Here is a 70,781-nt window from a genome sequence, read left to right as displayed (position 1 = left end):
AGTTCGCAGCGTCACACCCGCCGGAATTAAAGCAAGTATACGAGAATGAGAGCAAGAAACACAATAAAAAGATGCTAGTCCTTCGTACTGTGAAGTACTAAAGTACAATGAAGTATGGGGGCACCTTAATTCGGCCTTGTTAAGTTAATCTGCTTTTTTGCAGAGCGTTTCACAGGAACTCTCATGACATCACTTTTTGAAGAGCAAATCAATTACCTAAGGATTTTATGTTCAACTTCTTAAAACGCTGCCATGAGGACAGTGGCTCGACTTCGAGTTGCAAGGCGGTCGTTCCCTAAATGAAAGTATGACAAATCCTCAATGAAATGTGACGATATTTATCTGGGGTGGCTGCCATCACGGATGAAACTTCTTTTCCAGTAAAGTAGAATGCGAACAATTTTGCACCCGGAACGAATAAACTGTTTTCTCGTGAGCAGACTATCCTTCACTTTCAAAAAGAAAATAAGATAGACTCTACGAGAAGTAAATAGAACTGTTGTTGCGTATGCCATGTTTAAGTAGCTAAAACGTGGAACTGCTATTAATTAATTAATGCGAGTCTTGCTGCGTATTTTCAAAGGTGGGCTGGATGAAAATTTCTTTTCCCTACTTAGGGACATCTTTTTTGATAACACAATTGTTATGAGAGCGATATGCTACGCTAACGATAATGATATGTTACGCGCGCCAACGCGGACTGGTAAACCTAACTTTTTTTGTATTCGCGGGCTTTCATCAAAGCCCCCAAAAGCAAAAACTGTGGAATAGTTGGCCTCATGGATACTAAAACCTTGATTGCTGGTGATGGCACTGTACATTTCTTTCGATTCACATCTTTCTCACCAATTCACACCGAAAACGTCTAATTAAGAATTTGGTAAATTAGTAATTCAGCTAAGCTCTGTAAAAATTTATACTTCGTGGTTCGATGCTACTGTAAAGAAACGCGTTTTCTAGCTTGAATAAATTATTCTTGCTAAGTGAGACCACAAGAGCATCGTGGTGTCCAATGTGCATCAGTTTCGGCTTGTGCCATAGTTCACGATTCATTGAACAAAACTTATTGGTATCAAAGAAGATCAAGGAGACCTATTCATGTTAAAATACTGAAGACTACTCATATTCAGTTTAAAACGAATAGCGAAGTAGCACTGAAATTTTCACGTTGTAGTGACGGTGACGAACCAAGAACTGTGAGTAAGGACAACCATTTATTGGGAAACTTGTGGCCCGGAAAGAAATATTCGCCGACTAATTACTATACTCCCTAATGCGAAATTTGAGTCCAGCTCTATACGTGTTTTCATTGCGTGATATATTGGCTGGCGTCGGCAATCTGTCTCGTGCGGCACGTAGGACACGGTGGGAAGTGTGGCGCGACTGCCTCGCTGATCGGAAGATCGCGAGAGGAAGCGCGTCGGTGATGCGTGGCCGCGAATCACTGCAGCCGCCGCAGATAACCTCAGCTCATGCCGCGCTTTGTTTCAATACAGACGACGCGCACTACCCTGGCGCCATCTCGTAGCCATCGTCACCGCGAAGCCCCTCGTGCGTGGCACTAACCGAACATTCGGGCAGATCATGATATCCTTCATAAAAGAATAATCAACATTCTGTTTCTCATGGATTTGCGCGACTACCTCTTTTCTCTTTCAATATACAATGTTACAATCCTTTGCAACACTACATCGTAAACCTATAACAATATATATGTTATAGTAAGAATGAACCATTAAATGGAATTGATATGATCACCGTTAAAAGCAATATAGGCCCCAACGAAAAATACCACAAAACTGCAAAGAAACGCCGTGGGAGATACCTTGAAGGAAACTTTCGGGAAAAACTCTTGTCGGTATATTTATTGGCGCCATTTTGATAGCTAAATAGCAGGCCCACTACACTACGCAAAAGTACACGGAGATGCCGCGTGACATAACTATTATAGTTTACACAAAATGCCCTGCATGCGTCTGCTACTTCTAACATTTGTCCACGAGACGGAAATAGCAGAGGTAGCCCATTGGTGGCTACCTACGGTAACCAGCAATGGTTACCGGTAATCAGTACGGAGTACATGATTCGATAATTTGCTGTTCATGAAGATGTGAAGAAATTTTGTACTTTTGCACGAAGAACACTTTGTCAGTTTTTACTACGATAGCAATTATATGGACACTCCTGACGCATTTCTGCCGTCGGTATCGCCGTCGCCCTGAGGTTCCGTATAATGTCCAACGGCGATAAAATCGTCGCCGCGCGCCGTACGCTGTGTGTGCGAGTGAAAGCGTACGAGGGTGAGGTGACAATCGCGGCTCAATGTAGCGCACGCGACGGAGGAAGGCAGGCCGGAAGCGCGCGTTCTTTCTCGCGCGATGCACGGTGGCGAGGCGACGGAGAAGGAGGGGGGCGTGTGCGTTCTGCTCCGTCGGTTGCTGCTCACAGCGCGGTCGTGCGGGCGCCGTATCTGGAAAGCGATCTGCAACGTGAGCGAAGTGCGCGCCCGCGCGGGCCTCATATTCAAAAGCGATCTGCGATGGGGGCAAAGTGCATGCGTCGAGTGCCGGTAGCTTCGTATGCGCTGTGCTTTCGATGTTTAGTTTGCGTTGAAGCGAGACGAGAGAGAGCGCGAAGGTCAATTTGCTAGCTGCTGCTGGCGCGCTTTCTCATTCCGGCGTTTTCACAGCGAGTTTTCGCGGTCATCGAGCGAGAGGTGTTCATGTTTACCTGTGCGCACCTGACACCGTGCTTGTCTTTAGTTAGTAAGCGAATGTTTACAACTTTATAAGGCCCATTAAACTACTATCCTTGCTTCGTATAGCTCGCTAGTAATTTGCTATCGCAATCGATGCTTCGCCTTTCGGCCGAAACTGCGACATTTTTTATTTGCGTTAGGAAGCAATACTATTTATCAACCTATTTCATGCCGACTGTTGGAGGAAGCTTGCTCCCAGCAATCTCTATTACCGTATTGTCAGCTGGCTGTATTCTATGTCTGCAAATTTTTTATTGAAACCGTCGAGTTTTCTTCCGCCTTATACTGCGCCTACCTACCCTTGTCACTGATTGTGTTTCTCTGGTAGATTGCCGGTTATCTTCACTGACGTGACTTTCCCAATCATGTTTCTTCGCGATTTCTGCCAAGATCAGCCAGAATTCGCTGTATTACATGCACGCGTCCTAATGAAGGAATTGTTGCAACTTTCTGAAGTCGGTGCTTTCTCACAAGGAGATAGCATGCACGGTAAGTTGTCAGCTATGGCGAAAAAAATAAAGAAGCTGTTGCGAGTTCATACATGTGCACATTTTCTACCAGGCATTGGGGAAACATGTTAACAGGGTGGAAACAGAAGAGCACAAGAGGTGTTAGAACACTCACCAGCGGAAACACCGGTTTTTTAAAACTATTATAGAAGCCAGTGAATCTCGTGAAACCCAGCAGTGCAGATGTGGACTTCAGGACATAACTAAGAGCGCGGCCACGGTTATAGTGTGTTTTTATCAAACACATGCACACCAGTTCATCCAAGACAGTCAATTTCTTGGAAATGTGTAACATCGTCCCAGGGCTATCAGATATTTTCAGTAGAAGGAAGGCAACAACTTTGTCAGGACCAGAATATATGTGTTTTAAAATTACGCAGCAGGATCAATTATCAATGGAAGCAGCAGCAGTATTCTCAATCCACTACAACTTTGCGTTATCAACTTTGGCCGATAGAGACGAGGTTTCTCAAAATCTTCATGGCGAGGTCTTTGTACACGCCCTTGTGATATAGAACGATGTGGCCGCCGTTTTTATGTGCATCAGGCTCGGGGAAGTAGCCGGATTCAGTGTGGACCTCCGGCTCCGGCTCCGGAATTGAAGGAAATTCATGTTGAAGGCCTCCGCTTGGAGTGCTTGTGAGACCACTGCTGGCGGAAAAAGCTGACACGTGGGGCATCCTTGTAGTGAAGTCTTGAAACAATAGACCACTGTCGGGTTTCCGTGTCCCTAAATCACTGTCGAGACCATTGCGATGGCGAACTGAAATGCAGGGCAAAATACGATGACTTCAATTACGTTTCAGTGGTTCTTACGTTACACTGAGATTTAAGCCTGCGCTTTATATAAGAAAGATAAGAACAGAGGTTTCATTTTAATCTCATGAGTATTCGTATTGCAACGCAGTGGTTACTAGTCGCATGTTGCAATGTTTACTACTCAACACCATGGGAACTATGGCGTCAAATGCGTCACATGTGACCGAGGCAGAACCGCCCTCTATTCTAGGTATCATCTCTCAGTGGGGACGTAGAATTTGCGTTGTCTCTTAAGAAAGCAAAGGATGTCCCTAAGAGAAAGAGAGAGCAAGCTCTTCAATGAGATGCAGATGAATCTGCCAGTGTAATGTAGCCGCGTACATACTACTCTACATTAAGAAGAGGATCGGGTACTGACAGGTTCTTGGAAAAAGAGGTGGGAAGGGAAATTTTCAATAATTTATATGACGATGACATGTGCAGGTGAGACGATGGTGTTGGTTTGAATAGTCCAGAGTTTGTGTACTATGCCAATGCTTGAATAAATGAAAAAAATAAGGCATACAAGAATATTTGGCCTGCTCATGAATGCATTGGATCCTTTTGTTTAGCACTGCAATGGATAGTGCGAGGAAGAGGTGCTAGTGATAAGGAGAAAGGACAAGGAACATGGTCATGCTAAGTCACACATTCAATACATGACTAAAAGAAGAAGAAAATATAGATGCGTTTCTCTTATCGCTCATGAATAAACAAGTCCATTCCAGGAAGTTTTTTAGTACCTGCCACGCAGAGAAACTGCCTTTCCTAATAGACTGACGCCTTCAAGTTCCCCTCGCCCTCCTCCCCCAATAGGAGCTGTGCTACAGGCTCCGTTTCCCTGCGACACACTGTTCTGACCCAATTTGTAGTTTCCATGAGCTGTTTTAGTCTGCTTGTAGCGAGCACGGAACACTTTGGTAACAATTAGTTCTTTCCAGTCTTCCATTTCACCAATGTTTGTTGAACTCGTCAAGCGTAATTTTTAAAGTTTTACTCCATTGCTGGAGAACTTTATTTTAATTCGTAATTTTGTTGTTTTCCTGACATTATGTATAACATCCGAAGGGTTGTCATTTAGAATGAAAACAAAAAGAATATGATATACTTTCTCGTAACTTTCAAAAGTTTTGGATTTTCTTTATACTTTCATGATTTTTACTGGTTTTCAGTGCATTATATGTGTAGGCACTTTCTCGCGCACCCTTCTCGCGGACAAGAAAAATGTTTGCGATAGAAATAAATGCATATTATGTAACATTCCCAATAGGCTTGTAAGGCAATGTTCAGTAGGTGATAGCATGGTTGGTGTAAAAACAAGAAGGAAATATGCGGTTAGCAGGTTATTGAAAGTTACTGATTGTAAATTGGTAGAAAATGGGCTTCATCCTCACTTAGCAGCCACTCATTTCATCAAATTGTACAAGCCCGGTGGTACTCACTACTACATAACAATGTCTGCTTCCCGAGTTGTTTGTGACGCTCGTATTTACATTGAATTATTATTTCGGACCAATAATATTGGAATCGAATTTGTAACTCAAGATTCTCCGCCATTGTTCGTAATGCAAGTGCCTTGAAGTTTTTATTTGCTTTTTCTGTTACGCTGCAGATTGTCATTTTTAACTTTTGATGAAAATCAAGTTTGTACTGAGCCTGCAGTATCGTTATTATCACAATGGGCCTCTTCGATTATCCGTCTCTGACAGTCCCGGACTGTCCGAGAAGCTGCACACGCACCGCTCATTGGCTGAAAGCACTGCTTCGGGCAGTCTGGGACTGTCAGGGACGGATAATCGAAGAGGCCCAATATATACACTGATGCATCTTACCACATGGCACCATCTGATAGCGAAGTCTGAAGCCAGCGTACTCCGGCCGATGTGTGCCATTGCTAACGAAAGTGATGATCATGGCCCCAGTGTCCACTGTAAAAAAAGAAAAGAAAAACGCAGCAAGTTTCTTAAGAAAACTGCTTGTTGTTGAAGAGATGGTAAACGATCACACATTTTGAATAGAGGGATGCTCGTCTTTTGCAGAACGTGATCATATTATTACGCATACGTCGTTTCGCTTTGTGACCTTGTATGTCTTTTTACCCAACTGTCACTGTTATGCACTTCTCACTCCGCGCAAGACGCTTTTATTATATCTGAAAGTTCTCAAATATGGTCGCAGGTTCTGTAGCGAAAAAGTTTTATCTGATCAGACTGCGCCTGAGACGTGATGACTGTGGTACATTCTAGAATGTATGCTGAACTCGAGCGATCATTATGTAATGTAGTGTGACTCAGGCATAAATAGCGGGTACAATGGACACGGGGATAAGATTAGAAAAAGGACCATTGTGCTTGCCGCTATCAGGTGCTTTGACTGTTGCTTTTTTTATGCGCCTAAGTTTGCCACGTAAAATGCTAAATTGATAACTCGGGCTTTTAGCAGTATGCCTCTTAAACATCACTACAAGTGATAAAAATAAACATGGAAAAATCCACTCTTTCCTCTTAAATTTACTGTTTGTGCTTGGGGCACTGTGGATCCTTTTGCGAATATCTACTAAGCGTGTTTCAATGAGCGCGTTCTGGTCAATAATTGTACACAATGCGGCAAGCGCGCAAACATAACGTTCTCCGCAAAAGTTATAACCAAGTAATATGATGCCTGGCGCCTGCACGTTAAACCTATTTGTTTTATTTGAACGAGAACGTATGCTTGACACGATAGTAAATAAAGAATGCTGCCAACAAGTTATTATTTTTTCCGCTTTACTTTCAGGAATACAAAATGCATAAAGGAAGCATACCGCAGCAGCTCATCTGCATTATTATTTATTGCATTCTGGGTGTAGAAGGCTTAATCAAGATAAGAATAGTGATGTACCTTCAAACAGTTGATGAACCTGAAATGGTCGCTAGTCCCAAAGGCCAAGCCTAGGGATCATAAGAAGCATTTTTCGGTTAATTTACTCCAAGCCTCGGTTATTTCTTAAGGAAAAAGACTTCATGCTCTTTAGTCTTCACCATCTCCTGCACTCCTGATTTAGTTAGCGGATTTCATCATGAGAGATCAAAACTAAAGACAATCTATGCCGTTATTTGAAATTAGGCTCTGGGTCTGAAATGTTTCTCAGGAAGGCCACTTTTCTCTACTACAGAAGGTATCGTTGGTTTTGGCAATGCACTTTACCTGTTTCAAAGGAGTCTGGGAAGTCATCTCCGCAGAAGGGCTGCACGCCGAGCATCAGGAAGTCTGCCTGTAGTGGTGACCGAAAGCGAAACTCTTCGCAACGGTTTACCACTGACCGCCCTCTTCCAGCGTCCAGGATATTCCCTTGCGCCGGCTCGGCGTAGACACCAAACGGACCGTCTTTGGCAAGGCGGAGAGAACACGTTCCAGCAGCCAACCGGAAGCAAATAGAGTAGCGGTTGAAGTTGGGGTATCCCCGCTCGAGGCGCCCGCTGCCACTTCCTGCGGAAGTGCTGTCGCTGCCGTAGTTGAAGCTCGATATGATACCCGTGGGGTCTTCGTGGTATTGGAGACAGCCGGAGGGGGCTACGCCAAGAACGAAAGGATTCATTGTCATTAGATATTCTATGTATCAGTGCGTTTTACCTTCTCTGTTTATGTATTACCATTTGTGGAACAAGAAAACGTAGACGTGAGCAGAAGCGTTGGTTGTGCGATCTTGTGAGGTGGAGGTAAAACAGAGTGCATAAACCTATTTCATCGACTAAGTCAAGTCTAACTGCTGATAACGTCCACGAGCCTATACCTAGTGGGACAGCTACACAACTTGGGCCACTGGGTCGGCGTAAGAGGATAGATAGAGAGATTGACAGATAGATCAATAGATAGATACATAGTTAAGCGAAAAAACCTGCAGCAACCAAATAAAGCTCATCGCATTAAAAATGGTAGGTGTAACGTTAAGTAGCAGGAAGTAGCAGTATGAATATGAGAGAAAGCATACAAGCTAATATTTCTTGTTGGCCATGTTCTTGTAACACATACAAGAGATATGGAACCGATAAGCTGTGGTGCAATGTAACACCATACTGGTTGCCAAAGGAAGTTTATTACAGTCGTCGACGGCAGCGAATTATGTGTTGGGAGTGACATCCACAGAGCTTATTGGAAATCTCTAGGAAATGACTACGTCCTGCTGCAGACATGAAATGGGCTCATGATGGTGATCACAGTTGTAGAGTTAAACACACCTCATGAGCTTTCCGAAGATCAAGTAGGGAGACAATATCAAACGCAACCACACCTGCAGATCAAAATACTTACCTAATCTGCGGCTGCTGCACGGTAGCTGGATGACCCTAATTTTCCAGTTTCGGTTGGTGGCGTTGGGAGCCAGAAACATGGAAAATCTCACGGGGCCACTAGATTGACCCACGCTCACGTAGACTGCAATGGAAAGATGAAACCCGCTTGATCACGTGTGTTAGATGACGCAACTTTTTCGGGGGCATAGCTATTGCCCAGAGGTTAGTCGATCTCATCTACGCTTCCGAATTTCTCTCATCCACTGAATGTTATGTATGCCGTGATAACAATAAAACGCTTGAAAAAAAAAGGCTTGTGTTGGATTTCCTGTGCGGCAGAATGCTTTTAATAGTATCAGTGAATCAGACACTACAAGGGAGTAACATGTGCCTCTCAAGCATTTTAACTGAACCTTTCTAACGCGTTTTCTTTCGCGAACTCCGTCAACCTGCTAGTTAACTTGACTGTAGTAACCGATAGGACAGTTTAATAGCACATCTCGTTTTCGGTAGTATTCGGCATCGGGTAGTCGCCTTCGCTCTCACGATTGGTTAAATGCCGTCATTACGAACGCCAATATCTATTTTGGGAACTATTTTGGAGGGCGAACTATTTTGGGACAAAGCATTGAAGCTCTCGGTTTGTAAAAGCACTTCGCATAGGTGAAGATGAGATTTTAGGGCGTACCATTTTTGCACGCAAACCACACATCAATAGTACCAACGTATTTAGGCGTCCATAACAACGGATGTCCATGCAGTTCTTTGTTCCCGAAAAGAAAATATATGCTCGCCCTATGTAGACAATTTGTCCTCAGAGTGGTACTTTCGAAGCGTCCGCATTGACTGGATTTTGCTGGTACTTTAAATGATATACTAGTAATATTTCAAGTTATTGTCAAAATAAAAGTGTCAAGAATGCCTCCTATGCCAATGGATATAAAGGTTATAAACAGGTATAAGGTGTCTCAGAAAGGCTGGCCAACGTTTCGATAGGAGGATCTATAGGAGGACCGTCACAGGCAGCGTGGCATTCCAGAGGCAAGCAAAGCTTGGCTTTAAAATATACACGGTTAGTTTCATGGCGCAACGTACTGAACATGTTTAAAGAATTACCATGTTGCCCATTGTTTACTCCGCATATTAAGGGTACCACGCTGTTTTCATCTTGACCACTGATGTGGAAGGCATCATGGCTGCATGCTCCAGATAAGGGGGACACGTCGGGGCCAATGACATCGAAGCGCTCCAGGTTCAGCCTCAGCTGGCATACTGTCGGGTCTTCCTGGCGAGAGTGGAACGGCAAGGATAACAGCGGATGTTACATGAACAATTTACAGTTCTTGTTAAATTCGCAGAATGGTACTTGAGATGCTTTAATGTTTAAGCAGAAAGTTACGAGAAACGGCAGAAGGCTAACATATTTATATATTATTAAGCTCACAGAGTTACCTTTGGCCAAACGTGATCTGTATATTTTATAACGAAGATGGGAATGCCTAGTGTTGGTGATCAATGATATATTAGGTGTATGGTGGTTGATGAAGCAGCTTATCTTATAGATTGTCCTCTCTTCGTGCTCGTGCATAACATAATTCTGGCCTCGAGCTTCAACAGAAAGGCGAACAGTAAATCACACTGGATAGACCTGTTGCTTGATTGAACAAATCTAGTTCTCTTCCTCAAAGAAATTATAGGTATAGCAAAGAAAATACGGGAAGAAATTTTCGAATTAATATCTTTATAGACCATGAAAAGGTGCGTTTTCTAGCCATCTGTTTACCAAAAACAAAGCATTTAGCTTTGAAAGCAAGTCCTTTCAATATAAGCATGAACGAAAACGCCAATTTCAAGACTTTTTTTATTTTTGTAGAGAAGAACTCACTATTCAATCTGTACACTGATTTGTTATCACTGTTTACGGGTGCGTGATGCCCGCAGATTGCTCCGTCTTCGCGCCGCTTTGACTCTCGCCGAAGGTGGGAGAGCATGGCCTCCATGACTGTAGACAAAAGGCGTGCTGCATATGCACTCCGTGCCAACAATCTCGAAGGCAATGCTCTCAGCTATTTGATCGCTGTACCAACGCTATAGAGAGATGTCTCTGATGCATGCGTAATTGCTGCGCTTCGCAGAGATGCGAAAGAGAGCAGTGTGTCTATTTACCTTGTAGACGGTAACTGAGCAAAGCACCCCGTTTGGACCAGGAGCCAATGAACCACCAACGGAGGCAGGGTCTACGAAGTAACTGTTGTTTCGCGATATGATCTGGTCGCAAGTTCTTGACACTGCAGAAGACGTGAAAAATAGGTAAACAATTTTAAGCTTCGTATCTTGAACGAAACATACACGGCGCACGGCTGCTGGATCAAAGCTCATGATTGGACACTAAACGCATTGCATACATGAGCGCATGGTTGACACCCTGAAAAATACTAACCATTGATATAAAGAGAAAAATGCAAAACAAAAACAAAAAGACGGCTGGAAGTTAACCCGATGAGGGGAGTTTGCGCTTCGCTGACCTGCACGCAGGCGGGAGAAAAGAGGGTTAGAGAATTAAAAAAAAGAGAGATAGACAGAAAGGCATGTTATTCTTATGCGAGTTCCCACAGTCCAGAGGGTCCTCGAGGAGATTAGTCATTGCTTGCGCGGCTTTCGAATCCAGTGATTAGCCCGGTCATTTTGCAAGTGCATTTTGCATTTGGCAACTTATTGAGCATATAGTGGAGAGCGAGCTACTCTGAACGCAGTGCAGTGGGAAGTGGCGCCGAATATGAAGACTATCCCCATCGTGTATTGAGCACAGATGTGCGCTATAAATCCTCCGTATACGTGTCACCTGCACCGATACCGAAGAACGCAAAAGGATGTCATGCCACTGGCCAATCCATTAAACAAACCTATTCAGTGTGTGCAGAAGAAGAGGGTTACAACTAAAGCAAAGGTATTTCCTTCAAAACATTTTTGGGCCCACTTATGTCGCAGCTCTCGGACACGGAATACCGCGGAACTTATTATATTTCGGCCATTTCGAATGCAGTGTCAAAAATAAATTCGAAGAAAGTAGTGCACTAAGGAATTGTGGAAGTGCAGTTTTAAGGACGCAATAATAGCTTTCTTATTGGGAGATACGTCTCTAATTCAAGAATAAAGACTTGATTAATTCTGCCTTTGAAATTAGCCAGTAAAAATTACACAAAATTATTATGTTGGAAGAGAAGAACGGTTGACTGAACACTGTAGGCCTCATAATCGCCTTTTATAAGCGTTCTTTTTTAAGCATTCGTGGTAATGTTAGCTGAGACACCTTGTAATAATATTACTCACAAAGGTAAAATATAAGAATGAATCAGGCATGCCAGATAAAGCATTTTTTACAATAAAAGAATTCGTTCGCCACAGGAATATATATCGCCACAGGAATGGCTGATTCGCATGATAAGAAAGAAAAGGGGAGTTAACAGAAAGCAGATCTAGCACATTTAAGCTGCATTAATCAAAGCTACTCAACACAGGACATTGCAATAAATACAGAACAGTAGGAAAACACAAGAAACCTTTCTAGGAATGTCATCCGGCAAGCTTTGTGCGCAAGTTAGCTTAGGTTACCTTAAGTGAGGTTAAGCGAGAAAGACGAAATGGTAAAACCACCGAGTGCTGTAATTATACGCGAGAATATCTCTGCAATTCAAGCAATATATACTACCAAGAAGGCTTCAACCAAAATGTGAGGTAGAGAAACTTCCCTAAGGTAATAATTATTTACAGTAGGGACTGCCAGAATGAAGGGTATAGCGCAGTATCTGGCACTTGTATCGTTGTGTGAATGCAGTGCGAAGTTTATCCTGTAGTGCTGCGTGGAACAAGCACTTAGTGCACCACTGGTGCACAAAAGTCACAAGTATTTATATCTTGCGAAGAAGTTGTGTCCACGTCGGTACCTTGGCAGCAAACGCCGTAGCCTTGTGCGCAGCGTCCGTTCGTGACGCCACCGTGTAAGCTGCATTCGGAGCTCGTGAGGCACACGCCACTGAAGCCGTTTCTTGATATGCAAGGCTCGTTGGCGAATTCAACCCAGTTGAAGAATCCCCCTGCAAATGGTAGCCCACGCAGTAACTCGCACACAGCAATTGAACCTGAATTAGCTTAAATTGCAGGCGCTGTTTCACATTTCTCCTGTAGACAAAACAAAGTAGGGAGATTCCTGGTGCATGCACTCGCAAGGTCACATGGCTTTATATCCTCCATAGATATAGTTTTTCTATACGGCTAACCTTGGTTCTCCCCTGAAGGTGCTCAGGGGAGTTCCGATAACAGAAATCGGGCAGTGATGATGAAATCCAGCGATGAAGGTTGGCGTTGGGCACAGTGGGCAGTATCGAACGTAAATCAAGCAACTCCCAGAAAGGCAGCTAGCCTATACGTCGGAGTACATTGTCAAATGGGTATCGGGCTGCTGTGGTTAGGCAACAGGGTTAGAAACCAACGGTCGGACCAACGTGCATCACTGGACAGTGGGTATATATATATATATATATATATATATATATATATATATATATATACCTACCTTCAATGAGCTGTTTTCACGCTACCTTGCACAACTGGGCAGGTGCCACTTGTTACGTGTCGCACCTCAATAAACCTCTTTGATGACACACTGGGTCACGTGGTATGCGCCATTGGGTGTAATTCGCTATTACATTGCGCGAGAAATACTTTAAGATTGATCCAGCGCTTGCCTGAATCAACGAAGACTCGCTATAAGGTGTGTGTTCAAATGTCGGGATAAATGAAATCTATATAAATAGAAGCGTATATACAGAGAAAATGTATACGTTGAGATAATTAATAAAAGCACACTGCACCTGTACTTATTACAAGTCTGTCTCTCTATCTCACTACTTCCATCATCATAATCTATAATACATGTCATCACCAATGACACATCCATCATAGGTTATATTGGTAGTCACATTAACACCGCCAGTCGTCTTTAAAGTATTGATGCATTGCCAATTATTGTAGTGTTTGAAAACCAAACTTTTTGTCCACGTATCACCTTATTTTGGCTGTTTTATTGCTTTTATTTTTTTCTTGCTGTATGTAGTTTCTATTTACTTTGGTCTTGCTATTCGCAATTCTTCAAACCAAGGGGCATCTTTTGAGGCAGCAGCCACAAGAAAATTGGCGCATAAGACAGTGAAGCTCTTCAACTGGGGGCAGCAGGCTTCTCTTTTAAATTGGTGTATAGTTCAATGCTGTGATCTGAACACTGCATCGTAACCTCGTGAAGCGCTTTATTAAAGAACCGGTAGTGCGACAGTGGCTAACGAGCAGAAAGCACATTCAAGCTCAGTGGGGCAAGGAAAAAAAAACAACCACATCTATACATATTTTATGTCATCTCTTTCTATAAAAAAGCTTCAAATCCAAATGGTTCACAACACGAGTCGAGATTGATAAAGCGATAATTTCGTACTGTTTCAACTATAGTTTTGTTTGGTTTTCGCGCAATTATGGCGGTTGAAAGTTTCCTGCACCGAATCAGTTGGTCTCATTGGAACTAGTCAATATGAGTTGAGAGTGCTCAGATTCATTTGCAGTAAGTATGACGTGCGTTAGTATTAAATACCACATACTTGACAAACCAGTTTGCTGTGTTTCCTGATGTGGTTTGGAAAGTCATCGTTTTATACACTGTGTCTGTATCTGATGGATTAGTACTGCATCCATTCTAGCGTGTGTTTGAGATGAGTATGTTAAGAAGAGCCACAGTGTTCTATGGCGAGAGCTACGTCCTGCATGATGGTCTTTGCCCACTGCATGATGGCCCACAGGAAACACGTCATTGGATCAAGACAACGAGACGGATTATCTTTGCAGGGCGCCCAAGTGGACTATGACAGTGACGGCTTGGAATAGGAATAATTAAAAAACCAACCTTCTCTCTGGGTATTATTTCACTGAAATACATCTGCCCCTGAACCAGCAGGCACTCCGAAACTTTGAACTGGCACATATGAGCGTCAGCGTACTATTTCCCTCGTAACGATATTTTTATTGTATATGTGGAACAAGGAAGGGGTCGCGCCACTGCGTAACGCTTTACAATGTAAACGAAACATTTTCATTTAAAGCGCCTTTCTTTCAATGTCCAGGCTAAAATGAATTAAATAGCATTTCAGTCTTTAACTAGTCTTACAAACATTTATAATAAAAAAAAGGAGAAGGTTTCTTTCACTCACATCTTCCAGAACGGCGAGGTGTCAAATTTGCGCCCTCAATATTTCGCTGGATGTCTGCGCAGATTCGCATAGTAACCATTAGGAGGAACAATACTGATGCGTAGGATTGCCTGAAACGTCCAAGAATATGGCTGAAAGGTCATCATAATAATTTGGAACTTGATTATTTATAAGTATTCAGCCTGAAGACGCGCTAATTGTGTGCGAATCAAACAGTACCTGAACCCCCGAGTTTTCTTGAAACGTACTTCAGTAGGACGTTCTGGTGGGCTAGTTGGTTCATAGCTTTTTGAAGTGAACGTCCTACTGAAGTACATTTCTTGAAACGTTTTCTAGATCGTGTAGGCTATATTCCATTGGCTGAATTGTGCATACTATATTAAGATAGCAGACATTACACGAAGCTGAATTGTTGCAGCACGCTACTGTGAAATAAGACGCAAAGGCTGAAAGACAGAGCACTGGAGACACTGGACAAGCGCGTTTAAATATTTGCGTCTTATGTCGCAGTGCTGCAACCACCCAATGTGGACCGTCAATTAGCCTAACCTTAGCTATTATAGCATTACCCCAAGCCGACTTCCTACGCGTCTATAGCACACGTAATTTAGAAAAAACAAAAACAACATTGAATGAAGCAAGCTTCAAGAACATCCTGAATTATCATGCTTTCCTAGACTGTTCGTTCCCTTAAAGCAGATTATCTTTTGTGCCCGATTTAATTTTATACATAGTATGATTGTTATAAAGGTAATCAAGGTATAGGTACGCCCTTTGTCTACAGCCGAATCCAAGCCTGAAAGTGTCGCCGCTCGCACGTACCGTTTCCGAAATGCCGTACAGTAATCAATGTGCGAACGAGGGCCCGCGGAAACAAAGAGAAAGTATGCAGGTACTCACCGAAACATGGATGGGTGAAATGCTGGACAATAATGCTCAGAGCGCTGTTTTGTGCAATACCACAGATTGTTCAAGAGGTAACCGTCCTACCTCGTGTCTCTCGTAGCTCTGTTCTACATGTATTCTGGCCTCGCGGCTCACCGTAAGAGAAGCAAACGTCAATGCTGAAAAGAAAACTTGACAAACCACATGAGCTCCGCTTGTTTCCGTTTTCCACAATGTGGAGCGTTTCCACCATTAGACGCAATGTAGGTGGGCTGGCAACAGAGAAATCACAATCCCACCGTTAACTGGGACGCGGAGTGTGACTATGTAAGGGCGAGACAAAACGAATCCTAATAAAAAGGTGAACTAAAACTTAAGCAGCAGTTTATAATAACAAAGTACGAAGTAAGGCATATTGATGTTTGTTGTATTGCTCTCGATCGCAGGGCATTGTATAGCGAGGTCTGGATGGGTGCTTGAGCACATAAGAGAAGAGTGGCGGTTGCGTTTATCTTTAAAAGTGCCGACAGACAGTATTTGCGCAAGAGGCGTTGACGATTCGCAGAGCAAAGTTTGCGAAGGTCAGAAGGCGTGGCTGCTTGCAATGTGAACTTTCAGGGAAGTACCGAATGGATGTGGTGGCGGAGGCTCACAGTGTGGTCGACGCAAGTTTGGAGCATAGATGTGTTTATCTAGCTTTCTTTCTGATCGTCTCTTCCGTACACCCACCATTCCAATAATCAATGCCGGCGTGCCGAAGGTGTCGGTGGGAATTTGGTGGTTGACATGAACTGAGCCGTAGGCGCAGGTCACGCTGAATGTGTCGCCGACAATTCCAAAGTAGATACATTTGGTAGCTACAAACTAGGACCGAATTTAATCACGGTCCTAGCAGAGTAATCAGCCGCAACCTATTTTTTTTTTTTGTGTGCATAAGTCTGGAGAACGCACGGGAAGCGTGGCTTTTATGAAAACTTCGATTGCCCGGGAATTTGAGGACAAATATGATGCGCCGGTTTTCCAATTAAACGTACTCTTATTTGAAAAAAAAATTCATGACCTCTTTTGATATTTCAAGGCTAAACGTTCCAGAAAAAGAATCCACCGCTATTCCAACCTGTGAAAGTGTATGTACAGCGAAGCTGTTGCTGATGTACACAAGTGCCATCACCACAAGGCGTCGCACCGTCGAGATTAATGTCGCGTCCACGACCTCGTTCGTGCCCCTTCCGTTGGTGCTTCGACGCCGCGATGCACGTTCACGTCGTCCGTGTTCATGTAACCCGCGTAAACCGTGTTCGCGTAACCCGTGTTCATGAAGTGAACTTCACTAATTTTATTGCGTTAGCAATTATATGGACACTTCAAGCGGATTTCTGCCGTCGGCGTTGCCGTCGTCGTCGCCGTCGTCGTCGCCGTCGCCGTGAGGTTCCGTATAAAGTCCAAGGGCGATAATATCGTCGCCGCGCGCCGTATGTGCGAGTGAAAGCGCGCCGGGGACGCGCGCCTTCACGGAGAGCGAACGCACAGCGGAGAGCAAACGCGACTTCCGTCGCCGCGCGAAAGGCCGTGGGGGTATTGGAGGGGGTGCGATGCTGTGCTGCGGCACCAAATTCGTATCTTGCAAGCGGGCGCAAGGGTAACTGGCGACGCAATCTCCAATGAGAAAGGAGCAAAGCGGGAAGGCAGCGCGGGAGGGAGGGGTGGGGCGGCTTCTACTCTGCCAACAAATGCGTTCTTGTACTTTGCGCCTGTGCCGGCTGCCGGTGTTGTCGCGCGCACCGTATCTTGAAAGCGGTCTCCACACGGCTCTGACCTTTGTATGGGCTATGCTTAAGCCGCTCAGTTTCCGTGGAAGGAGTGTTGTCCACGTTCCTCTAAAACAGGAACGAAAGCTCGTTCCTGGTTCCTTCCCAATCTTGGAACGAGTTCCCATTACAAGTTCCTTTAATCAGAAAGGAGCGCGTTCCAGTTACACTTCGATCATTGGAACGTGTTGTTACATTAACGTTATATTAGATTTTTAAAAATATAAAATATAGTGTCGCGTAATCCTGAGGCGAAATGAAGTTAGCAATTTAAAACTTACATCGAACTACGCATATTATACGAATTTGAACATCGCCGGTGGCAGATTATCTGGAGATAAAAAGAATCCAAAGAAACGCTCCTAGAGGAATTTGTTGAGGAGCACCGGACATACTCCAGACATGTTTAACTGCAAATTTGGAGCTCGTCTATTACAAGTGCAACACATATGGCAATTTACATTTCGGTCTTCAAATGCGCAGTCAGGATACTGTGCTTCAGATCTGCAAATATAAAGTTACTCACATGCACCAGTATCCTCCTGAGACCGGAACGCAACAACGGAACATAATCGCTGTTTAAGGTGGTTTTTATTGTCTACTGTTATGTCTTGAACTTGAAAGACAAATTTTAAAATTCGAATATCACAGATAGATGTCGAGAGCTCCATCTCCATGTGCGTGAAAAAAAAAAAGACTATCTCCACCATCTCCTCATGTTAGCTGTGGTAAAAACAGAATTTTATTGTTTAAACGCTGACATGAAGATGGAACTACGTGTCATGGTGCTGCCGTGCCCGGTATTTTCACGCAATCTCAGTGACTTCGAAACAAGCCTCGAGGTTGCTTTCGGCCGCCTGGGACGACACAGACGTCTAGATCAATTTATTGTCAAATTTCTCGAAAGCGGAACACAAGAATGTCAGTAAACCACTTCTTTACAGTTACACAGGCACCGTACACCATACCTAGAGTGAATATTTTGCGTAACCACTTCCGAGTGAATTACGAGAAAAAAAAACGTTGAAGGCAATGTCCAATGTAATGTACAATAGGTCTTGGGAGGACATAGTTCAGTTTCTTGCACAAGAAACCGCATCCAAAGGAACAATACAAAGGCGTTTAATGAATGCTGATTCAATATTGCAGTACGAGTAGGGAAAAACATGTCCAGAATACATATTCGCAATTTAGTAAAGACCCCTTCCTTGACTCAACAAGAGGTACATCTCGAAGTTGGCGTCCGACAGGTGAGCATGGAGGAAAGAAACAATAAGAGGGAGCGTCACGTGACAATCTTGAAGCCTAGTCATAAAAATATATAACGGCAGAACTCACGAAAGAAAATGCATCGTAGTCACGTGACAGGCAAGCGGTAGTTTTTTGCGCCTCATGCGGTCGCCCATCCGCCCTACATGATGTGTTCCCTATGTGCATGCGTCTGTTCAATGCCGTGGAACGTTTACAGAAGGAAGGCCCTTACCTCTGCCGTTCCCTCATAAACGTAACGAGTTACCGTTACAGTTCCAACAAGTAACGGTGGCGTTCCTTCGTTCCTGCCAAAATGATCTAGTTCCAGGAACACCGTTCCGTACAACACGGCGTTGAAGCGATAGACCGCACGAACCTTCGTCGCTGCGGTGGCCGCGCTTCCCCACGCCCGCGTTTTGACAGTGGTTGTCTGCGGTCATACAGAGTGATCTATTCATGTTTGCTTGTGCGCGCTGACACCACGCTTGCTAATTCAGCTATTAAGCGAATCTGTCAAGCTTATGCAGCCGATAAAAAAACTACTATCCCTACTCATTATAGCTCTCTACTAATTTGATATCGCAATTGATGCTTCGCCTTTTGGGCGAAACTGCGACATTTTTTTAGCAGTCTTGCCCTGATGTCGATTGCGGTCGCAGCGCACACTGCGCGACCGATAGAATGGACAGAGCGCCCACTCATCAAAACCAAATACATTGCGTGCCAACGTTCGTCATGCGCGCACGCAGGTGTGCCGGAGGGCAGCATATATCCCCATTCTAGTCGACCCTCCGCCTGGCGCATGTGCGTTATTGAACTAATTCAATTTCTCAAAGTAAAAAGCGTCGCTAAATTTGTAAAGTACTACTTACACACAACCTGCAGACGTGATAGCATCTGATTGTAGTTTGAACATACGAGAAAACATAATTCTGTTACGCGGAAACTCAAAATTACACTAGCTGTGGAGACGAAAATATTTTTTTTTTGTCGACGCGATGGTGTACATGCACGACGCAGAACATTTGCCGGAGTAGACATGTACAGCTTCGTTGGAAAAGTAAGTTGCTCGTTAGAACTGTGGTGTGCAACGTTTTATGGGCCACGAAATAAAGTTGTTAGAGTAAGTACTTTATCAAGTAAGAATACCGCTGTTTTGCGACTTCATTTTGAAAGATAGCATTTGAATTATTAGGACAAAGTAAAGTAGTGAGTTTAAGCTCATAAGTCCGGATATTAAAATTTGATATTGGCCAATTCAAACATCGTTACGATAGACACCCTTTACTAAAATTTTCACATGCGTCTCGACATTTAGATCTTTAATGAGACCACAGGAGAAGAAACATTAAGGCAAACACGTACACTTTAACTGTCCAGTTCTTCCTCATATTGTACACAATTACATTAAGGATATTTTCGCACGAGGGAACTTACCAGCTTTAACGATAAGCAGACTGCTATTGTCTAATTTTCTTCCGGTCTCCGCACTAACCAGAAAGATCATTTAAAGGCACACGGCGCAAGATATGCAATACCGCATGAAGCGTCAGAGAGGAAATTGAAAAGTGAACAAATACTTTGAAACTTTGTTCCGAAAATGTTTATTCGCGTGCCAGCTTCTTCTTTAAGTTGGTTTACACAAACCAGTCAGATACTGCTCACTTGTCTTCGCCCCGGGGGTATAAGATTAGCCATGTGCCGTAGAGTACGTTGTCAAGAATCCAGGGCACCAACGCATCGAGTCGAGTGTAGACACCCGGAGTGTTGTTCTTTGCACAGCCGGTGCCGTAGGAGACGATGCCTACTTGCAGGAAGCGGTGGTTGTCCGCGCGTGCAATGGCCGGTCCTCCGGAGTCGCCCTGTGATTCAGAATCAAGAAAGTGAATGTTTGGTGAAAAACGGAAAGGTTATTCAAGTGAAAAAGCTTGGCGTGACTCGCTATAAGTGCATTAGATAATGAGGGACGAAAGAAAGAGGGTGATATAAAATGAAAGAGAAAAATTTAGGGGCGATTTCGCGGTAAGTGCCAGAGAAATGCCCTAGCATCGCGTCGCACATCTTCGGAGTCCCGGATTCCTGAAACAAACAGCCTTCACCACATTGCGAATTAAGCGTTCTTCAAAAGCTTACTTGACAAACGTCGTGCTTCATCGAGGAGCCAAGCGCAACTGGTGGGGGTCCGGAGCAGACCACCGTCAGTTTCTATATATTTGTGTGCGTGTGTGTGTGTGCGATTTTTATCCACTCTTCCACGTCTTACACCTGACCGGATTCCCTCAGTTCACTACACACATACACTCTTTTCCACTTTGACACTCTTTGTACTAACGCATTAAATAAAGCACACGCACACGCGAAACACGCCATCACACATGTTTTAAGCATTTGGGCGAATGCCGCCAGTTGGACATATTTCTATATAACACGTAGCTGGAACGCAAAACGACGCACAAGGTGCTTAAAATGGCACATGGAATACACGCAGTGCGGCTAAGTGCAGAATGTTTCTGGGAAAAGTCTATGCCACTTTTTTTGTAATTTCTTTTCGTTACTGCATGTTTATGTAAATCTTTGTTCATGTCTCCCACAATGCAGCTAGTAGCCTCCTTTGCCTTGTATCCAACTCTAACCCGTTTGCGTTTCATTTGCGCTGCTAACCAGCGGGTTTTTTCCTAAACGCTACATGTTGGTTGTTGTGTCTAGCATAGCACCAAGGTGAGCTTCGTATTATGCAGTTGAAGTGTATGAAGCATTTTTTATTGTTGGGTAATGAGTTTTGGTGGTACATGTCAATGTTTCGCGGAGATGAGCCACAACTAAGTTGCACCCGTACACCGTTTGTCCCAGGTAACGTTAGCAAAGCATTACAGCGAACAGAAGTATTAGGAAAACAAGGTGTCGGATACGCTTATAAGACATACGGTGTTCGGTCGTCATAGGTAGGACAATTCAATACTTAGGTATGATAATCGAATCTTAGGCCGTGTTTTCTTAAATATCTTTTTTTTGGTTGAAGAGCTTGGTTAACGGTAGCTGGGGCACCCTATATACTGGGTCTTTGAAATTAAAGTAACAGTGATTTTATTAAAAAGGCGGTTTATGCATATGGCGGACAAAATTGCAGTAATGAATATTGATGAAACGGTAAAAGATGCGCGGACCAAAATAACTGAAAATTTATGAAAGGTTCGGCTCCCCATTCTTCTGTTGTGGGTTTTATTATCAACAAGGCTTCCGTATGGGGAGCCGAAACGTGATTAAATTTTCGGTTCTTTTGGTCGGTGTATCTTCTCGCGTTTTTTTCAGTATGTTATTCCCCGGCCAGACAAGTTTCCGTCAAACTTTAGATTTCAATTACAGTAATCATACGTACAATAAACAACCTCGTCACAAACCCTCTTGCTGTCAAGGTTACGGTATATGGTTATCTTTGAAAGGTTAATACAATCGTATTTGAAGACAACTTCGCTTTAGCTGATTTCTATCAGCTGACGAAAACAAGCAACGTCTGGCTTTTACTGTTTCCCTCTCGTGCGCTACAGCGTAATCGCCAGGCTTAATGTTCTGTCGAGATACTTGGCCCTGTATGCGACCTGATGGACCTGATGAGTTTCAAGTTTCATGATGAATATCTCGAAACATAAGCGCTCCAGAAGAATGAAACAAAGTGAAATTGTCTTACATTACGATTGTCTTCACGCTTCAAATATAAACATCTGTCTTAATCCTGATAGTAAAAGAATAATTAGGTAGTTTTTGCTTTTATCCGCTTGATGACTCAATAGTTCTCGAAAATTGTGTCCGCTAAAGCCCACAAAACACCTGTGCAAGCAGATTTTGCGTAACGTGCGTCGTGTTTAATTACTCCAACTTTTACTTTAAAAATTAGCATTACTTTAACTTTGAAGACCCTGTAGTACTACGTGGGTTAATCGAATAACACAGTAATCTTTATAGCTCTTTTGTAAATGCGCATATAACGAGTATAAATAGATGACTGTAAAAGCCAACATAAAAATGAACCAATAGTTAAAAAAGCGTCTAGTCTTGAATAAATATATGCGAGCTCATCAGCCGAATGATGGGCGGGGACAGATGTTGTCGATCATCTGTAATAAACACCACTCCCTGTAGCGGAAAAACGCTGCACCTGGGAAAGCTGGAAAGTCGTGTAAGGAGGGATGAGACAATTTAGGAAAGGGTGACAGTGATGTGTACCGGCCAGCGTAATACCATTATTATAGGAGCGAAACAAAAGAAGCTACCATCTGTTAAACGAGCAGGAAAACAGAATTTACCTCAACTGACAGCATTGTATACTTATTTGTTTCGAGTGAAGCAAATCGGTTGTTTTCAATACAGAGGTATCTGTAGTGTCTACGCTGCTCGAATGCGGACATTATTTTCTTGCAAGCGAAATTATCTTTGGTTCCTCCGCCCACATTTTCTTTCAGTCTGCCTCGTCTGACATCTGTCTGGCCGAACAATGTGGGCCCATCGCGGAGACATTGTAAGCAGAGGTGGTTCATTGGTGGGCCGTACCCTGATGACAGTGCACGATATATCTCTTTGCAGGGGTTTCAGTGTGGTTCGTAACGCGCGCCAATTCTTGAGGCAGTGCAATATCACTGCACCTACATGCGTCGTAGCATTATTCAAGACAGCCAACTCATTCATCGATAATTTTTTCCCCTAAATTCGTCCTAAGTCGGCACGTAAGCGAGGGTATTTCGCCTTATTCCGAGACTGGAAGGGATGTGCGCGTGTGTTTGTGAGGGTGTGGGGGTGTGTGTGGGTATGCGAGTGTTGATTTGCCCACTTATAATGTTGCTATAGAGTCAGTTAATTGACATTCAAATGTTGGGAATAAGCCGGCGACAATTCAGCAGCAACATTTCAATTATCATCAAATAAATAAATAAATTGAGAATGTGCAAGCTCTCGTCGATGCTCTGTTGTCTAGAAGCGCAGTTACAATCGTAGCAATGTACAACATAAAACGTTATCCGGATTGCTCCATACCTCGCATGCGTCCGTTGTGTCTTCATACGCGCAGAACTGCAGTGTCGTGTTGTAGCCATTGTTGGAAAATGTTTGCATGCACACTTCATCCGACATGACACGTAAACTAGTGTAGTAGAGCAGTCGCTGAGAGGGCCCGGCTGGAAAGAAAAAAAAAGGTGAAACTATAAACACGAAGGTTCATCCAAAAATTTGTAATCAAAGAAAAATATTGTCGGATATCAGCGTCATCGTTGCAAACGCCTTTTGCTACTGAAAACTTTCCTGTAAAGGTTTACAGTCAGATAACAAGATAATCTTCAACATGGAAGCTAGAGGTATTGGCATTGTAAATACTTAATCTTTTGACTGCCACTCTCGAGATTACTCGGGGACCGACCATCGCACCAGCAGTACCACTCTCGAGCATACTCGTTTTGGGCTTTCAACACGCACCCTGCCTCTTCCAAAGCGAGCCGTGCAAGAAAGTCCACTGTGTGTCTGTTGCGCCATCTATGAAGAGGTAATTTACACACAAGGAGCTCGTAAGTTAAATTCTGGACAGCAGGTGGAGCGAATGTCTCGGTGCTCTGTCATTCTGCCTCGGCAGGGAACACATTGCGAACCAGTGAGGCAGGTCCGTCTGCACATATACACGAAGTAATGTACGAATTGTTAATGGATTCTGATTTGGTCAAAAGCGACGACGAAGAGCTTGCTTTTATGCAGTAGGAAATTCTTGGCCAAACCAATACGCAAAGAAAACCCGCCCGGGGCTGACCAGCAGTCGAAAAAAATTCCCAGCAGTGGCAGGTTTCAGTATTCGAACCGCACCATGGCCCTTCAACCACACGACGTTTAGGAGGTTATCTTGTCAAACATTTTGCCAGATTTTAATTGCGTGCGTAACTAAATTCTTTCTTTTTCAGGATTATAAGATGTCCATAACGGCTTATGCATGTATTCGACACATTTATTTTACATTTTCAGAGGCACGAATAGACAAGTTGCGAGACATGAACCATGCTGCATGCAAGGCTTTCTGCATCACATGGAATGTGACAGGATGAAGTAGTGATCAAGCAAAAGTAAAAAAAAATACAAATTTTGAGTACGAGTACAAACAAAGTAGAGCGCTTCATCTAATTGATATAGAATGCCTTCCTGTATGTCTGGTAAATTTTTTGATATCTTACTGCTCATGTTACCTCTGTGTAGCTGATAAACATATTTCTCAACAAATGTGAGCCATTAGCCGATCGTAATTCATCAGAAATAGTGATGGTATATGTTCTTACATTGCTTGAGACGACCCCAGCCAGCAACACGCACATGCTTGTGGAAAATGTCCACCGGTTCAAGAGAGATGCAGATAGGGCGCGTGCTCATCGTGAATGTGAAGGGCTGTTCTACCTGGAAGGTATGAAAATATTTTTGGGACAAGGCAGTGCGGCAAAATATCTATGCAATAATCGTTTCCGTTTGTATTGCCCTTTATTTGATCTTCAAAGTGAAAAGATAGAATAATAGCCAAATTTTACATTCTGCTTCTTCAAACTTTGGTAGAATCTGCAGCATTCAGTTGTTGAAAAGGCGTTTCCGAGCGCGAAAAGCAGCCAACACTGGGAACGAACATTCTTGGCTACACATAGAACGGTCTGTGTTTTAGAGATCTGATCAGGAAGTGTTTACGTTACTCTTTGTATATCACATCAATATAAAATTGAAGTACACTGCACCATCTTCACAACGTAACTGCGTATATTAAAGTTGTGGCTGCTGTGAATCAAAATCCCAGACGCAACTGCAACGCCACGGGTGCCCATAAAGTATGTTTTTTTTTACTTCAAACTATTTTTGCAGAAAAAGCCGACCAATATTACTCAAGTTATGTCACTACAGATTAACATCCACCCATGTGTGCATCACTTGCAAGAAAAGCGAGTGCAATTCGTTAACTAAATAAACTAATTAACTTCTCAGTTACAAACTTTACGGAACATGTTTATACTAGAAATGCATAGAGAATCGTCATAAAAGTCTAGTTTCGAGATTCAGCACTTGAAAACTGCCACATACACCGAAATATTCGGCCTGAAATTTGTCGTATTACTCATAGATTTTACCTCATTAGGGCAAGCAACGCTCCGAAGCAGGCTCACGGTGCAACATGCGTGTGACGCTAGTAGGGCGGCACAAAATGAAGCTACCCCTCGTAGTTCCCTCTTCTAGTGACCTTGTTACTATTGGAACTGTGCAAAACTCCCGATTAGATGCGTAGTCACTTCAGCCGCAGGGGCGATATGGACCGCTTTATGGCGCCTTATATCCCAACCTCATTTTTCGCCGCCTTGCTATGACACACGAGGGCTGCACCAAGAGCCGTGCTTCGCAGTGCTGCTTCTGCAACGAGGTAAATTCACCAAATAATTTGCGGCCAACTACTTTGGTTTACATGACTATTTTGGTATGTTGAAACGCGAAACTCGGCTTTTGTGAGGATTTCCTTCGACTTTCCGATATAAGCATGTGTCGATAAGTTTGAATCTAATAAGTTATTCAATGTAATTAGTTTAATTAGTGACTAAAATACTTTAGATTTTCTTGCCAATTTTGTGCGCCTGGGCAAATGATCTTTCTGGGCTTCTTTAGTAATCATCCTGGGCTTCTTTAGGAAGATAGTTCTCGCACTGAAAAAAAAAACTATATATCTCAGCGGGTACAGAAAAATTGCAACCTCACGAATAAGGTAAAGTAATATATATATTTCTTGGAGGCAAAGTTAAAGGCTCTGTCAAGTGAATTTACGTGCACATTTTTTTTTCATACATCTCTGACTATCGAACGTCGCATAGTCGATGGCAGCGATGTGACTCGAGAAAAACTTAGCTTTTTGTTGTCGAACGTAACGCATAGACCCTTGACAGACGTGACACAATGATTATGACCTGTTTTGGCAACTTAAAAAGTATGCGTAAGGTTCACAATAAATGAAGACACAGGCAACAATATTTCAACACTCAAGAACCTATAGTAAAGACATAATAGAAATGCATTTCAAACTTTCAAGTTGCGCATTTACAGAGATTCGTTATTTGGAAGATAATTTATTACGACGTATGTATCAGTAGTCAGTATTAGAAACAATTATCACTTTTAAAATGCCGATGCTGTGCAATTACTTTCCGGTCCTAACCAGCTTCCTATTTCGAGGCTACCAGCAAAGCATTACAAATTTTACGCGATAGCGTTTAGGGCCCCGTGCCGCCGAAAATCCGGCGTCGGCAACCGGCGTGTGATCGTGGGTGGCGGAGAAAATTATCCCACCACATTGCACGCGCAGGCCCTCCACGTGGTGCAAGGTTTTGGTGAACAAAAATTGAATTTCTCACAGTGAAATCCGTCAGAAAAATGGTAAAGTACGACTTTACCATTCGGCGTCGGATTAGCCGTCGGATTGTTTACCAATCGGCGTCGGATTGCAATTTGAATGTAGGAGAAAACCTAATGATGCTACGAAGAAACGTGCGCGCGTCGGGACAATGGCAAACAATTAATAAAGTGATTAAAAAAGGTGCTAGGGCCCTTCACATTTTAATATAAGACCCCTTATATTGCCCCTAAAAAACGTCTTTCCAGCAATGCATTTCACTTTAGAAGTGAAGCCGACTTTAAGGGGATTGGTGTAAGCTTGGTCTTTGTATTATAAGCTGGCTTTCCGACGTTCAGTGTTGCAGTGAATGAAGTGTACTTGTCGTATGCGAACGATGGGATGCGAACGCGTCCCGATGACGCTATCGCGTTCTACTTTAAAGGCGAAGCTTAAGCGTCCTCCAATTTTTTCTGTGTATAGGAAACTTAATGTTTTTCTGTTTCTTTAAGCCGTGACGTAAAAACACTCAGATTAAATTCATGAGATTTAAATAGAGAGAGAAAAAAACATTTTCGCTCACCGTGGTTAAATATACAAGAGGCGCACTGAACAGGTAACATCATGGTTCAGTTGGTTCGCAAAACAGCACTTTACAAATCGAATTGTTTGGTAAACATGAGTATGCATAAAATTACCCAGCAAATATATTTGCTAATCATTTTTACAAAATACTTAAATTGAGAAAGTGAAATCTGACAGCTTGAAAATTATGCGGCTATCAGCTTAGGTCAACGCCAGTAAGTAACATGTAGAAGTCACAGAACACGTTCCAAGAAGACACAGCGATTTGTGATGTTTTTATACGCACCTACGCAGAAATTATTTTGTACAGCCTCCAGGATTTTAACAGTATTGAGCGAGTATCGACCGCACGGCATATAAGCGAGACGGCAAATGGTTTGCGCTTGCGCACAGAACACTCTTGATTGCCAGCATCACGCGCTAGTGTTCATCTCAGGGCACACGCCCTGCCTGTATTATCTGCACAGTCCTGTTGACAAGAATTGTTTTGCACAAATGCGAGAATATGTGCACGACTAGGATGTGTTCGTTATCTGCAATACGCTTAGCATTTCTCTTGCGTATAACTGGCGCCGGCGCATGAGCCAAGCAATTAAGGGTAAAAAAATTTAATTTATTAGCGGGTGAAATGTATTGTGATAAAGAAAAGTTAAGTGATGATGACGAATACTCGTTGCTCAGTAGCCGGGCTCTTTGTGGTGGTGGGACCTCGGGAAAAGCAATATCAGCGTGTATGCACTGCTTTCGCGGGCAGTGCAGTAGACGGCGCTCCCACTAACAGTACGTGTACGCTTGCGCATGCCATCGCCGATTTTACCGCTTATTGCCGTTATATATACAGAGAGAGGCCGATAGAATAAAGGGGAAAGGCAGGAAGTTCATCTAGAAGAGAAAACTCTGTTTTCTGCCCTACAGTGGAAAACAGGGGAAGGTAAAAAGATAGAGAGAGAGTGATGGAAACAGTGAGCACAGACACGTGACCACAGCCGGTCAATATCACCGCAGACTATCACAGCACAGTTATAGTACGCTGAAACACTGTGAGGCTCGCATAGGTAATAAAAAATCCGGGAAGATATACATATTAACCTGAAAGACACAAAGTGCTAGCTAAAATCAGCTCATACTAGCTCACTCACAGCCCAGGCAGTGCTAACCGAAGCAATTGAGTCGGGACAAATATATCTTCAAAGACGATGCGCATATAATCCTACGCACACTGGAGCATACAAAGACAAAGGGTGTGATAAAGTAGCTCCACACACGAAACACTGTACTTAAATGGTTCATAAGTCATAAAGTCAATCTATGTAAAATGGCTGCTAATAATAGTACTTCAGAACCGTAGTCGCCTGACCACCCAGTACAACCATCCAAGCAATTCTTCTGTAGCGCTTCGTAATTACTTTCATTTAGCACACAGCTAAATCTGCACATTATAGCAAAATATAAAAGGCCCGCCAGCCATTGCCTGTTGTGCGACAAGAGGTACACACTCTCACAAAAGGAATTAAGTGTCGTATCATTTAAGAGGAAGGCAACATTGTAAATAACAAAACAAGAAAAACAAACCCCAGCCGCACGTTTTTCCATACTTTCTTGAACGTTTTATTCGCTAATAAGGTTACAAAATCATTTTCTTCAGGCACTGCACCATATAGGCTGTCCTCAATATTACTTTGATATATGTACGTTAAATACAAGAAACCTTCTGCATTGGCATCAAACAACACCAGCAGCCACAATACTGTGGAGACTTTCGCCCTTCTTCTAATAAGCTTGAAGGCTAATGCTAAAGCTATACGAAGTAATAATATGTTGTAGCTTCATTGTGTTTGTTAGCGTAACAATTTTCTAACAGATTATCATCAGGGAGCTATGTAACGCTCCCGGCATTGTGTGAAGCTGATACTTTGATCGCCGCCCTTCTTCCTTACGATTACGCAGCGACAATTTTCGCCATGATTTGCATTAACCGCGAGTATTATTCCAGTGGTGAACGTTACACTTCTTTAATGAACACCTACTACTCTGGAACATCAGGAATCGGAAACATTGTTCTCACCCGTAGAAGAGCGATGTCGTTGACAAACGTTGTTTCATTAAAATCTGGATGCACTTTCATGCGGTCTACTCTCCAAAACGCACCGTCCAGTTTTTTTGTACTGTTGTAGAAGGCCACAATTCTAGTCGGGTACGTGTCATTTCTGAATGCGAAACAGGAGCAACAAGCACTCAGTTATTACTGTGGTCGGTGGCCGCGATGCTTCTAAAATATAATCAATGAGAATTTGAATGCAAATCATTGAAGAAGGCACTTGACAATTAGAAGCAGCGAAGACGGAATCATGGTCAGTGGCTTGAACGGGTACAACAACCGAAGTTTTTATTACCAGTCCATGTTTCCTTAATATTGTACCTGATATTACTTTCTTTAACTGCAGGGTTCCTATAGTATTACTGGTGCGACAAAGAAGAATTGGTCGGAGAACGTTCGCCATGCAAAGTTAGAATTTACGCACGACGGTATCTAAAATTTAATATTTTTCACTCGCAGAAGCCACCTTAGGGCTCCACTTGGCCTACCTGCGCGTAATATCCTAGCGTAAATAGTTGCTCCCGAATTTGTACAATCGAAAGAAGGAGCGGAGCCAGATTGAATAAGGGCATTGAGCTGTATATGGAAAAAATTATGAACTGCAACAAAAATAACACCATTTAGGTACAACGGAATTGGACATTTATTAAATTTGAAGGCTTAGCTGGAGAGTGTAATAGATACCTAGAAAGCACTCTGCATAAGGCCTCCGTTCTGGTCCGAAATTCGACGTTGCCCTGGCAGTATTGGTGACTTAATGGTAATCCCGCCAAAAATGCTGCACGGTCAGTTCGACAATTTGACAGAGTGTCACAAGTAAGCTTCACTATTGCTTCTTATGTAACCATCCTCCTCTTTAGACCCATCCCTCTGTACTACCATCCCTCCCCCTCTGCTTCCAAATGATAGAAGCAAGAGGAAAAGCATTGAATCTCATCCTTATAATTCAATAAAGGCTCGTTTTCTCTCTTTTTGGGAAGTTAAAGTTACAAACTTGCTCTATTCTTTCATTTCTGCCTTCCCGACTCGTAGGCTGGAATGTGCCAAGCACTGCAGGCGGGGTTCCGGTGTTATAGCCTCGCACCGCGAAGTTTCAGGAAGTACTTTGACCAGTTTTTCTGAGAAGAAAGCGAGAGTTGGTATTAGATTATGTAATTCGTATTTGAGCACGAGGCGCCTTTTGTAACGATGACTGAAGCCGTGTTTATTCATTCGGCTTGATTGAAAAAGTCTAACAGAATGAGACTTTTTTGGTAAAAACCACATTAAGCACAAAGGCAAATGACAAAGATGAGCGTGCACGACACGATCCCTACCAAATGTGAAATTTTATTCCCATCTACCTAAATTACAAGCGGGTAGAAAAGAAAAAAAAGATCAGATTACACACACACACAAGAAAAATATAGAAAACAAAACTATGTACCAAAGTGTCGAAAAGACGTTTCCAATAGGCAAATGAAACTACATGTGACAGACTGTCAAGCAAGAGGCGCTGACTTTTCGCTGCGTCATGCATATGTTTTCTGTTTTTTGTTGTTTTGTTTACCGTTTGTTTGCTTCTGTCCATGTATCCTGGGTAGACCCAAACAAACATTCGGTTGTGACAGCACTCGTATCGTGCGTTCTTGTCTTGCCCTTCGTCGTAGCGGAAAATTTTATTTCATACCATAAACCCGACCAAACTTGCCCGATTTGCTAAATTCGTACTTCGTTGCTTTGCGCTGATTACCATGTTCAATGCGTGCTGTATTCATAGAACGTAAACTTTCACCCAATGAACTACGACTGCCAGAATTTAGAAATAGATCATACTGACAGTGGAGGAAGTAGAGACTTCAACTCACTGCTTTATACAGTGCGCAGCGGTTAGAATATTTCTTTGAGTTAGGATAGTCCCAGAACATGTTGTGTATTCTCCGTTGATCTTTATTGCCAAGAATACCTGCAGGAAAAAGGAAAGGAAGACTTCAGTTTATTTCTCACGTGAACTACAGTTTTGAGCATGTAAAGTTGGGTGCTGAAAATTTATCTTGCAAATATACTATAGGGCCTGAAGCAAATAAACACATTGTGCCGTTCGTTTATTTTTACCTACTTAATATCGCAAGTCTAGTGTAAATTCCTTGAAATTTCCACTGCAGCCATTCCTTGACATGGTAATCACATAATAGAGTAAATTATTCATTCCCTGATTCACTTAGTTCACAGGATATGCACGGCAAGCTTCCATCGCCGAGACATCGCGATGTTGTAGGGAATGGTGAAATTTTCACCAGACTTAATTCACTTGGCCGAATGTCACGTTTATAACATATACAGGGCGTTGCAGGATTGGATGGTGATGGTTGCTGTGAGAATGATGGCGTCTGCGCATCTGTTTTGCAAGGCATAGTGAGCAATACCTTTCGGAAAAAGGCGACCTTGCGTACGTTGCAAGGCACAAGCAAATACCACTAAGAGGCAAATTTAAAATAAGAGATAACCTGTAAGTACACAAGGAATCTGTTTTCTCCTATGAATTTAATAAATATATCTACAATAGCTCTATTGTAGCCTGGAGCAAGATTGATGGTTGTGAAAGATGTAGCAAGCGCAAAAAAATGTTGCGTTTAATAAATATATCAATACGTCATGTACATTATCCTGTTTTGAATAGAAAAATCGTCGACCCTTCCACTCCGTGAAGATGTTGATAAGCTTATCCAATGCCACCTAAGGAGGCATTGGCTTATCACAACAAATGGAGGGTATATGTACCCGTTCACAGTGCTTAAAGGTTTCCCTTGCTTAAAGATTCCTCACACCTGCCGCAAACTCAAAATTCTCCAAAATCTTCTCCACTAGTAGCGTTATGTTCATTAGACATTTCCAAGGCATTGGCTCGCTGTTCGTCGGAGCGGATCACACTGATGCGGGACGAGTTGTTGTCGAACCACAAACGCTTGCGTTCTATGTCTCGAATTTGCTCGACGGCGTGGTTAGTAGCACGCCCGACATTGCCGCTTGCGACTCTACAAAATGAACTTGCTTAAGAAAAAAAAAACGTAGGCAACTTGCACTAGGGGTGCAAGGCTGGAGCAAACAGCGGAGCTGATGATCGACCTAGCTTCTTCCAGGTTTTACTAGGCTTGGCTAAGTTTTGCTAGGAAATGTTAAGTGCTGCTAGGCACGGCTAAGTATATTCTAGGCACTATAGCACGGCATTCCGAATCGGCTTGCCGTTGACGCTCAGATTCTCGCTTGGCCACGCGACGCTCTTAAAGATGAGCGGCGGCTTCTTCGGGTGTCCGGATTTTCTTTGGTCGCCCCATGTCAAGGCTACATGTATTCGCCACAGAGTCAACGAGAGTTCTGCCGCCGTCGCGGCGGCTCCGAGCTTTATCTCCCCGCTGACGTCACAGCAAAGCTGCGCCTCACACTTGCCAGGGCGTCGCTGGTCGAAAGCTGCCGAGCCGCCGCCAGAGGCGCCTGCTGCAGTCATGGACACCTCGCGCGTTCGGCGCGAACGCGGGGAAACGGGGACACGCGAACGTCGTCGGCAGCAGTAGTAGTGGTTTCTTGAGGATAATGACGCCTTTTTGAAGGCTACATGTACTCGCCACAGAGTCAACAAGAGTTCTGCCTGGTGACGTCACGGCAAAGCTGCGCCTCCACACTTGCCGGGGCTTTGCTGGTCGAAAGCTGCCGAGCCGCCGCCAGAGGCGCCTGCTGCAGTCATGGACACCGCGCGCGTTCGGTGCGAACGCGGGGAAACGGGGAAACGCGAACAGCGTCCGCAGCAGCTTTGCGCGTTGCCTCGTTGGTGCTGCTCATGGAGTAAGGAAAAAAAATCACAGCATATCCACGGGGTGAATGATGATGAGTGGGCGAAGCTCCGGAGGGAATCATCGGATCTCCCGCTTAAGGGGACGCTAGCACAAACGCGTTAGAAACGTGCAGTACTCTCTAGTAAGGGGGAGCGGCCACAGCGTCTTACGCAGCCATTTACACATGCCGGAACGTGCACCGCGTTCGCCGACGCCATCACATGACTGCTGAGAGAGTATACCCTCCGTATTCATAAACGCTCCTCGACTTGAACTTGACTTGCTACCGCCTTGTGCAGCGCGTTCGAAACGCGTTGAAGGTAAGGCGGAGAGGCCACAGCGTCTTACACCAGCTTCTTACACGGGCCGTAACGCGCTAGCACAAACGCGTTAGAAACGCGCTAGAAACGCGGCCTTTCGTTAATGTTGGGTATTTATTGCCATCGTGGTGCGTGTGTCTATGTGCGCTTCGTGGCGTAGAGGGCTAACGCCGCGCGCTCGGAAGCGAGGGGTCCCTGGTTCGATTCCGTGCTACGGACACAACTTCGGAATTTTTTTTCTCATTTTACTACTACTACGACGGGGACGGAACGGGTGCCGCTATAAGGAGCTTCGCTCCTAAAAAACTGAGGAGGGGCCCTGACGTCAGTGTTTGTGAAGCCCAGTGGCGCCGGAAGTTGGCGTTACTCCGCCATCTTGTCGTGGCAGATTCTCCTCTCTTGTTTACATTTCTCGTGAAACCACGCCACGCTGCCCGCAACCGGGCTGCTCGGGCGGATGTGCTCCGCAGCGATCCTAAACCGAAAATTGTAAGCGCGATGTGTCATCGCACTGCTGTTGTCGACGTCCTGTTGAAAGAAGTTCATAATGAACGTCGCAAGTTCGACCGTGCGGTCGAATTCGCTGCATTTTACTGGCTTTTATGAAAATAAAGATGCTTTATCAGCCCAGCCAACTGAACTGTTCTCACCAACAGCAGGTACCGGCCACTGCCCAGTTCTTGCGTATTTATTAAAAAAATTAATTAAATATGGCGTTTTACGTGCCAAAACCACAATCTGATTATGAGGCGCGCCGTAGTGGGGGGACTCCGAAAATTTGGACTACCTGGGGTTCTTCAACGTGCACCTAAATCTAAGTACCCAGGTGTTTTAACATTTGGCCCCCATCGAAATGCGGCCACCGTTGCCGGGATTCGATCCCGCGACCTCGTGCTCAGCAGCCCAACACCATAGCCACTGAGCAACCACGGAGGGTTCTAGCGTGTTTCTAATATATATTCTGCGTAAAGCTCCACCGCCACACCTGTGCAGGTGTGTAGGACCCCCGAAAGTGCTCTCCTCAAACTAGCTCGGGCTGTCGCGAGTACTGCGAGAAACAGGTAACAGTTCCGCAACATGTGTTTTAATATGTACAAAAGCAAGTTGATACTGAACACAAAGTTCTAAAGCCAGGATTATGCATCCTTCCATGACGTTCTACGTTATCATCATTACTTATTATCACCCGCTGCCAGAACAGTAATACTGCACGACTGTCACTGACATGCAAGGTGTTTATTGTACAATTTTGAAACACAGTGGTTTCGGTCTACAATGGCACGTTAGTATGATTCCGCCGAAGAGGGCAAAATTTCACGCAGATATTCCTTAGTCCGTGGTCATTGCCGTGGCGCGGTACATTGTACAGCGTTTCATGCGCATTCATCTCACATGTTTGAGTTCCTTCAGTCCCACCTGCCCACAGGAACATCCGGCGGAACGACGGCGGAACGACGGCGGAACAAAACACAGAGACAAACGCCAACCTGCACACACGACGCCTTTGCCACGGTACGAAACCTACGGCGCAACACGTGTGAGCGCAAACACCATAATAAAGCCGCCATTGTGCCACGACAACATGGCCGCTAGAGCGCAAAACTCGCGAAAAAATAAAGAAAAAAGAAACTCTTAGCCCTACCACTGGGGAAAGATGGAAGAACAGCGAAGCTGTACTATGGTGGGAATTATGTATTTCGAATTATGACTATTACGATGTGATTGTGTAATTGGTTGTTTGAACTATTAAGGAAGAAGAAATATATATGATCCGGTGGTTTTCATTTATTTAGTGACCGCAGCGACCATGGCCTTATGCTAGCTTCGGTACACCGCCATCGGGTGTACGGCAAAGGTTGGCACGTTCTTCATAAACACGTCACCAACGCCGAACGCGTGCGGTGCGAACGCGGGTAAAACGCCGCCGCCGTCGACAACAGTTCTGCGCGTTGTTTGTGTGACCGTACACAACCGCTGTCGAATCGCTGGCGTGAGCAAGCGCGCCAGCAGTAGCGGGCGAAAGTTCATGCGGTCTATCGCTTCAACGGAAACTGAACGGCGAAAGCACAGCGCATACAAAGATAGGAGCCGTGTTGCAGATCACTTCAGGATACGGTGCGCGCGACAGCCTGGCGCCTCGCAAAGTGCAAGTTGCTCCCAGAGCAGAAGCCACAACCCCTCCCTCCCGCGCTGCCTTCCCGCTGTCCTCCTTTCGCGCGGGAGATTGAGTCGCCAGTTCCCGGTCGATCGTTGCGTTGTTCCTCCGAACGAACGGCACGCGGCCGGGCCATGACGAGTCGTGGGGGCAACTGATAAGAGCGCTAGCGCGATGTCTACGTGACGGAACGTCTAAACGCCGTTGTCGGCACTGTTAGGGGAGAGGCGGGGGAGAGCCCAGAGAGAGTCTGCGGCACAGACGGCAGAGACCGGCAGGGCTGCGCGTACGCGCCGCAGTGGGAGAGCGGGCACGCACACGTAAAGTCTAGGGTGTCTCGAGGCTCTCCTCGCCTACCACTCCCCTTCCACTGGGAAGTCGCGTTTGCTCTCCGCGCGGTGACGTCATCGTTCAGGGAGGTTTTTTGTACACGCTCCACGGACTGACGGTTGGCTTAAACAGCTACGCTGTTATTATGTCCGTCACGTAAGACAATGAATGGCTCATACCCCCGTGAACGCGGCCTCCCCATTACGACGACAGAAGAGAAGTGAAATTGTACGCTGGAATGATGAGTGGCAACGGAGCCAGCTGTGGAAGAAGACGACGACGACGAACGCTGGAACAATGGCACGAGCGCGTTCGAACGGTTGCGCCGGGGGGGGGGGGGGGGGGGGTAGGGCGCCGACGTGCCAGCTGTGGAAGAAGACGACGACGCTCGAGCCATTGCTGATGATGATAGTTGCTTCAAACAGACACGACACGGAGGTTCATGCTAGCCATAAACAAGCATCGCTCGTAAAACAATTTTTGAAGTGTCTGCTAGATATTTATGTGATTGTGTATTACTATACGCAATGGTGTCATGTTTATTGTGATGAAACGTCTGAAAGAATTAAGACTATGTAGGTTGTAAAAACGACACAAGATTCAGTACACTTCCCCTTTGAAGCAACAATGACGATTCTTCAAGATGCAGAAAACACTTAAAACGTTAGTTAGCGGCTTCGATAACGGTGAAACTCGAATTTGCTTGAGCTGAATTGTTTCCTGGTGCGTTCATAGAGAAATAGTAGGTTCACTATGGTACGCCCGGTAATCGAAATCATCAGTGAACGATATGCTTCTTTGCAAGCTATTATATAGGGGCACTCGCATCACAGGAGTTGGTCCTGAGTTGAGGCCAAGTTGAGCGGACAGGAGGCTTGCCGAGGCTGCTGGCTGCGATCCTCTGTGCCCCTGGGCCCGTGCTGTTCGAGTCGTCTTACGGGGAATTGGTCAAGTATCGGGCGGCTTATTTTTCTTTAGCTTTGTTTAGTACTTTCCTCTTATTGTGTAATTAATCTGATTGTGAGTTCCTAATGTCTCTTTCTTCTGCCGGCCAGAGGTCTTTCCTCTGTACGGCTTCACCTCCCAATAATGACATTTCTATAGAGGCTTTCTTACGCAGTGGTGTTCACAGCGTTCCAGTGGCCCTAGTGCCGACCAATGGGGGATACATCCGCGTGAAAGATCCAAAGGCGACTCAAGAAGAGCTGCGGAAAGCAACCCCGCACTTCCAAAGCATAACCGATGTTCGACAGTTTGGCAAAGGGGGCATTCTATGCTGTTCGCCGGACCAGACCTGTGTCTCCGACCTTCTGCAGTGTCACATGTTCGCGAATCACCCGGTGAGGCCTTTTACTCCTCCTCATCTAGCTTGCGTTAAGGGGCTAGTTCATGGAGTCGATGCGAGTCTGTGTGCTTCCGAGGTCCTGGAGATGTTCTCCCCGGCAGGTGCCATATCAGTCTACCGATGTTCACGCGTTTCTGATAATCAAAGAGTCCCCACAGAGTCGGTCATATTCACCTTTGCAGGCACAACTAGGCCGTCAGAGATCAAGGCGTGGCCCTTATTATACAGGGTGGAAGCACTTTCTCCCCGCCCAGTGCAATGCGTTCAGTGTTGGCGATATGGCCACAGTATTAAGGGATGCAGATCTGATGTTTGGTGTCGCATTTGCGGAGGCGGCCACGATGGAAAAACGTGTTCCTCTCAGAGCGAACGATGCTGTTTGTGTGAAGGTTCCCACCCTGCGGACTGTACGAAATGCCCTGCGAGAGACCAAGAGCTTGCAATTATGCAAATTATAGAAAGGAAACGGTGTTCGCGTCGTGAAGCTCATGCCCTTGCCTTATAGAAATCATGTGGTTATGCTGAAGCTGCTGCTCGTCACTCCAAAGCTATGGATGCATCTCTTGGTGATGTTGCAGCTGCAGCTGTAGAGAAGGCTATGGCAAAAGCCCTTGACAGTTTATTTACGAACCTTTCAGAGACAATTGGGCAAGTTTTCACTTCTCAGTTGTCGCAACTTTTGCATGTTTCTGCGCATCCAAATATTCCTTCTGGAATTGCAGTTTCCGATGAAAATATAAAGAAAAACCAATCGGCAGAGGCCTCGCCTCGCAGTACTGATGACACCGCAGCTCCCGCAACTCCTGTCGAACCTCAGGGCTTTAACATTCACGCGACTGGTTCAGATACCACTGCGAACATGGATTTAGATGCTCGAACGTGTAAACGTCGTGCTTCTCCAAACTCCCCGAGAGAAACTACCCTCCATAAACTAAAAGCTAAAAAGAGTCAAAATGACAGGTTAACAAAGGATGATTTCCTAAAGGATAGCATTCTACAGACGGCAGTAAATACTGCCGGAATATCGTCAACATAGGAAGCTTGAAAGTGCTGCAGTGGAACTGCCGTTCCATTTTTGCTGCCGCCACTGATCTGGTATATCTCTGTGAAGAACTTTCTCCTGACTTCATTATTTTGCAAGAAACTTGGTTATCCACAGAAAAGAGTTTTCCTTTAAAGAATTATCGCAGTATTCGTCTAGATCGCCCTTCTCGTAGAGGGGGATTAGCATTTTTCATCTCAACAAAAATTTGTCATAGAGCTAAGATTAGTCACCAGTCATTCTCTGCAGAAAGTCAGACTCTAGCATTGGATTTAACGCTTCCTGGATGCGCCCCATTTTCGGTAGTCAATGTTTATTTTACCACAGGAGTTCTCAATACAGGTTTTCTCGATGCCGTGCTTGCAGCCTGCAGAAAGGATCTAAGCATAGCTGGTGAGTTTAATTCTCACCACGTATCATGGGGTTGTCGGTCCGACTCTTGTGGTAAAAGATTGTTGGATTGGGTTTCGTCAAATAATCTTAACTGTGAAAATTCGAGAACCCCAACTTATGTATCCCGCAAATCGCGTTCGGTGTTAGACTTAACTTTTTCCAGTTCGGTTTGTGCAATTTTCTCCTGGTCTGCTATTACCTCGGCCACAAATAGCGACCATCTTCCAATAATTTTTGAAGTCAAGCGACCAATTAATTTGGTCGGAAAGCATGTCCGCACCTATATTAACTATAGTAAATTTCAAGATTCACTGCGATCAGCTTTAAATAAACAGGTTGGCCTAAATGATGAAGTTAAGGCAGTTAATTTGTGTCAAGTGATAAGTGACAGTTACAAAAAATCCAGCTTCAGTATGCAGTCAACTAAAGGGGGTACTTATTCACCATGGTGGAATCCGGAGTGTGAACGCGAATATAGAAGAAGAAAGACAGCCTGCAGAAAGTTACTGTATAATCAATGTCCACGTAATTGGTATGACTATAAATTTGTTGCAGCTACATTCAGGCAAACAGTTGACAAAGCGAAAGAAAATTATAACACTACACATTACAGTTACCTATCGCAGTCTAGTAATAAAAAAGCGCTATTTAGGTTTCCACGGTCTAAAAAGATTGTTTCAGCCCCGATAAATGTAGAGTCTGTTAGCTTAACTTCCATTGAATTGGTTCAATCACTGGAGGACATTGCAAAAGGCTTAGAGCGTCGATTCACATCACTTCGCCTCTATCATATACCGGCGCCTGAAACAGATAATGATTACATAGCAGTCACATTAGAAGAAATAATGAGAGTGGTAAAGATGCTGCCAGCTTCAGCCCCAGGTCCTGATGGCACAACTACAGCAATGATAAAACTATTATTCGAATTATCTCCCCAGGATTTGCTTAATCTTATAAATTTCTCGATTAAAACTGCATGGATTCATCCAGATTGGAAGGTTGCCAAAATAATTCCGCAACTCAAAAAGCCGGGTGATGGATATACAATAGATAACATTAGACCTATTTCTCTGACCTCAAATCTCGTAAAATTAATCCAGAGAGTTCTGTATGGTCACATCGATAGGTGGATAGGCGAGAACCTAATATAATTGATTCTCAATTAGGATTCAGGCCCGGCTGCTCAATTTGGTGTGCTCATGTTGACTTGGAGAGTCGAATCCAACTTCCTCGCCACAACAACCAGTACGCTGCCTTAGTCACATTAGACATTGCGAAGGCGTATGGCAGTGTCGATCACAGTACCTTAATCAACAGACTCGAAAGTGTGAGTATCCCACAGTATATAATTGCATGGATTCAAAATTTTCTAAGCGGACGCACATTTTATTTCTATCAAAACGGTGTGTCTTCTCACATTTACAAACAGACAAGGGGCGTTCCTCAAGGTGCAGTACTTTCCCCCGTATTATTTAATATTTTACTAAATCACATCCCGACACATCATGACGTACAGGTACACGTATACGCTGATGATATCGCATTTTCTCAGTATCAAATGATATTCATAGCTTATATAAAACTTTGCAATTGTATTTGAATCAGATTGAAATTCGGCTAAAAGGAATACAAATGTCGCTAAATGTCAGCAAAAGTGCAATCATTGTTTTTCCCTTAACTTTTCCTATCCGAATAACACTGTCGTATGGCCAGGAGATTATTCCGCAGGTGCAATCTTTAAAATATCTAGGAATGGTTTACACAGAAAAGCTTAATTGGAAGACACACATAGAATACATCGCATCTAAAGGAGCACGCGCAGTTGGTTTATTACGAAGAATCAGCAGCAATCGTTTTGGAATGCGCAGGGAGACCTTGCTGATGATTTATTGTACGTATGTCCGCCCCATTCTAGAGTTTGGCTGTGTGTTATTTTCTGGAGGTCCTATTTATAAATTACGCCCTCTGGTTCTTTTAGAACACAAATCACTACGTCTATGTCTCGGCCTTCCAAAATATGTAGCGAATAATATTCTTTATCATGAAACTCACCTGCCTTCTCTTCAAACTCGTTTTCGTATACTGACAGTCCAAACGTTACTGAACATATATGCTTCTCCCCAGAGACGCTCCTTCTATATGTTAATTAGAGAACCAACTGCCTACTTTGAGAATCAATGGTCCAGACTGCATTGTCCCCAGGTAGTTTTTGTGCAGAAACTATTAGAGCCATTAGAAATATCAATCCGTGATGTGGATTTTCAAAATTTCCCTACTGCGACAGTAAGCGTTGAATTCGATGATATATTTCCCAATAACGCTAAACTCCTGCCTATTCGATACCTAAAACGTTTGCTAGATGACCACCTCGAGAACCTCCAAATAAATGCAGTAATAGCCACAGATGCTTCTGTCAGTGAAGAGAAGGCTGGAGTGGGTATTTTTTCGGCATCATTAAATTGGTCTTTCTCCCTTCGACTACCCGACTTTACGCCAATATTTCAGGCGGAGTTATTAGCGATCATCTTAGCTCTACGAAAACTTGCCACATCTATTACTTCAGCCGTAATCTTAACCCACTCCTTGTATGTTTGCTTTGCCTTATCAGTGCCCAATTCATCTATCATTCTCCGAGAATTTCATTCATCCATCCCCCAACATTTACGCCTTATCCATCTGGTATGGGTGCCAGGGCACGTGGGGCTCACTTTAAACGAATCTGCAGACGCGCTAGCAGCGGCATCTCTTAACGGCCCGGTACTGAGGATCCTAAGACCTTCGGCATACGTTACTTCTGCGAGATTTAAAAAAAATTTCTTTCCAAGAAGAACAGGCCAAATAATGTGTACTCAATAAACCGATTTTCAGCACCTTAGGTTTCCTTGGCACAGCAGATGGTGTTCAACAAGAAAATTTGAAGTGTCGTTTACTAGAATGCATTGCCGAATACCAAGGCTTAATTTCTATACCCATAGGTCTGGTTTGGCGCCATCCCCTCAATGCTTTTATTGCAATGAACCCGAAACTCTGGATCATTTCTTTATAGAGTGTCGTAGGTTCACCATGCATAGAAAACGACTTCTAGAAGGTCCCCTCCGCCAACTTCGATTGACCATACGCTACCTATCATTCTATCTCTGGGGCGTCGGCACTAGGACACTTTAATAGGAACGTATGTGATGCCATATTTAATTTTGTGATGGAAACAAGGAGACTGCCATGCTAATTTTTTTCACAAGACAACAAAAATATTTGCTTCAAATTTTAAGATGCTATAGCATAAAAATTAATATTAACGATTGTAATTCATTTATTATCTCATTTTTAAGTAAGAGAATCCCATTTAGGTATCCTTCATTTTTCTTCCCACTGCCGCCCGATTCATGGCCATTCCCCCGTAGTGGGTTGTGCTATTTCTATAGGCACCAAACAAAACCAAACCGAACTCGCATCGAATAAGCTTCTGCCACCAAGTAAGGGGACCCTTTACTTCGTAATATCCTGTTGAATAAATAGGAACCGAGCATTCATTGTGCTGTCAGGATGAGACAGAGGGGAAACGATCGGCGTCAATCAGTGTCAAGTGAAATATGAGGCAATGCTAGGTTTACGTTCACTGCCCTTTTCACTCGTACCGTAGCATACACCCAGTAGATCGGCAGGCACCCTCATGGTGTGAGTGAGCACAACTGACGGTGGTGGTGGTCGGGTCCGGACCACTGTCACACGTCCTGGCTCGTCGAAGAGCCAGGACGTGTGCCGAGTGAGCTCCTGCACAAAAGTTTTCAATGGGCTGAACGAGCTTTAAATCGTGGATTAGGGACCTCAGAGAGGTACGACGTAGTGGTAACGCATTTCTCTAGCACTTACCGCTAAGTCGCCAGCGAATCTTTGGGTCGTTCTGTGCCACAACAACCTCGAAAACACGAAACACAGGGACTAGCCCATGAAAATGCACATTTCAGGGCAAATCGAAGATCAGAAAAGTGCCGATCTGTTAGCCAAGTCAGACTGCGCTTTTTTGCGTTCGCGTGCCTTCTTTTCGTCCGTGTCGTTCGGCACTTACTCAAGGCGCGATAAAATTGAGTAAACTTCCTATATACGGCTGTTTGACTGAATGTTGGGCCCTTTGAGGAAGAAGTGTGCGGCAGGACCACCTGGTGAGAAACATTGTCAATGGTTATGTGCACAATACATTTCCGAAACGCTGTGATTGCCATAACATGTTTTGGGAGCAATGAAAAGGGTAAAACTCAAGCCTGTTTTCCGAGAATTGTACCTTTAGTCTAGGGGCCTGTGAGGCGGCCAAACATCATAGCGACAGCTGTAGTAGTTTACACACTTGGCAATGGCGCACTGTTTATCGTTATGCACTACGTTCATTATGCTATTATGGACGTTGAAAGTCTTTGCACTAGTATTTGCATGTCGCCGTCGCAAGAAGAATGGTGATTTATTGTTCTTTTACGTACGCTGTTCGCCTACGAAGTGATGCTAAGCATTTTGGAACTAGCTAGATCAGGAATACGAGCTGCTTAACGTTTCCTTTTTTCCTTACACCTCATCGACGTTATAATCTCAAAACAGAAATGTCTGTGATGCAATTTTCTTAAAATGCTTGGTAGTGGTCGGACGTGTCAATATTGCGTACAAAGACATTGAAATTGGTGGCACAAAACAGTGCACCCATGTTTTTGCGGTAGACTAGTGCTATAAAGGGATGTTTGGATATAGATGTACCTACCTAAAGTAAATGCCACTCAGAACGGAGTAACGTAATTGGCATGTTTCAGATCAGAAATATATAAACAGTACTAGCTTTGCTTCACACATTCCAAGGCATGGTGGCTTCTGCTGCTGTGAATTAGCATCGGAAAGAAATAAACGGTACTATTTTTTTCCACAGATATCTAAGCACGCTGGATTTTGTTGCATTCAATAGGAGTATATCAAAAGCTTGATGTTGGGGGAAGATCTTGTCGCAGACGTGAGAAACCATACATGGATTTTCTAATTGCCTCTTATGTCCGCATTTTGTTTGACGGCCTAAATGACACCCATAACAGACTCTCACCGTCTTTGGTGTTCCCATCGTGAAAAAGGCATTCTGCGCCAGGCAGTTTCCGGAAAATGTCACCAGTCTACAGAGTGCTGTTTCCCATCCCGTACATGAGCTGCCGCAACTCAGCATGCAGCGCCATCACCACGAGCAACGAAAGAGAAAGCACACACGCTGCCATTCGAGGGGCACGATTACTGCCGAGGATGGTGGCGGTGGAGAAACATTTAATCAGAAAAGTACAGAGAGTTGCTCTACAGAAGCACTTGGGTGGTCTCCCTATTCCGGAAGTCCACTGGAAATGATCGCCGCTCGGGCGTGGGCCACCAGGGAGCGTTGAGCGTCCAGGGTAGAGCAGCCAAGCAGGAACTCCTCCCAAGCCTCTCTTGTGGGTAGGGGGAAGGGGATGAAAAAGGAAGGGGTATGGAGGGGCATACTGCCATCATGTGATAGGTGTCGGCCAGGACCCCACAATGCGCGCAGTAGCCGTGTATATCCGGCATGAAATGCTGGGCGGCCGCAGGACACAAGAAGGTGTTAGTCTGCAAGCGTCTCAGAAGTCTTTCATCCGCTTTAGAGAGGCCCCGTGCAGGGTCTTGGTAAAGGCGGCGTGAGCTGCGATAATCCTCTTGAATTGCGCGGTACTGCGTAAGAGCTGAGGTGTCTGGGGTAGACGCAGAGTCGGAGGTGGTAACGGCCCGGGAGGGAGAGACGCAGGCAGCGGCATGCGCCGCTTCGTTACCGGGGAGACCCGCGGGGCCAGGAGACCAGACGATGCGGATGGAGTGAGGCTCAAAGCGCCATGAGGGCGCCCGAAGAAGGTGGGCGGCCAGAGGAGCTATGGTACCCTGGAGGCATCGGGAACAGGCGTAGCGCGAGTCCGTGATCATGACCCTTGAGGTCGGGTGAGAGGCGGCCAAAGCGATGGCCACCTCTTCGGCCTGTGTTGTGTCCGGCGAGCGGAAAGAGAGGCCATCAATGTGGTGACCCTCGGAGATCACTGCGGCCGTAAAGTGTCCGGAGGGAGTTGGTCCCGAGACATCTACATAGAAGACGCCAGGAGAATTGGAGTACCGAGTGTGAAGAGAGTGTGCTCGGGCTAGGCGTCTGCCTGTGTGTTGAGTAGGATCCATGTTGCGAGGAAGAGGTTCAACCCAAAGTTTGTGCCGCCATAGCTCCGGGACGGAAGCAGGGGAAGTGGGGTAGAGATCGGGTTCAGTGAGAGCCTATCCAGAAGGCGGCGCCCAGGAGTCGTCTGGGACAGGCGATTGACTTGGCCTAGTGAAAGACCAGGAACTTGCTGATGTATTTAACCAGTACTTCGTAGCCAAGAATTCTGACCCGAATTCTCGCCCCACTAATGATATTGCAACACCTAGAAACAAAAATTCCGTTTTTCTCGTACCAACTGACTCTGCTGAGGTGTGTTCTGTTTATTTGAACCTTAAAAATTCACGTAGCTGTGACGTAGACGACCTGCAGATACGGCCTATTAAATATGTCATTTATGAAATCGCCCCTATTTGGTGTACATTTACAACTTGTGTATTTCTTGTGGTACTTTTCCTGACAGAATGAAAACTGCCAGAGTAACCCCCATTTTTAAAAAAGGTGATAAACAAAATGTAAAAAACTATCGCCCAATATCGATCCTTCCAATTTTCTCAAAGGGCTTGGAGAAAATTATCCAAAATCGGTTGTCATCATTTTGTAGCAGATACCTACTTATAACTGAATCTCAGTATGGATTTCAGAAGCACAAATCCACAGAACTGGCACTGTTAGATCAGAAGGAGTACATACTAAGAAACTTCGAAAACAGGTTAATAACAATCGGTATATTTGTTGATTACACGCAAGCCTTTGACCACATCAATCATAATATTCTCCTCAGTAAGCTAGAATGGTATGGAGTAAGGGGCACGCCACTCGCATTATTATCCTCCTATCTCAATAACAGGCATCAATTTGTCTCAATAAATGAATTCAAATCGCAACCCAAACAAATAATTTCAGGTGTACCACAAGGAAGTATTCTGGGGCCGTTACTTTTCAACATTTATGTCAATGATCTAATATCTATTTACAAACAAGCAAATTTGTAATGTATGCCGATGACACAAGTATTTTTATATTGTCGCATAACTACACAGAATTACCGAGAATGGGAAATGAGCTTCCTGATAGGCTTTCTATTTGGTCAAGCAAGAATTGTCTACAGGTTAATTGCAATAAGACCAAAGCGGTAATTTTTCGAACTCCAGGTAAATAAATCCCACAGCATCGCAATATAATGTTTGAGTCTATGAATGTTGAGGTTGTGAACACAATTAAAATTCTTGGTGTAACCTTTTCCAACAACTTACAATGGGACGACCACATAGACTCAGTCCTCAAGAAGCTCAGTAGCACAGTTGGTATGCTAAGTCGCAATAGACACACTTTCCCCACTTCTGTTAAAATACTGCTATATAATGCTTTGTTTGCCTCGCATATCAATTACGGTCATTTAGTATGGGGTACTACCACACAAACAAATCTTAACAATATACTTGTCATGCAGAAAAGGGCGCTACGTATTATTGCCAATGTATCTTACACTGACCACACCGCACCACTCTTCGATAGGTACCACATAAGAAAAATTCATGACCTGTACACTTATAGACTCCTACGGGAGTAATACTTCAGTATAAAGAAACATAACGTTACCCTTGTGAAAATCGCCGACCTGCACCACAATGTACCTGCCTACACCACCCGCCGCACTGAAATATGGAATGTTGCAAGACATAGGACAAATTATAGCAAACAGATGCTTGAAAATAATTTACCGAGGTTATTAAATTCTTTCAAAGAAATAGACATTGATATTGGAAAAATTAACCCTCCAGAATTTAAGGCTTTTCTACGCTCCTATACTTAGGTATTCCAATATAAAATGTAACACATTCTTCCCTCAATAATTTTTCAATTAATCTTCGAGATCACTTATCTCTTAAAACTTACTTTAAAACCTTACATTGCCTTGTTTACGAGTTTCTTTTGATCATATTGTGCCTTGTAACCACTGCTCTGCCAAGTGTATAGGATGCAGGGCCGGTCAAGCCTCAAGAAGGCTTTTTACCTGTCATCCTCAACATTGCATTTGCCTTGTAATGTTGGAATAAATATTTTGATTTGATTTGATTTTGATTTGAAAGTGCTGTACGCACAAACGGATCAAACGTGTTAGGAACAAGAACTTTGTTGTGATATCATGCTGCTGCGCGTTAAGTTGCCGCTCCAGACAAGGCGAGGGCAAAGTGCTTTTTTGGTTTACCATCCAGCGAGCGCAAACGCTTGCTTCACACTTGGTATTTGCGCCGTCAAGCATCGTCGCCTTGCTACTTCCAAAACGGCATTATTAAGGCCAGTTACTGACTGAACAAGCAAAATCGCGCCTCAAAAACTTCTCCGCAGGGCGCGATCGAAGTTTTCCGCGGATTTCCTCTGGTAGCGCGTTATCTGTCGTCTGCCACGGCAGGCACGACGTAGGCGGCGCCCCCGTCGATATCGCGCTTCGATTGCGCTGGCCGCGCTGAGCGCGACAGTGGAACAGAGGAGGAGGGAAGTGGTTGGCGCTACTTTTTATATATAGAGGTTTTAGCTCGCATATGACACTGACGTCACTGGATCTACCTGTATGCATGTTTAGCGACGGCGCGTAGTTTGTTTTCGCTTTGAAACGTAAATTCAATGAGTTGTGGACGGTTTAGTATAAAGGATATCGTGCCTGCACGTCAATCGAATGACAGCAACTTCCTCACGTGGTTTACTTTGGCTAGTACTTCGTAATTTTTGTTTCTCGCGTTGCTTTCTACCGGCTCCATGTTGGAGGTCAGTTAAGATGCCGCTAGGCCGACGAATGATGCTTGTTATCGCTTCTCGGCCTCATGGCTAAGATCAAAGTAGTAGTATCTGTTCTTATCAGCTTAATATCTGATACGGCCCTATGATGGGTCTTTTGATGTTAACTGAATTTTTGTAACGCGGCGCCTGGGCGGGGCTTGCCCCACCGGTGCCACGGGTCGTCCCGGCATTGCACTGCAGCCGGGCACGGCCCACTTGTGAAATCCAAAATCAGAATTGAACTGTTCGTATCCACTACACAGCGGCGGATGTTAATGCGCCGTTGCCGTTAGTAAGCAGCACTATGTTTACTAAACATTGCAAAACTCAAGAATTTAAAAAATCACAGCATATCCACGAAGTGAATGATGATGAGTGGGCGAAGCACCGGGGGATCATTCGGGTAAATCACAGCTACGGACGAGAGATAAAGAGAGCGCGCGTCGGTAACGAGAGAGAAAATTACACCATCTTCCCGTAGGGGAACCCTGAGTAGTATGCGAAGCAGCCATGGGGTCGACTCAAGGTAGTTTTATCATCTGTATAAACTTGGACATGCAGCAGCACCAGCAACGCGCAGAACTGTTGTCGACGCCGTCGGCGTTTTGCCCGCGTTCGCACCGAACGCGCGCAAAGTGGAATCGGAAGTGGAACCGGAAATGGAAGTGGTACCGGAACGCCATCTAATGAACACTTCATAAAACTACAGGTGGCTACGGACACACAACGCCATCTATTGAGCAATTCATAAACTAGAGGTGGCTACATACTACTACTACTACTACTACTACTATACTACTACTACTACTACTATACTACTACATAGGAGGGAACGACCCACACCCTAAGGAGGAGGAGGAGGAAAAACATTTATTAAGAAAAAGAAAAAAAAAACAAGCAGGCGTCTTCCTGCTTGTGTTGGGAGGTGCCCTCAGTCCAGGGCTCCTGCGGCTCTTGCTGTCTCCCGGACCCGCCGCTTCAGTTGTTGCTGGTCACGAGGGTCCGAGCTAGTCAGCATGGCCTCCCACTGCTCGGGTGTGGGGTTGGGTATATGCGGGGCTACCTGTTTTTTGGGGCATGCCCATGTGGTGTGATATAGGGAAGCGTAGTCGTTGCAAAGGGGGCATTTGTACGAGTACAGTGCAGGGTGTATTGCGTGTAATCTGCTTAAATGGGGGTATGTGTTGGTTTGTAATTGTCGCCATGCTACTGCGTCTTCGCGTGAGAGGGTCTTGTGCGGGGGTGGGTATTGTCGTCTGTTCAATCTGTGGTGTTCTAATAAGGCGTGGTACTGTAAAGGTACAGGCTCCATAGATGCGGCCGTATCCCCCTCTTGTGGCGCCCGGGTGGCATGAGCTCGGGCTACAGCGTGCGCACGCTGATTTCCACGGAGGGACTCGTGTCCTGGAGTCCATACTATTTCAACGTCGGGTAATTGAGAGGCTTGTTTGAGGAGTCGGGCGGCGATGGAAGATATTCTGCCTCTGGCATAGCTACGGCAAGCTGATTGGGAGTCGGTAATAATTGTAACGTGTTCTTTGATTTGGCTAGAGGTGATGGCTAAGGCGATGGCTGTCTCCTCCGCTTCGAGGGCGTTGGCTGTGCGGACCGTCATCGAGACCACCTCTTGAAGGTTATGGTCGACAACGCTGACTGCCATGGCTGCTTTTCGGGGGTACTGCGCGGCATCTGTGTATAGTATGGTGGGGAGGTTACCGTATCTTGTTTGAAGAGTCTTTGCGCGAGCTTTGCGACGACCGGCATGATGTTCCGGGTGCATGCTTCTGGGGATGGCGGCGACCTTGATATGCTCCCGGATGTTGGGGGCCAGATAGATTGATTTTTCGTGGCCTCGGCCCTGTGTTGGGTAGCCTAGGCACGCTAGGAGCTTCTTGCCTGTTGGTGTGAGGGCTAGGCGTTCTCGTTGGCTTGTGAGGTGGGCGTCTATGATTTCTCTTACTGTGTTATGGACTCCTAGAGCTTCGAGCTTGAGGGTGGCTGTTCCCAGTGGTAGGCCGAGCGCTTGCTTGTATGCTTTCCGCAGAAGTATGTCTAGCTGGTCTTTCTCTTTGGAAGTGAGGGGAAGGTACGGGGCAGCGTAGGCGATGCGGCTGATTATCAGGGCCTGGACGAGCTGGGTCACGTCGTCTTCTTTCAGGCCGTGTTGTTTGGTGGTGATGCGGCTGACCATTCGCATGACTTGGAAAGTTGTGTGCATGAGACGTTGGATGGTGTATGCGCCTCCGCCGTCCTGTTGTATATGGAGGCCGAGGATGCGGACGCGATTTACTGTGGGTATTTCTTTCCCGTCGAGGGTGAGTGTAATGTGGGGTATTTCATTGAGTTTTCTACGGGATTTCTGTCGAACGAGTAATAGTTCCGACTTCTCGGGGGAGCATCGCAGACCGCTGCTTCTTGCATAGTGCTGGACGACGTCGGTCGCTTGTTGGAGTGCGTCTTGCTTTTCTCCTTCAGAACCAGTGGTGGTCCAGATAGTGATATCATCGGCGTATACTGCGTGCCTGATGCCTGGTATTGCGTTGAGTTTGTCAGGTAGCTTAATCATAGCAATGTTGAAAAGGGTGGGCGATAGCACGGCACCTTGTGGGGTTCCTTTGTTGAGAGTAGGTAACGTCGGAGTTCTGAGTGAGCCAATGCCTACTGTGGCCGTGCGGTTGGTTAGAAAGGCGCGTACGTAGTTGTAAGTATTACGACCACAGTTGGTAAGACTTAGGTTTGTAAGGATGGTATTGTGAGCCACATTGTCGAAAGCGCCTTTAAGGTCTAGTGCTAAGATCGCTCCGGTGTTGTGTGGTGAAATGTTTTCAAGGACTTGTTCCTTCAGCTGAAGGAGAATGTCGTGGGTAGAAAGGTGGGGCCGGAATCCGAACATCGTTTCGGGCAGCAAGTCGTTGGATTCTAGGTAAGGTTGAAGTCGGTTCAGAATGACGTGCTCCAGAAGCTTACCTCGGCATGAAGTTAGTGAGATTGGTCTAAGATTTTCTAAGCTGGAGGGTTTGCCTGGCTTTGGAATGAGGATGATGTCAGCGTGCTTCCAATCCGCTGGTAGCGTACCCGCCTCCCAATGATGATTAAATAGGTCAGTAAGAGATTGAATGGTGCCGTCATCCAGATTGCGCAGGAGCTTGTTATTTATTTTGTCTCTGCCTGGGGTGGTGTTTCGTGTGAGTGCATGGATTGCTTGTTGCACCTCAGAGATGGTGATCGGCTTGTCCAGGTCGTGGTTGTCGCCTCCGCTGTACGTGGGAGGTTGTCCCTGTGTCAGTTTGAAATCTCCTATGTACCGCACCCTCAACTCTTCCAGGATGTCGTCATCAGAACCCGGATGGTTGTGGAGGAAACGTTGAATTGTTTGCTGGCTGACTGCTTTGCTTTGCGAGGGGTCAAGAAGATGGCGTAGTAGCGACCATGTTTTGGCCGTGCTAAGAGTGTCCTGCAACTTATTGCATATTTGTCGCCAATTCTGACGGGTGAGCTCACCAGCATAAAATTACGCGGTTGCCGTGAGTTTCGCTATACGTAGTCTCAGTTTCCGGTTATGTTTTTGCCGCTTCCATCTCCTAACGAGGCCTCGACGGGCCTCCCACAAGTGAAGAAGGTGCGGGTCTACTGCCGTAATGTCTGTGGTGAGTGTGATCTGTTTTGAATGTCTGTCTACATCTTGCTGGAGCTCTCGTACCCGCTCTCTCAGCTCACCGTTTGTGGTCCCGGCGCGGCAGGTCCGCTGGGGTTCCGGGTCACTCCCTGTTGGTTCCGCGAGCAGGAGCAAGACCTGGAGCTGGAACGCTTCCGTCGCTGGCCTGGGCGTGACCGAGACCTCGATCGTGAGTGGTCATGGCGGCTGGTCCTTTGTGATGCTAGGGGTATCTTCTTTAGTCGATCAGGACACTCCTTGGAAGCCGTAGGATGGGACCCCTGGCATAGGGCGCACCGGGGCTGGCAGGGGTGGTCCTGAGTGGGGTTTCGTGCACCACACTGAGGGCACACGTTGACTTCTGGCGTTGGGCATACATCTGTCCGGTGGCCTACTTGGTGGCAGATGCGGCAGACATGTGTCGTTGGTCGGTATGGTTTGCAGCGTACTTCACCGCTGTAATATCGCACGTAGAAGGGTACAGTCTTGCCAGTGAATGTGATCACTGCCGCGGAGGTCTGTCCAAGCATCCGGGCGTGTAAGATTTCTCTACCAGGTGCATATAGTCCGTTGAGGAGGACTTCCGTGGGAGTTCCTGCAGGGATGCCGTGAATAACCCCTTTAGCGGAGCTGTCGCGTGCCGCCACGTATGCCGTGACCGCAAATTCTCGAGCGCCCAGATGAATTGTAGTTATGTGACGGATGCTCATAGCTAGCTCTTCATTTGGTGTGCTAGCAATAGCGATGTTTTGTACTGGGTAAATTCTTACTGTGAGGGTCCGTACGTGCTCAGTGGTGATGTGCTGACATGCCATCTTGATGCCTTCAGCAACCTGCGGCGTGGTCCATGTGGCAAGGTTGAGTCCCTCTCGGGGGCGGATGATGACCTTGAGGTCGTTTCGGGGCAGCGGTGGGAGTCGGGCTAGTCGGGAGACCGATGGGTGTCGGGTTGAAGAGGGGGATTGGTGGGAGTTGATGTTTTTTTCCGACCGTACTTAAGAGTGAGCCAGTCTCCGCCGTCAGCTTCGTCAGGAAGTGGGATTTGTGTATGCTCGAGGTTCATCTCGGTACCGTCGTTGGTGGCCATTGGCTCGTCGGAGTGGATCAAGGTCTTCGGCCAGACCTCTAGGGAGGTTAGCCTAACCTCTCTTAGGCCTAGGTCTCGAGTGCGGCAAGAGATGGCGATCGGCCGTACTCGTCGTTAGGGTTAACTGGGCGGACGCTGCTTACAAAGTTTAGAGGCAGGTAATTCGTGGAGCAAGAAACTCACAGTGTAGATTTGGGTGTCCACGTGTTCTACTCGACTAAGGAGTCGATTTATGATGGTTGGGGCGGCGTCGATGGCAATTATCCGGAAGTTTAGCGATGTAGAGGCGGGAGCCCATGTGCGGTCCTGATCGAACGGCTTCTTCTTCGTCTTCATCTCACACCCTAAGGAGCTCCGCCCCTAAAATGTTTCACTGGATTTTCAACGTGCCGCATTCCGTAAGCAGTCGCGAAAGCATGGCTTTTATTTTCTCCCAATTTTTACAGCGAATAATTAACTGAGTGTGTTGAGCTGGTGATTAAATCCTTTTTACGAAAAAAAAGTTTCACCCGAAAGGCGAAGCATAAATTGCGATAGCAAATTAGTAGAGAGCTATACGGAGTAAGGATAGTAGTTTCATCAGCTGTACAAACTTAGACATGCAGCAGCACCAGCAACGCGCAGAACTGGGGAGGTATTCTGTAAGGGTCTACCTAGTGGACTGTCCATTTCGCCATTTCTGCGACCGTTGATTCGCTGCAGCTTGACGTGCAGGAAGGTGCCAGCCAGTGTCCTTCCTGGACGTCAAGCAGCAGCGAATCAACGGTAGCCGAAATGGAAAGTCCACTAGGTGGACTCTTACAGAATACCACCCCTGTTGTCGACGCTTTCGGCGTTTTGCCCGCGTTTTGCCCGCGTTCGCATCGAACGCGCGCGGCGTTGGTGACTGTTGCCGGTGCCTCTGGGGGCGTCTCGGAGGTTTCCGACGAGATCAGAACGGGACACTCGTCGAGCAGCGTCGGAAGTCTTTACCACCTTCTCGCCTCACAACGTTTTTATATAAATAGGCAGTCGGTGCCGCAGCTAAACGTCGCCTCCCCTCCCTCCGTCCCCCTCCCCCTCCCACCTCCTTTCGCGCGTCGGAAGAAGCCACGTTTGCTTTATATATATGGTGATTGTAGCGGAGGAAAGAAACGCTTAATTCTGCAGCCCTTCAGGGAGCACGGCGCAGAACGCGCGTTTGCTCTCCGCCGTGCGTTCGCTCCCAGTGAAAGCGCGCGTCTCTCGCGCCCTTTCACTTGCACATACAGCACACGGCGTTCGGCGACGATTTCATCGCCATTCACGTCATACGGAACCTCACGGTGACGGCGACACCAACGGCAGAAATCTGCTTTGGAGGATAGGATAGGAATAAACTTTATTTGTCCAGCGGTTAAGGCTGTTGTTGCCCGGGGCTAGGCTGCCAGGGGTCCATCGCCGGAGAAAAATGGAGTGTCCATATAATTGCTATCGCAATAAAACAGTATCAAGTTATAAATGCTCCGACGGCTCCCAGGAAAACCTTATCAAAACGAAACCTCCCCAAAAATAATGGACTTATTAGGAAACGAACTTGGTCAAAGGCAACTTACCATCCAAGGGAGCTGACTTCGAACAGCTAGAAGGCCATTGACGATTCTTGCCGTAGGACCGGCTATTCCGCACTCTATGTTAAATAATAATAATTGTAATTAGAGTCTGAATACAATTATAACCAATTAAGTACATGAAAAATTTGTCGCAGTTTCACACGATAGGCGAGGCATCAATTGCGATAACAAATTAGTAGAGAGCTATACGGAGTAAGGATAGTAGTTTTATCAGCTGCATAAACTTGGACATGCAGCAGCACCAGCAACGCGCAGAACTGTTGTCGACGCCGTCGGCGTTTTCCCCGCGTTCGCACCAAACGCGCGCGGCGTTGGTGACTGTTGCCGGTGCCTCTGGGGGTGTCTCGGAGGTTTTCGACGAGATCAGAATGGGACACTCGTCGAGCAGCGTCGGAAATCTTACCCACCTTCTCACCTCGCAATGTTTTTATATAAATATGCATTTGGTGCCACAGATAAACGTCGCCTCCCCTCCCTCCCTCCCGTCCCGCCACGGCCTTTTGCGCGACGGAAGAAGTCGTGTTTGCTCTCTATAAATGGTGATTGTAAAGGAGGAAAGAGACGCTTAATTCTGCAGCCCTTCAGGGAGCACGTCGCAGAACGCGCGTTTGCTCTCCGACGTGCGTTCGGTCTCCGTGAAAGCGCGCGTCCCTCGCGCCCTTTCTCTCGCACATACAGCGTCCGGAGCGCAGCGACGATTTCATCGCCGTTGACGTCATACGGAACCTCACGGCGACGGCGATGACGACGGCGACGCCGACGGCAGAAATCCGCTTTGGAGTGTCCATATAATTGCTATCGCAATAATATATCAAAATGTCGAGGCTGGGCCATGAATGTTAGTAGCCTAAAAGAACACTTCAATGTGCTGAACACTAGAGCAAAGCTGCAAATAAAAACCGTATGGCTTTTCCCTGTAGTATCGTGGTGACTAGATATTGGTGGCAACTTTTCTTTGAATTTTTGCCCATATGATATAAACACGCTTGTTTACTTCAGCGTTAGTAGCATCATTTTTAATTAATGTTTCAATATTAATAAAGGGGATCTTTAGTGCGATGGTCATGGGAACAGCACCGATATTGCACTACCATTTACAAGATATTCAAAAAGTGTTCCAGCTTCTCTAATTGTGCAGGTACATAACCTCATTTATTTTTGCACTCTTTCGATCATGCTTCCATTATTATATGCCACATCTTTAATTTAGCGATGTTATCATGATGAGAACATTAGGTCAGAATTTGTGGCCAGTGAACCCGCTTGCCACGGCAATTAAACACATTCTCTGTTGCGTCATTGTGTAAAGCATAATAAAGTAAGAAGCTGTAAGAGACTTGAGAAATAAATGAACGTGTCAATCGCTTTCATTCCGACAATGACGATTCGGAAAGATATTTCATGGCAACAGACTCACCATCCGAATTTATCGAGAGCTCCCCGTTGGGAAACTGAAAGCCGATTCGTTCGTCTGTTACTCCTTCAAGGAAGCAAAACAGACAAAACAAGGCATGTATCACTAGACACGGCTAAAAAAGCACGACTGAGAATCTATGGCTCAATGAACACTTCAGGGCTGATTTTAAATGCTGTGCTAACCCATGAGACTTACCTTAGAAGAATGTAGTGACACCACATAATATAGCATCATTAGCCACGAGAGAAATGTCTTCAGAACGTAGCGCGAAGATCTGCTTTCCGCCATACCTATGCTATCGCTTTTTTCAATGTTTACTTTAAAATTCAGCGCGTGTAAATAACGATGCGGGCGAACACAAACTGCGCAAATAGCGCGAAGGAAAACTTTGAGTACCACACAATACTTCTGTCTTGTGATAAATTATAGAATTAGCATGAAAGGGACGCGCATATGGTCGCATTGTTCAGCATGGTTGGGGATGCTTGTGGGAGTCCGTTATTGCGCAGAAAAGAATAAAGTACAGCAATTGTAGCCCAGTAGGTATTACAATTTTTTTTCCTGTTTGCTAATTGCTGAATCACAGCTGGCAGTAAACTATTGCACTAAGTGCCACGTTGCTTTCACGGTTCGGAGTGAGCTCGCTTATTGCCGCATTTATTAAAAACTGCTACAACTCGTCATCAATATATCAGCTTATTCGTCCCAATTGCGGCTCATCGCATGCTGCTTTGACATACACAATAATAAGCTCATAGTTCCACTAGTTTTTAGGATAGAGACTGGGTACACGAAAGGTACAATCGGCTCGTCCCTACTGCGCCAGGACTCATATTGCAACGATGCGGAGTACGCTCTTGATCTGAGCCAGAGAAAGCTTGACCGAATCAAACGTGCAGCCGCTTGCCAGAGAAATAGTAGGCCGGAATAGAAAACACGTCAGCGCTTCTTCTGCGGTAAACAAACAAGGCACGCATGCGTCGAGGCACCGCCATGGTTGACGACACGCCAACAACGGAAGCTGCACGAGCGACGTGACCTTAACTGCGCCAGATATCTGTCGCGCTGTCAGGTCCAAGGTGAGAGCGCCTCCGTGCGCTCTTAACTAGAGCATGGGGCTCAGACACAACCACCCGAATGTGTTCGAGTGCTGGATTTCGATCAGCCGAATGTACCCCGAAACAAGTCACGACCACCTGCTGCTTGGCAGTACAAAAGACGGCACTTCACCGGATGTGAGCCGCTGCTGTTGTGCTATGAATGTTACGCTATCATGCTAACAATGTTATCCTTTGTTACAGTTTTCTTTAGAAGCATGATCACTATCGCTGTCTAGGAACTTCTTATATTTCGTAGTAGTAGAGAATGGTATGCGGAGTGACAGCCTGCTAACGCTGACAAGTCAGGAAATTTAGGTGAAGTCGAAAGTGATGGCGGGCGATAGTATGAAGCCAGTAAGCTAGAGCGATTGTATCATTAGAAGCTCTTCGTTTTGCTGACTATTCGTTCTCACTCTTTTCCTATGGTTTTCTTACGTTTGAGGCTAACTATATTTATCTTTCGTTAACAGGACTCACAGCGTGCAGCTGCGAAAGACGACAGCCAAGACTTCGGCCCTTAAATGGAAAATGGTGGTATAAGAAACCTCTAAAAACACTTTAAATCTAATGCTATTGCAATTACTTTTTTTTTCGTTTATGCGCTTCGATAGACTTTTTTTCTCCGCATTCGTTAAGACGACGCATTAAACAATGGCTTTGACAAAATGAAAGTCATAAGCAAGCATGGTGCTTAGTAACGCATCAAAGATATTATGATCTTAGGTTCAACAAACTGATTATTTTCCTCAAGATCAGACGCTATGTCCGCGTCAATGATTTAATTCCTGTGCATGGCTGTACTACTGATTAAGGCATGGCTCTGACATGCATACAGACGCGAAACACCTAACTGGCAGGCTCACTGAAGAGCTCACTCTCCGTGTTACAATAGCATGGCAGTAAAGTGAAAAAAAGAGCCGGTCCTGGCCAGGGAAAGGCGAGTTCGTGCAACTAAACGCAAACACACCTGTCACTGCACGTAAAAGCGTTGTAAAATCACTCTCTCAGATATTACCGAAAGCTAAAATAGGGCAAATTGTGAGTTGGCTAAGATGTCTACTCTGTACAGTGTAAGAGGTGTGTGGCAAGATGTGTAAGTTGTAATGGCAATGGCCCATTTTTTAGCTCCAGATGGACGAACGTTGCAGGAAAGACACATGCTCTAACTTCCAACTGTTTTTATTCGGTGAAGACATGTTAGTTTGAAACTTCGTCAGTGGCGTATACGTTGTAGAGGACTTCAAGAAAAGCATAAAATAATAAACGAAATATCATCTATAATATGCGATAAATGTGAAATTGTAATACAATTAATAACAAAAAAGTGCATCGCCCCCTCGACCGTCTGCGCCTTGAAAAAAGGTAAAAAATAAAAAAAATAATTGCCAACACAATTTATTGGTACTCAGACGAAAGAACATGTTTTTTGGGATAGCGCTACATGGAAAGGTAATTCAAAAATGATTTATGTTTAGTTAACGCAACAGTGTAAATAAAACCTTGAGTAATACTATGTGCTGTGCTGTCTATTACGTATTTAACTATTTAAACGCAGTTCTGCGTCATGCAAAAACAGAAAAACCTGTTCAAACTTATTTTTGGGCATGCAGAATGCATTTGCACAAAAATATATATGAATTACTATTTAGGGTATAAATTAATTAGCGTGTTAACTATAAGTGATTGGTTCGTCGAAGCATTCACGTCTGAAACTCCGTTCCACCATACTATAAACGTCAATATGGGCTTTTCGTCTTGCTTCCAGAGTTTAAATCAGCATTTTGAGACATCAAGCTCAGCGTAGCATATATCATACAATAAGCACTTAAGGGTTAAAACATACGCACAATATAAAGCATGTGAAAAAGGCAGGCAAACGTTTTATTCAGATGCATTCCATTAAGCCTGCAATTTACCACGAAACTTTCATATACAAAAACATTTTGGAGCTTTTTATGCCAGGAACAATGAGCTGATTATGAAGCAGTAGTGGGAAATCAGGATTATTATTAGACGAACGTAGGTCTTTTGGACGTGCACCAAATGTACGGTACACGAGCGCATTTGCACTCCGCCCCATTCCAAAGTGGCCGATGCGGCAGTGAACGAACCCGTGATTTCATGCTGAGCAATGTAACGCGATAGCCTCTGAGCTAGGGCTCCGGGTGTCATATACAGGAAGAAATGAACACAGTTAAAGTGACGAAACATACAAAAGTCAGGTGACATTTTTTTTGTTAAACTATGTTCACATTACAAAATAGCGTACGCATAGATTGTATCGGTGCCGGTGATACTGGCATGGTCAGCTGAAGACTCGGTAGTCACAGTGGTGGGTGGCGCAGACGTCTTTGGTGGGGCAATTCGGCTGCCAAATGATGTGATAATGTAAAGCAAGGCTCCCAGGACTGAAATCAGCAATAGTGCTCTGAAGATAAGCAACCGATTTAACATTCCGGGAATCGTGCGTCGCTGTCGCTGGAAGTCTGCTGCCATGCTGTTTTCGTCGCTTCCTATATGGCCGCCTGCAGGTTAAAAGGGGCAGAAAGTTTTCCCGTATGCCGCAGAATAATAAGATTACGACATGACAAAATCAACTAAATGAATAAACATTTCTTAGCAATAAGAAAATCACGTCTGTTAACCTAGTCATGTGGAGCATACTGATTGTAGTAAGGAATGAAGCTGTATCAGAATCGCACGTTTCTGCTGGGCCAGTGTAGATCGGGTGCACATAAGTGCGGCTGCTTTGGCAATGGCCATTTGTGCTAAAGGATGTTGATAATGGAGCCTTATCCTAGTCGATCTGAACATAGAAATAGCATTCTATGAATAGGATGGGGCGCAGCGTACATTTTCGAATACTTTACCATGATTTGTACGAGTAAGTACAATAGCCTTCCTTGTGTATTCTCCAGTTCGTTTAATCACGCCTAGCTCATGTTCTTTGGTACGCATGTTCATGAAAATTGGTAAAATAATTTTATCCGACATTGTGCAGAAACAATGAAGTGTTCGCAACACGATGTAATGTCTCTAAATTTCCCCGCAAAGAGCGCAATTGAAACTATCATGTTGTGTTTCAATAGAGTCCGTGCAAAATCAAAGCAGGGGCATATGGCAGAAACGTTAGTGAAAGCGGTTCATGATAGGTCGGTATCCCGTCTGGTTCCAGTGTCCCGCAGTGCCACAGGTGTTACAGCTTTATAAGGCCCAAGAATATAACTGTGTCTATAGGAAGGTTCCGCTGCGACCCCAGTGTAATCTCCCACAGAGACCTTACATATTGAGCACGAGCTGGGTCATCAGGTTCCACCACGCATCAATACCCTGTTACATCGTCAGCGACTTGCAACTAATTGTACCGAGCACTCTCTATTTCAAATTAGGTGGGCTTCCTCTCTAGTATGTTTGTGCGACCAGGAAGAAAATACTTACACCCCTATTATTCGACTGCCCCAAGCCCAAAATGCGTAAAGAACATCTCGAACAAGAGCATCCCTGTCTTTGCCCACATTGACATTTTCACACTTGCCGAGGTATTAGAGCCATGGCCGACAAAAGCAGTGCATCGCGAAGCAGTGAGCGCACGTCAACGCTTCTTTGTAAAGAGTGGCATAAATGATGAATATTCTGTGCATAGAGCCGTTTGTAATTGTCATTAGCACATTCGTGTCTACGTGAAACACGCTTGTGTGCCTGTGACATCCACGCACTTCAACTGTAACCTTTCTGAAGAATTCCACCCTTACAACGCTACATTTCCTTTTGTTTTGTTTCTATAATTACTAAACACTGAATTTATGTTTCTTTCCTACATATCTTGTCTTATATTATTGAAAAAGATCTAGGTAAGAGGGGTTGTCATAGCCAGCATAAGACAATAAAAAAAACCTGTACTTTAATCTCAAGAATAGGAATGTGTGAGAGCCTGTGAGTAGTATCGTATACCTTCATTTGCAGTAAGACAACCATTTCCTCTCAAACCCACTTCACGTACTTGACAAGTTTCTAATGTCGATTGTTCTGATTTAGTCGTCTTCGCGTTACTCTACACGTAATATAGAGTACGTTGCAGAGGATTGCATCTCATACCTGTTTAATCGCCGATTCCTTCGAGCTCGGTAAGAAGCATGAGTTCGCTTTGCATGCGTAATCCCAGCACTGTGTGCGATGGCCGTAAGAAGTATTGAGAATGTTTACCGCAAAATAGCATGAAAGAAAACAGGACTGGCATAAGTAATTGGTGTAACATACACTAATACATTAAGGTATATGGACACCTGCAGTTCTTCAATACCCATTCACTCTTCCCTCCCCCTCCCTTGCTTTCCTTCAACTTGTGAACAAACAGGCGAAGCAATTTAATTTAAAAAATCAAATGTATCATACATAGGCCTCACTTAATGGAGGTTATTCTCTGTATCATACATAGGCCTTACTTAATGGAGGTTATTCTCTCATGTGTCTTTGTTACAGACTTGTCTGAATAGCAAAAAAAAAGAGAGAGAATGTGGTATTGTACTAATTAGTTGGAACTATAAATGCAGGCTCTTCAGATGGTTCGCGCAGAAAATTATTGCACATTCGCTATTTTCAAAAGCCCGGTTTAGAAGACTTTTATTGTAGGTTTACAGAACAAAGAAACAAACAAAAAATGCCCCAATCAAGCACGCGCCCTTATGTGGGTACGCAGGCGCCGCTAAGAACAACTGCACGTTCTAAAGTCTGCCCCTACAATAGCTATCGCAGGTTGCCGTGGTGTGCACGTACGGCACATAATTCTACGCATAACTTCTTTCTCGCAGGAGCACTTTACAATGTGTTTCTAAGACTCGGAATGCGCACACTTGGTCTCCCTCAGGACTGTTGAAGGTTCCGCCTCCAATTTCTGCAATTCGACGTTAAATGCGCGACTCAAGTGCCCTAGCTGTATCTTGCGTACGGCTTGGCGAAGAGACCGTTATGTTTTACCGCGATGGTGATTTATGTCACGTATGATAGGTGCTTTAGGAGGAGTGAGGCATAAAATACAAGTTAGGTTCCGGGCAAGTCTATATTGACCTTTGATACAGTCAGAGCTATTGTATTCTCATATGGGGCACGACTACTAGTACTAACATCAAAAGGCTAGCGACGTTGCAAAAGAAGTCCATCCGTGCACTTAAAGGTATGCGAAACACGGGTTGTATACTAGGGATTTACGGGATCGTCACAAATTGCTATTATTAAACTAGAGCAGCAGTGTAGGCTTGTTGGTATTGCATGACAGAGAACTAGTTGTGTGTGTGCCTTTTAGCACTACAACTAGTTAGTTATCTGCTATGCTGTTAGTTAAGAAACTACACACGTGCAGACTGCCGATGTACACTTATATTCAGATTAAAAGAGATACATAAAAATTTGAAAAAATCTTACGTCATGATAAACAGAAATTTTCAGCTCAGAAATATGTTATCGTTTACCAAAACTTGGACAAGATATGACAGAGCCTTACCTCCTTGATCCCTTCTTTCCTGACTAATAGCCCCAATATTGAAACTGAAATGTACTTAGCAAGGTCCCTGAGACATTTCAGAAAGCCACATTATAAAGATCTGTTAATGGACCAACCCTCCTCTTGTAAAAATTTTTCCCGAGGGCTTACGTTATTCAAAACTTGTCACTTTTTCTTTTTTTGATGTCAGGTTCTATTTTTACCGTCTATTTAAGTTTCTGCAACAAACGCGTACTGTGTTTTCTTTGCCTAATTGCTTATAGAATGTTGTTATGTGATCTCTTGAAGAACGCCGTTTGCCTCTTTATAAAATCATTGTCTGTTTGCTTATGTATTTCTTGTCGAGATATTTAAGCTGATTTTGCTAGAGTGCGTCCAAATTTATACTCCGTTGACTTTTTAATTTTGTGACACGATGGTGTTATGTTAACGTTGTTGCTCGAGTGTACAACATATTCAGGAAAGGGATCTAGTCAGGTGCCGACAAGCACCTTTAGTCCCGGGTTTTTCTTGGTTTCTTTTTCCATTATCCTATGTTAACAGCGGCGCTGTTTAAGCCGGCCGTGTGCCCATGGCGCGTTAACAGAAAATGTGGGCCGATCCTGGCGGTAGTGCAGAAAGGGTCCAAGCGCAATGGCACATACCCCTGTGAACTAGCGAAGCTGAGCCTGGTTAAGTCTCACTAAGCTTAGTTGGGACTACTTAAGCTTAGTCAGTCATCAATAGCCAAGCGATATCCAATCAATAGCTAATTGATAATCGATCAATAATCAATTAATTCCGGAAAATGATGGGGATGACTTGGTAGTGCTTATCCTAGCCCAAAGACGTGGCCAATACCTTACGATAGCCAATCTGATAGCCAATCAATAGCTAATCGAAAAAATAATAATAAATTCCTGAAAATGCTGGGGATAACTTGGTAGTGCTTTGTCTAGCCCAAATACGTGGCCAATACCTTGCGATAGCCAGTCGATAGCCAATCAACAGCTAATCGATAATCGAGAAATAATGAATAAGTTCCTGGAAATGCTGGGGATGACTTGGTAGTGCTTAGCCTAGCACCAATACGTGGCCAATACCTTGCGATAGCAAACAGATAGCCAAGCAATAGCTAATCGATAATCGATCAATAATCAATAAATTCCGGAAAATGCTGGGGATGACTTGGTAGTGCTTAGCCTAACCCAAAAGCCAGGACTAGCTAGGTGACTATCAGCTCCGCTGTCTCTTTAGCATTGCGCCTACAGTGCAAGCTACGCAAATTTTTGTCTGTTTTCCGAATAACTAAAAAGACGAATATTTTTAACGAGAAGGGACGGTAAAACTGAAATAAACTGAAAGTACGCTTATGGCACCCTCCTTAAGTATGGCGGCCACAAAGAGTAACCAAGCCTGCTTGAGCTAATCAGATTTTGCGACATCCATCATGGTCAAACATTTTTACTCTCTAGTTTACACTCTTTTGCTTCATTACAACCACTATCTCCATAATCTGCAGTTACTTATCCATGACACTACTCTGGCTCCAACTGTTGCTTGTTTTTAAAAGCGAAGCTTTAAATACAAGCAAGAGTTATACTCTTGTCTTTAAGCAAAACTTTAAGCTAGGTGGAAAAGTTGACATAGGTACACTGTTAAGAGGGATTTGTAGTGAAATCTAAACGACAAAGGAATAAAAAGTTAGTAATTGTGATTTTATAGGCATTTACGAAATGTTTTGTGGGAAGCAGAGATAACGTAGTGGTGAGGGAGCGTATTCGAAATAACTATTGCATGATGGAAGAAGTAAGTGGTCATGGCTGTTGTGCGGCCGGGTAAACGCGATATAAGATAACTGTGACTTGTGCCTAAGGAAGTTTGGAATGGTGGTTTAAGCAGGTGGTGCCTTGAACGTGGACTGAAGAAGAGGGAGTGAAGCAAACAAATACGTGATACCATACGGCGTGTCTTCAATGTTGTTAGACCGAGTGTTGGCTTTAAAGGAGGTCATACTAGTATACCGCGAATTTGGAAAGTAAGGAAGTTAAATAAAGGAAGTGATGAAGCGAATGAGGAGGTTTTGGACTGATTCCATGCTAGCAGCTAGGTACTCTTGAGACGGGTGCCAGATTGCAGAAGGAAATCCTAGTTTAGGACGGAAAAATGTTACGCGTGCAAACTTTTTATTTCTGTGGATGAGTTTTTGAAGTTTCCTTGCAGATGCTCGTGCGAGCGCGCAACTAAGAAACGGATTGATTCGACGTAAATAATAAAGAAAAAAAAGAGCAACGACGTCCTATGAAAAGTCAGGTACTCGGGAAGAAAATGGTCCTAATGTTAGCGGAGTTAATACGATAAGCAGACTTAAGGGCAATGTGTTTTCGCGTTAAATCATCGACTTGCTTTTTTTTTAAGTTAAGCGGCATGTTCAATTTTCCCGCGCAATTATATCAACGTCGCGCAGAAGACAAACAGAATCGTTAGTGGAGATGACAGCGCTGTAAACTACGCAGTAGTCCGCAACAATGTATAGTGTGCTGGTTGGTAGTCATTCACATATATAAAAAATATCAAGGGGGACAGACCGGCACCTTGAGGGACTCCGGGATTCCCATTGGTAACAGGTTAGCAGTGGTTGTTTATAGAAGTGTTTTGTGTGCGCTGAAATAACAATAGTTTAACCCAGCTGAATAACATTTTGCCATGGGGTACTACAACACTAGAAACCATTTCAGTTGCGTACGATTACCCAGCCATGACTCACATTGTCATGGAAGAGGTCAGAAAACACGCCAGGCACCTTGCTCTCGCTTCTTTCCACCATCTCGTCTCCCTGCGAGAAGACCGACCACGTGCCTTTTTCTTTGTCAGACGATATCGCCTTATCCTGTACACCTTATCAGATTACACAATGCCAGGGGGATTTCGGATTCCCCCTTGGTGCTTTGCTCAACCACAAGTTTGACTGACACTACCAGAAATTAGGACGGATGCACAACTCTCATCACTAGCTTTCAAGCAACTTTCTCATGTTTTTGCTGTACGGACTACGAGGCATATATATACAACAAACATACCAATGATGTTTCAAGCAGCGTGGGCGGGTCTGCGAGATTAGTGATGTTTTCTGCGAAATTCACCACCGTAAGCCGTGGAGCTTGCTGCTTTTTGTAGAGCACTTCGCATAATTAGTGAGTGACCACCTCAAAAATAGAGTGTTTTCAGTTACTCCGAAGTAGCTCTACATTACTTATTTTCCTGCCTTACGCCGAGGATCCCACGAACAAATATAGTTCTAGAAACGCGAGAGCTCCTTTATCGTCTCGTCAAGCAAGGACACGACGTCACGTTTCAGTGGCTGCTTAGCCACTGTGGCGTAATGGGCAACGAACATGCCGATAAAGCTGCTTGATTTTCTTGTGAAGAGGGCGTGCGGTAACCGATCTGCTGTCAAGAACAGATGCAGCCGTGAAATTTCCAGTGCTTGCGAATTACCGCACATAATTTTGTGGAATACACTAAGTTTCGAGCACATAGTCTGCATCGAAATAACCCACGTCTTCGACTTTGACTTCTACCTGGACTAACCTAGCTTATCCGAGAAAACGGTACTTTGCAGACTGTGGGTCGACGTCACTTTCAAAAATCACTGTCTTTCCCCATCGATAGGGAAGATAGTTCTGCTTGTGATAAACGGGGCCAGCGATAAAACTATCAAACGGCTGTTCTTTGCCACTGTCGGTGATACAGTGCACACAGGTGACCTCGCGACCACGTTGGCCTGTCTTGCCGACTACCGGCTTTCTGAGGAGGCAATCTCGGAACCTCGGCTTATACATTGGTCACACCGCAAGCTGGTCGAGGCACACCAGAGGCCTACTACAAAGACTACATTTGTCGCAGACCTTCCCTACCATCCTTATATTCTTTTCGCGCTTTTACCTTATTTCTACGATATTATTTCCGCCTTTTCTTTCTTTTCTCCTTAACCTTCTTTCCCGGCCTGGTAGCAAACCAGAAGCTCCTCCAGTTAACCTCCCTGCATTTCCCATCCCATTCCTCTTTCTCTCTCTCTTACGCATAAATATCTTTCCCCGCCACCACACAAGTTAAACAAGATAGAGGCCGTAGCTTAGAGATTACTGCACACGCACACCTACCCCAGCCCGCCAATCCTATACGCCACTGGTATCCGAGCCTACACCCGACGGACACGTGTAAAGCTTGCGGAAACAGAGCTACGCTGCGACACATGATTTGTGAATGTGCCGCAAAAGACAATATCCCTGCCGCCGCTCGCGTTGCGGCGGATGTTAGGCAGGGAGAAATTTCGAGCTCAATCGTAGCGGCCGCCGCGGATCGCGTCCGTCGGCCCGCTGGGAGCCGGCACTCACGAGCGACGAGCTGGCCGACCAGCTTTGGGCCGTCCGGCAAGACGAAGATGCCGGCCGGGTCCAAGGAATTCGAGCGTTCACCTAAGGCACCGCCATCGTCATCGGCGGAGGGTGGAACGGAACAGAGGTTAATCCCCTTTTCACCCATCTCGCCCGGAAGGAAAACTACCGGACCAGTCTTCAATAAAGTTTATTCTCTCTCTCTCTCTCTCTCAGTAAGAGTAAAAGCTTTTGTGGCACCCTGTCAAAAGCTTTCGAGTATCTAAGAAAATGGCGTCGACGTGTAGATTCCTGTCCATGTAGAGGGTGAATGTAGTGGGGAACAATGTAGTGGGTGAATTGGGCGAGCTGGAAATCACACGATAAGTGCTTTCGGAAAACGTGCACGACACGATTGTATCGTCACATAGCTTACAGATGTCCTAATCCAATTGTTGCCATGTCATCGTCGTCAGGCCGTTATATTAGCATTATCATCGTTTTGAAAACGTCATCGCATTTTTGTCACGCCGACGCTGTCATGCCATCACCGTCACACAGTGGTCGTCATGCCGTCGTGGATCTTCCGTCCTTGTCACACCAGCTTCGTCATCCGACCTTCGTCATACAATCGGGGTCACACCGTTGTCGTAATCGGAAATCTCAGAATGACCACTTCACTTTCTAAATAAAGGTGTCTTCAGAAGTACCGTTTGTCGACCGCTATACGATTGCTTGAATACTATCTGCATTAACGTCGACGGTTATCATGAGAGGAAGTTCTGCCCGAGTTTCTTTTTGTTGTCCTTCATGCTCCCATGACATCTCCTCCACCTTGGCCTAATAAGCCAGCCATTCAAATAAATAGTAAATTTTCATTACTTACATTTCGAGTGCTAAGCATTCAGTTATTCTATTCAAAGTGTTTTGTTACGTGGTCTTGTTATTATACAATTTGTTCTACTAGTTTAAACTTGTTCTACAATATATATCAAACTCTGTTTTCTTCTACACCATGCAGCAGAGCCTATTTCTGTTCAATTACAAAGAAGCACAACTTGGGCAGGGTAAATCGCGGCAGGGTAAAACAATATTTCGAATTTATTTGGACGATTTTCTTCGATCACATTGCGCAAACCATAACCGGTAGTCATCCAGATGTCACAATCCCGTCGACGGACCTCTCTGCGAGAACTTCCTGTCGCCGAACTACTCGGCTGCCCCGTAAAGCGATTGCGAAAGCGAGCACCAGGACCATGCCGACCACAAAGAACACGAAGAACCCGAACGAGCCCAGTGATGGGCCGAGGGCGGTGCGCAATCGCTGGTTGGATGATGATGGCGAAGCGGCCAAGGCTTCTTCTTCTTCCTTTTCCGCCTCACGTGTTTAACACCTGCACCGAAGAAAAACAAGACAGAAGGCCCTGGCTTGATTTCTGAACCGAAATGTAACAGAACTATCAATGGTAAGGAAGTGGAAGTATGCTGGGAGATGGAGCTTATGCAGCTGTGCTACTTCACCAAGTAGTCAAGCCGAGTTTGATAGCAATTTCGGTTTCGGTTTCGTGGAGCACGTGCTGAGTCAGTGCAGCGTTTCGCAGCTCGCGAAAGTTTCGCAGTTAGCACAAAGAAACAACTTTCAAACTTAACACTCATAGCAGTATTTTGTCTCCGAATATTATGACTGCTGTAAATATTAGGATAGGTACCTACCGCGGTAACTCAGTGGCTGCGGCAATGCGCTGCTGAGCTCCGGCAGTGGCGGCCCCATTTCGAGGAGGGCATAATACAAGAACACTCGTGCAATATGCATTGCGGGCACGCTAAAAGTCACAGATTGCCCAATCTATTGTTATTTACGCCACCTGACGTTATTTACAACAAGCACAAAATAAAGCTCGCCATCTGAAAGAAGCGCGAAGCAACACAGGAGCACCGATTGTCGTCGGGCCTGCAGCTCTGGACGAGCTGACCTCGTCGTTCGTAATTTCGGCAAGTTTTGGCTTGACTACCTGAGCTCGTCTTCCATCGTAAAGGGTTGACGTGGCTGTTAGGTGTTGAAGGCAGCCTGCACCTCCATGTGCGTGAACAAAGTAAATATATCCTCATGTTTCTTGCGCTAAAAGCCGCTTTCAGGTCCTCAGCACGGAGATGAAGAATTGCATCCTTTATTGTCATTTCGACTCGCGGCAATTAGAAAATTACCTCAACATTGATCTTCTGCTTCTGTGAGGACATATCTGTCTCGGTTATTTTAGTGTCAATTTCCGTGAAAGCTGATGCCAAGAATGGGATTTATCCATTTCCATGCAGTATCGCATGCATTTCACTTCATATCCGAGACGAACATCGTGTCATCATCAACGTCATCATCATCAGCCTATACCATCATCATCATCAGCCTGCAGTGGACATCAGCGCGATGTCCACTGCCGGACGAAGGCCTGTCCCTGTGATCTCCAATTAACCCTGTCTTGCGCTAGCTGATTCCAACTTGCGCCAGCTAATTTCCAACTTGCGCCTGCAAAGATCATGTAATCGCCTCCAAGTCAATTTTGATGTTTACACAAGGAGCCTAAACTCCTTTATTTTTTGCTACACGGTAAACATGCAGCGGCGGCGTTGCAGTTTGGGCATTGGAGGACTTACGCAACCACTGTACCGCAATCGGTAACTTCGCACCCTAGCGCCTCTGATGAACCGACACTCATACGCACGTGACTTCAATTATCCGACAATAAGCGTGGCTCCCCCGAATGGATGAATGCGCGGGCTTTAGCGAAATTTCAGCTGTTTTCATGCCGTCTGGTGGTTCTGTGCCTGGCAGACGCGATTGTCGTCACGTTACTTTATGAACTTCGCGTGTACGTTCGTAATACCCAAACCTGGTGAGGGGCCCATTAAGCCACACTGCTGTGGTGGAGCTTACTGACACAGCTTAACCTGCCGAGGTGAGCGCTAATTGGCTACTGCGTTGCGCCGCTGGGCACAAAGTCATGGGCACAAAGTCATGGGTCCCAGTCATGGGAGCAGTCTCGATGGCGACGAAATTCAAGAACACCATTGGGACGTGCTTTAGGTTGCGCTTAATAAACCTCAGGTGGTCAAAACTGATCCAGGGCCCCCCAGCTACGGCACACTAAAAGTCTTAGTACTATTGCAATGTACTATGTCACTGCACCTTTAGCGCAGTTACAAAGAACAAAAAAAATCTGAGGTATTACTTTCTGAAACCACGATCTGATCGAGACGCCGCCGTAGTGGGAGACCACGAATTTGCTTAGACAACATGAAAATATTTAACGGGCACCCAGGGCATGGAACACGGGCGTCCTTGCATTCTGTCGCCTTCCATTTTTTTTTTCCGCGTGTAGATTTTGCGCTCAGAGCTATTAGATACTGTGACAAAGTTAACCCTAGTTAAACTTTTTCGAGTATCCCTAAAGCCACTCGTGTGTTCTAAACTACCAAAGCGCAAAACGCGAATACCTTTGCGGGTAGATGACGGTCGTCCACTCAGGTCCAAATGGCTGAGGTAGACACTCAGTGCTCGACTTCCTGGCGTCAACCCTTCTCCCCGCCTTAAAGGAGCGCTGTCCGTCGTCATGATTTCAGAGTCCTTGGGTGGCTCGCTGAAAGACACAGCTCGCTTCGGCTCAACTGGCGTGCCTACAGCTGACGCCGCAGAGTTTTCCGCGGACGAGCTTTCGGCGGCCCTGGCTGGTGTCCGGAATTCGCCTTCGTTATGGACGACGAGTTCTTCCAGCTTCCGATGGTGGAAGTCCATCTGTTGCAGGACGTGGTCCGTCATGACGCGAACGTCGCTGGTGGACTGTATTGTGCAGCACGAACAGACGGACTCCGTAGTTGATTCCTTAGTGGCATTGTGCTTTGCTTCGGACATCTTGTTCTTCTTCTGTTTCTTCCTTCAATTAGCACAGATGGTTACTTGATGCACATGTACAGCCTTTAACCCCACAAAGCCCAAATGCCATTCCACATTAAAGAAAATTAACACAGCTTATTCACATTTATTTACGGCTATAGGGGGGTATATTGGTACAAAGAAAACAATGAAACAATAATTGTGTACCCATTATTTAGTATGGTAAATAATTGCTTAGTAATTGATTTGATTTGAATTGA

The 70,781-nt window shown here is 45.0% G+C and overlaps 1 protein-coding gene, 1 long non-coding RNA gene and 1 other non-coding gene across 3 annotated transcripts; 1 reads left to right on the top strand and 2 right to left on the bottom strand.

Moving 5' to 3' along the window:
* Positions 1–20,168: 20,168 nt before the first annotated feature.
* Positions 20,169–55,988, bottom strand: LOC119464126 (proclotting enzyme-like). The gene is made up of 8 exons (XM_037724964.2): positions 55,879–55,988; positions 55,684–55,746; positions 54,249–54,322; positions 31,436–31,533; positions 29,556–29,697; positions 24,834–24,948; positions 23,557–23,696; positions 20,169–20,393 (listed from the first exon to the last, which is right to left on the bottom strand). The coding sequence occupies exons 3-8, from the start codon at positions 54,249–54,251 to the stop codon at positions 20,193–20,195; spliced, it is 699 nt and encodes a 232-aa protein (XP_037580892.1). The 5' UTR covers positions 54,252–54,322; positions 55,684–55,746; positions 55,879–55,988; the 3' UTR covers positions 20,169–20,192.
* LOC119465438 (U2 spliceosomal RNA) lies at positions 47,961–48,153 on the top strand. The gene has a single exon (XR_005194872.1). It is a non-coding gene; the product is annotated as a U2 spliceosomal RNA (small nuclear RNA).
* A 3,013-nt stretch (positions 55,989–59,001) lies between the features above and the next one.
* On the bottom strand, positions 59,002–60,996 carry LOC125939982 (uncharacterized). The gene is made up of 2 exons (XR_007463222.1): positions 60,879–60,996; positions 59,002–59,308 (listed from the first exon to the last, which is right to left on the bottom strand). It is a non-coding gene; the product is annotated as an uncharacterized LOC125939982 (long non-coding RNA).
* Between the last annotated feature and the right edge of the window lie 9,785 nt (positions 60,997–70,781).

The sequence above is a fragment of the Dermacentor silvarum genome, chromosome 9, assembly GCF_013339745.2.
Source record: "Dermacentor silvarum isolate Dsil-2018 chromosome 9, BIME_Dsil_1.4, whole genome shotgun sequence".
Classification (NCBI taxonomy): Eukaryota; Metazoa; Arthropoda; class Arachnida; order Ixodida; family Ixodidae; genus Dermacentor; species Dermacentor silvarum.
The sequence above is the reverse complement of the archived record's forward strand: the minus strand, read 5'-3'. Positions and strand labels throughout refer to the sequence as shown.

Coding starts and splice junctions, on each gene's coding strand:
- LOC119464126 (XM_037724964.2), bottom strand. Junction 24,949..29,555: donor ACGACATCGCTCTTCTACGG/GTGAGAACAATG, acceptor CATACCTTCCAG/GTAGAACAGCCCTTCACATT. Junction 23,697..24,833: donor CTGGGGTCGTCTCAAGCAAT/GTAAGAACATAT, acceptor TTTTCTTTCCAG/CCGGGCCCTCTCAGCGACTG.